The following is a 72,089-nucleotide window of genomic DNA, read 5'->3' as shown; positions in this document are numbered from 1 at the left end:
TGTCCGATGCATAATATATCTGGACGACTTGCTGATCTTCTGCGAGGACCCCTCCAGGCTCAGATATCAGACTCACTCTGCGATATCCTTGTTGGAGCATCTGGGGTTCGTGGTCAATCTGAAGAAATCAGCGTTGGGGCCTTCCCAGACGGTGGAGTTCTTGGGTTTCGAAGTCGATGCGAAGGAATGTGTTCTTCGACTGCCCTTGGCGAAGCTAGCGACCATTCGAAAGGAGATACGACGGATCTTGCGTCAAGACCAGATCCCCCTCCGGACGTTGGCTCGCGTGGTGGGTCTCCTCTCGGCCTCGATACAGGCGATTTACCCGGGCCCACTCCATTACAGGGCCATGCAACGGCTGAAGGCTCATTTTCTGCGCAGGAGACCCTCCTACGACCAGATGATATCCCTGTCCCCGGACGTGAAGACCGAGCTGCGCTGGTGGCTCCTGCATATGTCCGCCTGGAACGGCAAGGCAATATTCGGACCAACCCCGGACTTTGTGCTGGAGTCAGATGCGAGTCTGTGGGGTTGGGGTGCCACATGCGCGACGGGGTCCACGGGAGGGCCGTGGTCGGACAAGGAATCGGATTTCCACATCAATTGCTTGGAATTGATTGCGGGGTCGTTTGCGATTCGGAGCCTGGCGAACCACCTGTCGGACTGCTGCGTCCTCCTTCGGATGGACAATATCTCAGCGATGCAATACATCAACCGCTTGGGAGGCGCTCGATCTCGAGCATTGTCGGAGGTGACGAAGGAGATTTACAGCTTCTGCTTCCAGCGCAACATCACCCTACAGGCGGAGTATCTCCCGGGGGAGTCGAACCTGACGGCGGACTGGTTCTCCAGACATTGGCGGGATGCCAGCGACTGGAAACTCCTGCGATCCGTCTTCCTCGAACTCGAGATGCAGAGGGGCCCGTTCATTTTGGACCTATTCGCCTCCAGGACGAATCGCCAGACCCAGAGGTACTTCAGTTGGCTTCCGGATCCGGCGTGCACAGCGGTGGACGCATTTCTCCAGGAATGGCCTTCGCAGGGAGCGTATGCGTTTCCTCCGTTCGCTATGATTCCCAGGGTGTTGCTACAAGTGCGACGTCAACGTGTGTCCTTGGCAGAGTCAGGCCTGGTTTCCGGAGCTCCTGGATCTCTCCTGTCAGGACCCTCTCCTGTTGCCTTCCTCTCGACTGCTCCTCTCGGACCCCCGGGGCAATCCCCACCCGCTGGTGGGAGACGGCCACCTACTCTTAGTAGCTTGGACTCTTTCAGGGGTACCTGGAATGTCGAGGAGTTATCGCAATCGGCTAGAGACCTTCTCTGGGACTCCTGGGCTCCCGGGACGAGGAGGTGTTATCTCTCAGCATGGGGTTCCTGGTGTCGCTGGTGTTTGGAACAGGATACCGATCCCTTTACGGGTCCTGTATCTAGCGTATTGAATTTTCTGTCCCATCTCTTTGAACTGGGTCGGTCATACCGCTCGGTTAACGTGGCCAGGTCAGCTATCTCGGCGGCACATGTTCCGCTTCGAGGTTCTCCCATTGGCCAGGATCCGCTAGTCTGCAGACTCCTGCGTGGAATGAGACTGGCGCGCCCTCCGGCGCCCAAGTATTCTTCCCTCTGGGACGTACGCTCGGTTTTGACGTTCCTTCAAGATTGGCCTGATAACCAGGACCTCTCTTTTCGCCAACTTTCGGCGAAATTTGCCCTTTTGTTGGGTCTCGTTCAGGCGTGTTTCGGATGTCAGGGCCTTCGATGTCAACGCTTTCTCGTTTTCTCCGGAGGGGGTTTCCTTTAAGGTGGTTAGACGTACCAAGTCGGATTCGACGGTTGTATCATACCCTTACTTCAAGGACTCGCCTAAGCTTTGTGTAGCGAGGGCACTGGCTCGTTATGTTGCGGTTACCGCTCCTTTGCGATCCGCTCATTCTGGGCAGTTGTTGATTTCGTATGTCAGGCCCCATAAACCGGTCTCGTCCCCTACACTGGCTCGTTGGATCAGATGGCTTTTGACTCTGGCGGGCGTGAATGCGACCTTCGGAGCACATTCGGTTAGGGGCGCCGCTGCTTCCGGAGCGTTTTTGGCGGGTGCTGCCCTTCAGGACATTTTGCGTTCGGCGGACTGGTCACGAGAAGAGACATTTCGCCAATTCTACTTTAGACCGTCGAACCATGCTTCTTTTGCTTTGCTGTCGGAGCGTTAAAACAGCAAATATGAAGCCTCCTGTCATGCTATAAAATTGTAGATTATACTAGCTTTAGTGTAACTATAATCTTAATTTTATTAATGACAGGAGGCGAATATTTCCCACCCAGTTTTTGGTTTCTTCCCCCCCCCCCTTTATATGGATGGATTGCTATTATTGTATTTCTGTTGAATTGTTTGGTTCCTGGGCTAGGCCTGGTAGTCTGGGGATGTTTGGGGATAGGGGGGAGTCTCAGTTTTATTGTATTTATGATGGTTAGTGATGGCTTTCAGGTTTTTTATCCTATCAGTACTGGATCATGGGATTTATGTTTTTTTCAGTACATTTCGTTCACTAATCAGTGTTTTCGACTCTGTTTATTTCGTTTCAGTTTAATGGTTCGACTTCAGTTCGTTTCATCAACCGTTTGACAGGATAAAGATCAAGAGCTTCCGTTATCCGAAGTACTGCCGGATGGTGTTCTTTGTTACGCTATATTGTTCTTTTTATGGTTATTGTCTTTGTTGTATACGTTTACTTTTGTCGCAGCATGAAAGAGGAAATGGTGGATTAGGAGGAGCCTTATATAGATACTTGATGTTTTGTCTTTGGTGTTTATCTCTCTATGTTAATGTGCTGCTGTGGAGTTCAAGTAAAGAGAGACTTAAGCAAATATTCGCCTCCTGTCATTAATAAAATTAAGATTATAGTTACACTAAAGCTAGTATAATCTACAATTTCCAGTATATATAAAAATGTTTGACATATTTTCTGATTTTAATTGCCATGTGTACCTTTCGTATGCCCATGTGAAACGTTTTACCATTTAGGGCCCGAGTGGGGTCATTTAAACAGATCATACCTCGAGTGCAGAGTGCGTTTAATCCGACTCGTTAATGTTAGTTATTCACTAAGCTTAGTGAAAACATAGTTGGCTTAAAGATGTTTTCGATTCAAGTTCTTGTGCCCCACAGTTCAAATTAACATTCAAATGACAATTCATGACAGATCACACAAGTGAATAGCCCTGCCAACGTCATCTCAGAATTTTTTTGTTATCTAAGAAGAAATAGAAATGCATATCAACGAAAAATGCTGGCGGGCTAATAGTTCAGACAAGCAAGTCAGACGCTGGGTAAGGGGGTGACTTTGTGACATTGGCTTCTTACGCTCAAACATGTTCTTGACAGACACCTGACTGTGGGCAGATGAGCGGGAACTGCTCAAGGCGAGAGACGGAGTGGCGGATGGTTGAGAGGGGGCAAGGAGGACAGCAGTGGTTGACGTGGCTGAAGATGCTGGACCAGGAGGAGGATGGCGGCTTTGAGTTTGTGTGCTGCTTGTACTCATGTGTGTTGCGGTCACCGGCCCGCCGAGCCTCACGGTCGTGCCCGACCGGCACGACCGCTCCGACTACACGAGCTTACCTGCTCGTTGGCGAGCCGGGAACCGCGCACGTAGTTCTTCCGGGCATCGCGCCCAGATCCAAGATGGCGCCGACCGCGTGGTCGCGTCTATTGCTAGCCCCGCCCCCGAGAATTATACCAACGTGTGCGTGACGTCACGACGTCAACGCACACGCACGTTTTGGGGTCAGAGGTCGCCCTCTGACCAATCATAGCCTAGAGAGGGGTATTTAACCCCCTAGCTTTCCCCATTACTTTGCCATGTCGTGGTTTCAGTTTCCTGGTTTCCTGAAAGTGCTGATTCTGTGTTTCTGATTTCCTGGTATCCTGATCCTTGGCGTTTCCCTGGTTATTCTGATCTCTGGTTTCCCTGACTTGGCTTGTTTTATCAGTATTGAGTATTTTCTGGCTTCCTTGACCTCGGCTTTCCCTTTGACCATTCTCTGTCTCTAGCGTATTAGTCCGGCCATTCTAAGGTCCGGTTTACGCTCTATCCTATTATTTTCCTTTTCTTACTTATGTATATGTTTACATAGTTTCTGCGTGCTGGACCACATTACTAGTCGTGACATTACGACATGGCCATGGATCCTGCAGAACTATGCAAGCATATGATCGCATGTGAGAGTAGGGTGGAGGATATGGACCACAGGTTAGACCAATTTGCCCAGGCATTTCAGACCTTGCTCCAGAGGACTGCCTATTTAGAGGTTCCTCCGGTACCACCTGTGGTTCCGCCACCTGTAGTGGTTCCCGTACCACATAAACCACCGTCCATAACCTTGTCACCGCCCCCTCGCTATGGAGGTGATTCCAAGGAATTCAGAGGTTTTTTAAACCAAATTGAATACCACTTTGAGGCCTCCCCAGGTTCATTCCCAACAGATAGATCGAAAATTGGCTATCTGATGAACCAATTAACAGGAAAGGCCTTAACCTGGGCTAACCCCTTATGGGAAAGTGGTGACGCAGTAGCCCGTGATTACAATACTTTTCTTACGGCCTTTAAGGCTACGTTTGAACCTAAAGGCAGGGAGAAGAACGCTGCCAAAGCCCTTATGAGAATCAAGCAAGGCAGTTTTTCTGTAGCCGATTATGCAATAGAATTCAGGACATTGGCATCTGAGGTTGATTGGACCAATAGTGGTCTGGTGGCTGCTTTCTCTGAGAGTCTAGCTGAGAGTATACAAGATGAGACTGCAGCTAGAGACCTTCCGGTTAATCTTAACGAGTTTATTGCATACATGATAGACATTGATAACCGGCTCAGAGAGAGAGAGAAAAACAAACAACGTAACAGACGTTCTAATTTGTCCACAGCCCCTCGTTTCTCTAACCCAGTGGTGAGTAGCCAAACTCCTCTTCCGGAACCTGAACCCATGCAATTGGGTAGCGCTAAACTCACTGAGGCAGAGAGACAACACAGACGTAACGAGGGGTTATGTATGTATTGTGGCAAGAAGGGACATCTAAGATCGTCATGCCCGGTTCGGCCGGAAAACTTGCACACCTAAGGCACGTACGGGGACCGACCTTAGGTGTGATGTATATGTCCCCTAAATTGACTAAGAACCGTTTCCTTGTCAAAGTAACCTTATCTTTCAAGAACACTACTGTTCAGTGTGAGGCTATGATTGACTCTGGGGCAGCGGAGAATTTCCTAGACAAAGAATTCTCTGCAAAACATCTCATGCCCTTAAGACATAAAGAGAAACCTATAGCAGTCGAGGCCATTGATGGAAGGCCTCTTACCCAGCCTTTCATCACACACGAAACTCTGCCAATCACTATTTCAGTGGGTATTCTCCATTCTGAAGAAATGACCTTTCAAATTATATCTTCACCTACAGTGCCGATAATACTCGGTTTTCCTTGGCTCCTGAAACACAATCCACGTTTGGATTGGATTGAAGGAGAGATTGTGAGTTGGGGTGAGAGATGCAAAGGTGTTTGCTTTAAGCAAATCCCACAACCTATTTGCACCATCAATGTTCCTGTTACACCTCCCTTGACCACACAAATTCCACAGCAGTATATGGATTTGAAAGAGGTATTTAACAAGGTCCAGTCAGAAGGGTTACCTCCTCATAGACCTTATGACTGTACTATAAACTTATTACCAGGGACTATGCCTCCCAAGGGAGGAATCTATGCCTTGTCCCCCCAGGAAAATCTTTGTTTGGAGGAATATATTAAGGATGCTCTCAGAAAGGGTCATATCCGTAGGTCCTCCTCACCAGCCGGGGCTGGATTCTTCTTTGTCTCTAAAAAAGAAGGAGACCTACGCCCTTGTATTGATTATAGGGGTTTGAATAGGATTACCATTAAAAACGCCTACCCTATTCCCCTTATATCAGAGCTATTTGACAGATTGAAGGGAGCTCGAGTCTTTACCAAGCTCGATCTCCGAAGTGCATACAATCTAGTCAGGATTAAGGACGGTCACGAATGGAAGACCGCATTTAACACCAGAATGGGACATTACGAATACCTGGTTATGCCGTTTGGATTATGTAACGCTCCAGCGGTATTCCAGGATTTTATTAACGATGTCCTAAGAGAGTACCTTCACATGTTCGTTCTAGTGTATTTGGACGACATTCTCATCTATTCCCCAGATCTAGAGACACATCACGATCATGTGAGAATTGTACTGAAATCCCTGTTACAAAACGGCCTTTACTGTAAACTGGAAAAATGCCAGTTTGACCAAACGGAGATACAATTCCTTGGATACGTAATATCTCGTCTGGTTTCCAGATGGATCCTCGCAAACTGGAGGCAGTCTTACAGTGGTCATTACCCAAGGGCCTTAAAGCTACTCAACGCTTTATAGGTTTTGCAAATTACTACCGCAAATTTATAAGGGGATTTTCCTCCGTGATTTCCCCTATAACCAATTTAACAAAAAAAGGAGCAAATTGTATATCTTGGCCCAAAGAAGCAAGAGAGGCATTTGAACAATTAAAATTTTTATTTTCCTCAGCACCTGTCCTGACCCATCCTGATCCATCCAAACCATTTATCCTCGAGGTGGATGCATCAGAAACAGGAGTTGGAGCCATTCTGTCTCAAAGAGAAAGTCCTGATACGCCTTTACATCCCTGTGGATTTTACTCTCGCAAACTCACACCTGCAGAGAGGAATTACGACATAGGGAATAGGGAACTTTTGGCCATTGTACTTGCCCTTAAGGAATGGAGGCATCTCTTGGAAGGTTCCAAAGAGCCACTTTTGATCTTTACTGATCATAAGAATTTGGCTTATATTGGGGACGCTAAGAGACTGTCCTCTCGTCAGGCTAGGTGGTCATTGTTCCTCTCCCAATTCAATTTCGTAATTACGTACAGGCCTGGTACTAAAAACACCAAGGCAGATGCACTTTCTCGGCAGTTTGAGACAGATGAAGTACCAGAACAGGTGATATATCCTATTGTACCTCCTGAATGCCTCATTGCCACTACTGTTTCCGAAGTGTCTTCTCCACTCTTCTGTGCCATAATAGCAGATCAAACTCAGGCACCTGTGGGAAAACCTCCGGACAAACTGTATGTGTCACCTCAGTTTCGAAAGAAGGTACTAGATTTGTTCCATGACAACCTCACAGCGGGCCATCCTGGAGTCCATAAAACTCTCTCAGCCGTCTCCAGGAGATTTTGGTGGCCTGCTCTTAGAAACGATATCAAAGATTATGTTGGGGCATGTCAAATATGTGCCGTTTCTAAAGTTCCTCCTAGGTCACCTCCTGGACTGTTACAACCACTGCCCATACCTAGTGCTCCATGGACCCACTTGGCCATGGATTTCATTGTGGATCTACCCAGTTCTAACGGGTTTAATACAGTTCTTATGGTTATTGATAGATTCACGAAGATGGCACATTTCGTCCCACTTAAAAAATTACCATCTGCCCAAGATCTAGTTCAAATATTCTTGAGAGAGATCTTTCGGTTGCACGGTGTACCCAAAAACATAGTATCTGACAGAGGTACCCAGTTTGTTTCTAGGTTTTGGCGTTCCTTTTGCAAACAATTGGGCGTCGAACTCTCCTTTTCGTCAGCATATCACCATCAAACTAATGGAGCAGCAGAGAGGGCGTATCAGTCTTTAGAAGCTTATTTACGTTGCTTTATAAATGCCAATCAATCTAACTGGTATGAGCTCTTACCCATGGCTGAGTTCGCCAGAAACAATGCCACTCATGAATCTTCTAATCACAGTCCATTCTTTGTTAATCAGGGTTATCACCCCACTGTTGTACCTTCTGCATTCTCAGACACAGATATCCCCGCTTTGAACACCCGTTTAGAATCGATTCATGATACCTGGGATTCCGTCCATTCAGCTCTGCAAAAAACCTCATTCCGAGCAAAGGTCCAAGCTGACAAGAAACGGGGCGCTAATCCTGTCTATCTTCCAGGTGACAGGGTGTGGCTCTCCACAAGACATATCAAGCTTAAGGTCCCATCCATGAAATTTGCCCCTCGGTACATTGGTCCCTTTCGAGTTACCCAACGTATTAATCCAGTGACCTATTCTTTGGCACTACCGGCTCATATGAGAATAGCGAATACTTTCCATGTGTCTCTGCTCAAGCCCCTTACTTGTAATCGCTACACCAGGGTATCCACTCCTCCTCCGCCCTTGGTAGTGGGTGATCAAGAAGAATACGAAGTCCATTCTATCATGGACTCCAAATTATCCAGAGGTGTCTTGTCCTATCTCGTTGACTGGAAGGGTTATGGTCCCGAGGAACGTTGTTGGGTTCCTGCTGACCGGGTCCATGCGCCCCGTCTTATCCGGTCATTTCACAACCGCTTTCCTCTTAAGCCGGGTCCTTCCCGCCCGGTGCGCGGTCTTCGAGTGGGGGGTACTGTTGCGGTCACCGGCCCGCCGAGCCTCACGGTCGTGCCCGACCCGCACGACCGCTCCGACTACACGAGCTTACCTGCTCGTTGGCGAGCCGGGAACCGCGCACGTAGTTCTTCCGGGCATCGCGCCCAGATCCAAGATGGCGCCGACCGCGTGGTCGCGTCTATTGCTAGCCCCGCCCCCGAGAATTATACCAACGTGTGCGTGACGTCACGACGTCAACGCACACGCACGTTTTGGGGTCAGAGGTCGCCCTCTGACCAATCATAGCCTAGAGAGGGGTATTTAAACCCCTAGCTTTCCCCATTACTTTGCCATGTCGTGGTTTCAGTTTCCTGGTTTCCTGAAAGTGCTGATTCTGTGTTTCTGATTTCCTGGTATCCTGATCCTTGGCGTTTCCCTGGTTATTCTGATCTCTGGTTTCCCTGACTTGGCTTGTTTTATCGGTATTGAGTATTTTCTGGCTTCCTTGACCTCGGCTTTCCCTTTGACCATTCTCTGTCTCTAGCGTATTAGTCCGGCCATTCTAAGGTCCGGTTTACGCTCTATCCTATTATTTTCCTTTTCTTACTTATGTATATGTTTACATAGTTTCTGCGTGCTGGACCACATTACTAGTCGTGACAATGTGTTTATCCCATAGGCGTTTGTGATGTGCGATCATGTGCCTACGCAAAGCAGTTGTACCTCGGTGGGTGTTGGACTTCCCACGACTCAGTTTCTTTTGGCACAGGTTGCAAATGGCATCGCTGTTGTCACACTGCTGAGCTCTGCAATGACGGCATTCTGGTGGTGGACACAGCATGCGTTGATTGGCGTGCTGTCGGGCTGACCCCGGGTGCCGATGCATGCTGTCTGACTATGCCACTAGCTCCTTGCGACGACCTCCCCCTGCTTCCAACTCGTCTCCTCCTCCTCTCTGTCTCCCCATCTGAACTTTCCCCCTGTTCTTCTTCTCTTCCAGCGGGCACCCACGTGACATCCATGGACACATCGTCATCATCAACCGCTTCACTTGTATCTAACAACTCAGCAAAGGAAGCAGCAGCGGGTACAACATCATCATTATCACACCGTACGTCCATGTGTGTAATGCTGCCTGCCTGAGACATAGACCAGATATGAGTGGCACTGTGCAGTGGCAGAGGTTGGCAGAGTACACGCTGTAGGCCTGACACACCCGCTTGAAGACAACTAACTGCTATTCAATCTATAACAGTGAAAAAAGTTTTTTGGTTTTAAATGCACGCTATTGTGACACCAGATATGAGTGGCAAATTACACTTGCTCAGGTTGGCAGAGCACACGCTGAAGGAAGGCCTGACACACCCGCTTTAAGGACACTGACTGCTATTAGCTTACACTGGAAAACTTTTTTCTTTGTAAAAGCACGCTATAGAGACACCAGATATGAGTGGCAACTGTCAAAGTACACTGGCAGGGCACACGCTGAAGGAAGGCCTGACTAGTGATGTACCGAACTGTTCGCTGGCGAATAGTTCCTGGCGAACATAGCATGTCCGCGTCCGCCACCGCTAGGCGAACACATGCGGTGTTCGGTCCGCCCCCTATTCGTCATCATTGAGTAAACTTTGTCCCTGTACCTCACAGTCAGCGGACACATTAAAGCCTATCAGCAGCACACCATCCCTAGAAGACCCTCCCACCTACTGGACAGCATCCATTTTAGATTAATTCGGAAGCTGCAACCATTTTTTTTTTCCAATTTTTTTTTTTTTTTTTTTAGTGCATATAAATGTTACAAGCAGATACTCCCCCCAGACACTCTGTATTACTGCAGATACTCCCTCCAGACACCCTGTGTTACTGCAAATACTCCCTCCAGACACCCTGTGTTACTGCAGATACTCCCCCAGACACTCTGTGTTACTGCAGATACTCCCTCCAGACACTGACACAGAGCAGAATAGGGGCTGTTCCCCCTACATAGGGTCACTTGACAGATATGGATTGACACCTATCCTAAGGATCCCTGATAAACACTGACACGGAGCCCTCCATGGGTGAAGATGGATTAATTTTTTTTTGCGCTCGGGTTTTTTATTTTATTTTTAAGTTCGACGGGTATGATGGCTTTTTATTTGGCCCTTTTTGGGGCTGAAAAATGAAGATTTTAGAAAAAAGAAGACGTTGAATAGTAAGTTGAATTTTACTTTACAGGGTAGTAATTTTATTCCCCCCTCACTATTTTTTAGGGTGAGGAGGATAGGTAGGGGCTTTTTTATTTGGTTGTGTGACTAGGGGCTTGGGGACACACACTGCATACACACTATACACACACTGCACACACTACACACAATATAAACACACTATACACACAATATACACACACACACACTGTACACACTATACACATACTGTACACACTATGCACACACTGCATACACTATGCACACACTATACACACACACACTACACACACTGCATACACACTGCACACAATATACACACACTACACACACTGCATACACACTGCACACACTATACACACTGCACACTCTATACACACACTGCACACTATATACACACACTGCACACACTGCATACACTATACACACTCTACACACACTGCACACACTGCATACACTATACACACAATATACATACACACTGTACACACTGTACACACTATTCACACACTGCATACACTATGCACACACTATACACATACACTACACACACTGAATACACTATGCATACACTATACACACACACTACACACACTGCATACACACTGCACACACTATACACACTATACACACTGCACACACTATACACACACTGCACACACTATACACACACTGCACACACTATACACTCACTACACACACTATACACACAATATACACACACACTGTACACACTATACACATACTGTACACACTATGCACACACTGCATACACTATGCATACACTATACACACACACTGCATACACACTGCACACACTATACACACTATACACACTGCAAACACTACACACACACTGCACACACTGCACACACTATACACACACTATACACACACTGCATACACACTATACACACACTGCACACACTATACACACACTACACACACTATACACACAATATACACACACACTATACACACACTGTACACACTATGCACACACTGCATACACTACGCACACACTATACACACACACTACACACACTGCATACACTATGCATACACTATACACACACACTACACACACTGCACACACTATACACACTGCACACACTATGCACACACTGCACACACTATACACACAATATACACACACACTGTACACACTATGCACACACTGCATACACTATGCACACACTATACACACACTACACACACTGCATACACTATGCACACACTATACACACACACTACACACACTGCATACACACTGCACACACTATACACACTGCACACACTATACACACACTATGCACACACTATACACACACTGCATACACACTATACACACACTGCACACACTATACACACACTATACACACACACTGTGCACACTATACACACACTGTACACACTATGCACACACTGCATACACTATGCACACAATATACACACACACTACACACACTGCATACACACTGCACACACTATACACACACTGCATACACTATACACACACTGCACACACTACATGCACTACACACACTGCATACACACTATACACACACACACTATACACACACAGCATACACTATGCACACACTGCACACTCTATACACACACTGCACACACTATACACACACTGCACACACTATACACTCACTACACACACTATACACACACTATACACACAATATATACACACACTGTACACACTATACACACACTGTACATACTATGCACACACTGCATACACTATGCATACACCATACACACACACTGCATACACACTGCACACACTATACACACTATACACACTGCACACACTATACACACACTGCACACACTATACACTCACTACACACACTATACACACACTATACACACAATATACACACACACTGTACACACTATACACATACTGTACACACTATGCACACACTGCATACACTATGCATACACTATACACACACACTGCATACACACTGCACACACTATACACACTATACACACTGCAAACACTATACACACACTGCACACACTGCACACACTATACACACACTATACACACACTATACACACACTGCATACACACTATACACACACTGCACACACTATACACACACTACACACACTATACACACAATATACACACACTATACACACACTGTACACACTATGCACACACTGCATACACTACGCACACACTATACACACACACTACACACACTGCATACACTATGCATACACTATACACACACACTACACACACTGCATACACACTGCACACACTATACACACTGCACACACTATGCACACACTGCACACACTATACACACAATATACACACACACTGTACACACTATGCACACACTGCATACACTATGCACACACTATACACACACTACACACACTGCATACACTATGCACACACTATACACACACACTACACACACTGCATACACAATGCACACACTATACACACAGCACACACTATACACACACTATGCACACACTATACACACACTGCATACACACTATACACACACTGCACACACTATACACACACTATACACACACACTGTGCACACTATACACACACTGTACACACTATGCACACACTGCATACACTATGCACACAATATACACACACTACACACACTGCATACACACTGCACACACTATACACACACTGCATACACTATACACACACTGCACACACTACATGCACTACACACACTGCATACACACTATACACACACACACTATACACACACAGCATACACTATGCACACACTGCACACTCTATACACACACTGCACACACTATACACACACTGCACACACTATACACTCACTACACACACTATACACACACTATACACACAATATATACACACACTGTACACACTATACACACACTGTACATACTATGCACACACTGCATACACTATGCATACACCATACACACACACTGCATACACACTGCACACACTATACACACTGCAAACACTATACACACACTGCACACACTATACACACACTGCACACACTATACACACACTATACACACACTGCACACACTATACACACACTACACACACTATACACACAATATACACACACACTATACACACACTGTACACACTATGCACACACTGCATACACTATGCACACACTACACACACTGCATACACTATGCATACACTATACACACACACTACACACACTGCATACACACTGCACACACTATACACACTGCACACACTATACACACACTGCACACACTATACACACACTATACACACACTATACACACACTGCATACACACTATACACACACTATACATACAATATACACACACACACTGTACACACTATACACACACTGTACACACTATGCACACACTGCATACACTATGCACACACTATACACACACTACACACACTGCATACACTATGCACACAATATACACACACACTACACACACTGCATACACACTGCACACACTATACACACTATACACACTGCACACACTATACACACACTATACACACACTATACACACACTGCATACACACTATACACACACTGCACACACTATACACACACTACACACACTATACACACACACTGTGCACACTATACACACACTGTACACACTATGCACACACTGCATACACTATGCACACAATATACACACACACTACACACACTGCATACACACTGCATGTAGCGGAGTAGCGGTATTATCCACGGTATCTCCGCTGGTAGACAGGAACAGCAATCCAAGACAGGTACAAGACAGGTAGCGTAGTTACAATCCCTTCCCTCCAAGAACTAGACGACACAGAGCTTGGAGGTCAACTGAGGTTTTATTCACACACTTGCAGTATTTATGGGAATTCCCATGTAAGGGGTTTCCCAACAGACCATTCAGGGGTGAAGGAACAGGGGACTACGTGGTGGACTGGAACAGAGAGACATTTCCCCCATAATACACTGCTGCACGAGAGGGACCCTCCCACCAGGATATACCGATAAGTGCCTTATCCCCTCGTGCAGCAGAAACATACTTTTACACTAAAATATATATTTAGAATATTATTCGGCAGATTTGGGCGAACAGGCGTTCGGCAGATAGCTGGGGTCGGGGCGCACATTCCCTGAAAGTGCCGCTCCGATCCCAGCTTAAATAACCGAACGCCGCACATATTACATTTATTTTCAAAGTTCTCCCTAAACTACCGAATGAGCCCATATACCTCCATACCGAAAGACCGGGGCTCCCGAACGGCTTGGAAGTCCAGCGGTATTCGTGCCGCCGAGTGTCCGATTTTAGTTCCAGACACTCGACGACCGAACACCGCTGGGCTAACAAAGGATCCAAGATGGCCGACCGCCGCGTGGTCGGTAGCCGAACGACGGCCACCCGGAATCCTCTTAATTTACCGTTTGCAACAATGTTGCAACCTTTAATGAGAGCCACACGATCCTCTGAGGGTGGTCTCCATTCGGCAGTTTGTTTGTTTCACGAACAGGGATGGAAATCTCCGTTCGTGGAACAATTACCTGCATGCCGACGGGTTTTACACCGCCAACATGCGAACATATTAAGTATACATTACAGTACTCCTGCGTACCCTTGGTTCATAAAGGGATACGTACAGGCTTTAATAAAAATACAGGTTACTACAAGGCTGCTGCCGCCACAATGCTCCCCCAGAACCAAGCCAGCATACACAGTCTGATCCCAACGGATCGGCTTGGGGATGTCTGGAGGAGTACCCACAGATCACTTGTCCAGTTCAGTTTGTCGAGATAACCCGTCGGCATTTCCATCTATCAAAGCGGCTTGAGAAAAAATATGTTTAAAAAAAATACAAAAATATACAAAAATATAAAAATCTGCTTATAAAAAAGAAATACTGCCTTAAAATTCAAAATGCAAGTATGAATATTAGCGCACACACAAGCTATCTACCAAATGTGAAAACTATTATTTAGCTTTTCTGGCAACTAAAAGTAACATACTACAGAGTTTACTATATTCAGTGCAATATCTAAAGGAAGTACTGGCTAAAAAATTCAATGCAAAATCAATTTTTTCCCCTCCTCTTGACACGATCAATGACCTGAGAGTCTCCGTAAGCAGGGTTGACCTGTTAGTCCCGTTTTCCATTCAAGTTGCACATGATGTCCCGGCTAGGTTTCTAGGGACAAATGTTGGAGCCTCGGCGTTGCCCCAATATGGAGGGAGCGTGGAGTTTGTTGGAGGCTTCGATGTGAGTAGCGAGTCCGGGGGAAGACCCAGTTGCCCCAGGATTCCCTCTGCCTCCTGTATATTGCGTACGGTATGCTTGGCATACGCATGGCGACTTCTCGCTTCAGTAGTTAGGACACGCCCCCCTAGCCCGCCAGCTTTTACCATACAAGCAACAAAACAAAACAACACCGTTGTAAAGTGTTAAATATCGTATAAATTACTTAACTTCCAATCAATCTGTAGCCTCCCAAGATCGTTATCCACCCAAAAACGATCGTTATATATGTATAGAACCACAAGTAGAAATGGGATACGGCTGTACAGTCTATGGAGGGAACATACAAAGGAAAAAACAATAGTGTGATACAGTATATACAGTGAATAGTGCACTTAAATGGATGCAATCACGAGATAGTGGAGATAAAAGAGCATTCAAGATGCCACCCCAGAAGATATGGGGGGATACTGGTATCCTTTGCAAATGTCGAGCAGCCAATGGGACACAGGACTCCAGGTGAGTAGTAGAAGAAAATATTCGTAATTTTATTCTCTTTAAAAGGTGGAACAACACCATAAAGATAAAATATAAAAGTGCAGCAATAGGTCCAACGCGTTTCGTTCAACACAGGAACTTCATCAGGGACCGCACAGTAAAAGAAATCACCAGCAATATTGCAGATTGTAAAAAAATACACATCCTACTCACCCTAACAATAATCACTATAAATAGGGCTAATCCCAATGCCCCATTGGTCCAAAGTGTGGGGGTGTCCTCTGGGCAACTCTTCATTGGTCCAGGGATGGTGTCATCCAGCTGATTCTATTTTCGGCATTTCAATGCCTAAAAAACTAGCGCGTTTTTTCAAACGCCGGAACCGGAAGTGGACGTTCTCTTTCACTTCCGCGTTCCACTTGCGTTCCACGTGCGTTCCACGTGCATTCCAAAGGCAGTACGCACATGCTCAGTTATCATTACACAGCTAACTCAATCAAAGACATCCTCATACATTTAAAATAATCAATAAAGACTCAAAACATGAATGAAAATGCATTTAATCTCTAAAAAAAAGAGAAAGATGAATTAGTATATCATATATAGACACCATTAATTACTTTAATAAAAAATTATAATGTGACAAAATTTCGTGATTAGACACCATTATATGGTATCTGCATGTCTGTTAAAATAACAAACACCTTGTCTGCAGATCTATTTAAAGTGACAGACTCCTCCATAAATCCGTTAAGGGGACAAACCCCTTCTCTGCAGAACTATTAAAGTGATAGACTCCTCTATAAATCTATTAAAGTGACAAACATCTTGTCTACAAATCTATTTCCAATGATAGACTCCTCTGTGAAACTATTAAAGTGGCAGATACCTTTGCAAAACTATTAAGGTGACTAACACCTATATGAATAAAAAATAAAAAACATAACCAATTAACTTTAAAAATGTTCCCTCAATATTGTTAGTTATGAATTGTAGTAAATACCTGGTCAGTACACATAACTGCATAGTGTAAACTACATTTATTTTATATTTATTATTGTTACTGTTTTTCAAATTGATTATTTTATATATATTTTTGATATTTTTATTTAGTTTTTTATCTTATTTGTATAATTTTATATATATATATACATAAATTGAATTTTGTCATTTTCTTATGTCCTCAAAGAGAAGAAAAAAGAGGTATCCCCAATGTCCGATATAATTAAACTGATGGCACTCCTTATTCAGAAAGAACTTGTAAAAAAGAGAGTAATCGTAATGATTACTCCAAAAAACACACCAGATCAATCCCAATGTTTAAACCTTTTGGTTCCAAGGTCTTCAACTTGTGTATCCAAAAGGTTTCCCTTTGGGATAATTTCTTGACTCTGTCCCCCACCCCGCCAATAAGGCAGAACATGCTCAATCCCCATACATTGAAATTCTCTAAATGAAAAAAAAGGACAATTGGAGCAGTGGGCGGAAACAGAATGGGTGACAAGTCCCTTACGTATGTTGTTTAGATGTTCCAAGATTCTAACCTTTAAAATACGTTGTGTACGTCCCACATACTGTTTGCCACACGGACACCGCAGTAAATATACTACATGGTCCGTGTGGCAACTGATCGGTGATTTGATCCCAAAAGATTCTCCAGTAACAAAACTGCTGAATTCCTTGGTTCTTCCCATATGGGCGGTGGTGCAGGCTTTACAGCTACTGCATCCTCTAAAGCAACCTGAATCTGAGGATCCATTAGATCTATTGGTTTTAATAGCATAGCTGGGAGCTAGCATATTCTTTAGGTTCTTATTCCGCTTAAAAATCACCATCGGACGTTCAGACAGTGAGCTACCCAGAATAGGGTCCTGTTGTAAAATGGGCCAGAATTCACTTAAACTTCTTTTTATCTTAAGGTGGTCAGTGTTATATTGTGTGACAAAAGAGGACCTAAAGTTGCCATTCCCTCCCGTCCCAGGCGGTTTATCCTCCAAAAGTCTACTTCGTTCTAGAGAACCTATGGAACGGATCTCTTTCTCTAGGGTGTTTTTATTATAACCCCTTGCACATAATTTGTTCTTTATATGTGTAGACTGGATCTGAAAATCATGTGGACGAGAGCAATTATGCTTCAGTCTGGTAAACTGGCTACGTGCTATACCTTTAAGCCATGGTTTGTGATGGCAGCTCCGTTGGTGAACGTAACCATTGCCATCCGTGGGCTTAAAAAATGTTTTTTTAAGCCCACGGATGGCAATGGTTACGTTCACCAACGGAGCTGCCATCACAAACCGTGGCTTAAAGGTATAGCACGTAGCCAGTTTACCAGACTTAAGCGTAATTGCTCTCGTCCACATGATTTTCAGACCCAGTCTGAATTTTACTATATACTGGGACTATTATGCTCATTTCTATTTTTACTCTCCGTTTGTCTTATTACCATATGTGAGTAAATTATATATTTTTATCCATTTATTGTAATTTTTTCTGTCTAGCGCGACCTATCATTGTGGTTTTTTTTTGCTTCTTCTGCTGCTGCGTCTTGCTCCACATCAACGGCACACCCCCCAGCTCCCCAGGTACTATTCCACATCCCTATTCTGCTCTGTGTCAGTGTGTATCAGGGGCTCTGAGGACAGGTGTCAATCCATATTTGCCAAGTGACCCTATGTAGGGGGAACAGTCCCTATTCTGCTCTGTGTCAGTGTGTATCAGGGATCCTTAGGATAGGTGTCAATCCATATCTGCCAAGTGACCCTATGTAGGGCGAACAGTCCCTATTCTGCTCTGTGTCAATGTGTATCAGGGATCTTTAGGATAGGTGTCAATCCATATCTGCCAAGTGACCCTATGTAGGGGGAACAGTCCCTATTCTGCTCTGTGTCCGTGTGTATCAGGGATCCTTAGGATAGGTGTCAATCCATATCTGCCAAGTGACCATATGTAGGAGGAACAGTCTCTATTCGGCTCTGTGTCAGTGTGTATTATGGTCTCTGAGGACAGGTGTCAATCCATAACTGCCAAGTGACCCTATGAAGGGGGAACAGTCTTGTAACGGAGCTCTGTGCACTCCGACCGAGTACCCTCCGTTGATGGACGCTTCCTAGCTTGCGCCGAGGACCACAAGCACCGCACTGGACACCACAACCACCGCAGACTCCACAACCGCCGTAGCTTAACTGGAGCCGCGCCGTCTTCCTTCCACCCTGGATCGGTTTCTGTCCTCCAGGACCATGTGGGGAAGACCTCTCCTTCCAGCAGAGCGTATCCGGAACAAGCTCTTAAAAGAGCTAAGTGATTAAGCTCAGGGGAATATGCAGAGCATAGCAATCCCCAGTGTAATACAGCAATTCCCTCCAATAACGAGACGAGGCTACGTTTTGAAGGGTCAAGAAGAAGTCTGAGGTGCTGGCACACCCAGCCTGTTTTTTATTACAAGTGTACACATACAGGCCACACCCAGGGGGAGGCATGAAATAACCAATAGTATCATGGGTGCAACCCACACATCCCCTCCCCTTAGTGTGACACATAATCCCATTATACATACAGTTAAAATATACTTTTTACACAACTTTCATAACTCTAAAACCATACATCACATTCACTTAAAAATACATATCCACAATCAATCCATTCAAGGGAACAACCTATTAAAAAATTGAATGAATCCGACCAGGGGTTCAAAAGTTACTAAAAGTATCTTTTGTCCCTTACTAGCCGCATGGCAAACCGGTTTAGACAGGTTTTACATAGGCCTCTATCCTGGAGACAAAGAGGAAAGTAATCCAATTATCCAGGGCTAGAAGCAGACTCCATTAACCACATGGTTACAGAAAGACATAAAACACTTTAAAATACAGAAAGTTACTTTTTATCCATAACACACAGACATTTCACATATCCCCAGATAGCTGGGATCTGAGCGCACAAAACTACCGAATAGCGCGCAGATCCTATTCACACAGTACAATGGCCATGGAGCTAAAGTCTTTCCCATAGTCTTTCATTATATGAATAGGCTCCATGGTATAGCTATCTGGGGTATCACATTCCCATAAAGTCTGGTCCATAGTCCAAAGGCAAGAGGCGGGCAATCAGCCCCCTCCAAGGACACGTGGCGAGGTCGGTTTCGCCACCCCCAAATGTAAGTTTTACAGGGCAATATAGTCCAGGGCCATAGTCGCAGGGGAGGAGGCAGGCAAGCAGGCCTCTCCAGGACAAAGTGGCGAAGGGCACTTCGTCACAAGTCTCTATTCTGCTCTGTGTCAGTGTGTATCAGGGGCTTTGAGGACAGGTGTCAATCCATATCTGCCAAGTGACCCTATGTAGGGGGAACAGTCCCTATTCTGCTCTGTGTCAGTGTGTATCATGGTCTCTGAGGACAGGTCTCAATCCATGCCTGCCAAGTGACCCTATGTAGGAGTAACAGTCCCTATTCTGCTCTGTGTCAGTGTGTATCATGGTCTCTGAGGACAGGTGTCAATCCATATCTGCCAAGTGACCCTATGTAGGGGGAACAGTCTCTATTCTGCTCTGTGTCAGTGTGTTTCATGGGCTCTGAGGACAGGTGTCAATCCATATCTGCCAAGTGACCCTATATAGGGGGAACAGTCCCTATTCTGCTCTGTGTCAGTGTGTATCATGGTCTCTGAGGACAGGTGTCAATCCATATCTGCCAAGTGACCCTATGTAGGGGGAACAGTCCCTATTCTGCTCTGTGTCAGTGTGTATCATGGTCTCTGAGGACAGGTGTCAATCCATATCTTCCAAGTGACCCTATGTAGGGGGAACAGTCCCTATTCTGCTCTGTGTGAGGAGGAGGAACGGGAAATGAGTAGCTCGGCATCCAACCTTGTGCAAACGGGGTCTTTCATGCTGTCGTGCCTGTTGAGGGACCCTCGTATAAAAAGGCTGAAGGAGAACGACCTGTGCTGGGTGTCCACGCTACTAGACCCCCGGTATAAGCAGACAGTGGCGGAAATGTTACCGAATTACAAGTCGGAAAGGATGCAGCATTTGCAAAATAAATTAAAAAGTATGCTTTACACAGCGTATAAGGGTGATGTCACAGCACAACGGGAATCTAACAGGGGAAGAGGTGAAAGTCATCCTCCTCCTCCCACGATCACGCCATATCTGCCAAGTGACCCTATGTAGGGGGAACAGTCCCTATTCTGCTCTGTGTCAGTGTGTATCAGGGATCCTTAGGATAGGTGTCAATCCATATCTGCCAAGTGACCCGATGTAGGGGGAACAGTCCCTATTCTGCTCTGTGTCAGTGTGTATCAGGGTCTCTGAGGACAGGTGTCAATCCATATGTCAAGGTGTCAATATGTCATATGTCAGGTGTCAATCCATATCCATTGCGATTTAGGAATGTTAGGTGATTTCTGCCCTTTATGGATTAAAACCAGACTCTGCATCAACTGTGTAATTTTCCATGGGAGTTTTGCCATGGATCCCCCTCCGGCATGCCACAGTCAAGGTGTTAGTCTCCTTGAAACAACTTTTCCATCACTTTTGTGGCCAGAAAGAGTCCCTGTGGGTTTTAGAATTCGCCTGCCCATTTAAGTCAATGGCGGTTCACCCGGTTCGCCGGTTCGTGAACCGAAAATTTCGTGTTTGCGACATCACTATCGTGCACCACTGTTGCATGTATGTCCAGTCTGAACCTCCAAAGGCCTTGATGTCACATGGCGTAAGGCCACATGCGAGGTCTGGGTTGTGCGTGATCGGCATCAGCGGTCCTGGGGTAGTGGTCAATGCTAGTCTAGTCCTAATGGAGTATCAAATTTTTAATGTCGCTCCAATGAGCTGGTGCCTACGGGTTTGCGCATTAGTTAAAGGGCCCCCGAGCCATACCGCTGCCGGGAGCGATCCGTCCATCTGGCTCCGTTCCAAATGTATCCATTGTTTATTAGTGTTGGAGACGTGCCAGTCTACGGTTCGGTGGAGGTGTGCTGATCTGTAGTAGTCTAGTAATGATGGGAGACACACTCCACCCTGTGCCTTTGGTAGACGTAGATGCAATTTTTTCAGTCTGGGTGCCTTAGATATGAAGTGCACATATGAACCTGATAATGGCCGTGTCCATAGCTCTAAAGAAGGACCCCGGGATAGCGATCGGCATAGTCCGGCCCACCTTGTTAAGTCTGAGCCCAGCTTATGCAGCATAGGTGCGAAGTTGTGGGTGTATAGCTGGGACAGGTTCGCAGATAACCAGATGCCTAAGTACTGTGATTTAGCGTGAGACCACGTAAAGGTGTATTGGGTTTTGAGATGGGTAGACATCGTTTCCCCTGTTGATATGGGGAGTGCTTCTGATTTGTCCGTATTCAGTTTCAAGTTTGATACTTGACCATATTCCGTAAAGGCCCCGAGGATGTTCGGGAGGGAGACCATCGGTTGGCTAATAAAAAACAGCATATCATCTGCATCCGCGGCCACTTTGTGTTCTCGCCCATGCATAGCGAATCCCCTCATGCCCCCGTCCCATCTGACCGCCCCTAGGAAGGGTTCCAGGGAGAGGGCAAACAGAAGTGGGGACAGCGGGCACCCCTGCCTCGTCCCGTTGCGTATGTGTACCGGGCCAGATAGTGCACCGTTCACCCTAATTCTGGCCGACGGGATCGTGTATAGTGAGGAGATCCACGCTAATAGGGGGGGCCGAAGCCCATTGCCTGGAGTGTCGCTAGCATGTAGTGCCAGTCTACCCAGTCAAAGGCCTTCTCCACATCAGTTGAGAGGAGAAGGACCTTCTGTGTAGATTGTCTTGTGGCTTGGATGACATTCAGGGCACGAATGGTGTTGTCCCTTGCCTCTCGATCAGAAGGACCTTCTGTGTAGATTGTCTTGTGGCGTAGATGACATTCAGGGCACGAATGGTGTTGTCCCTTGCCTCTCGACCCGGGACAAACCCGACCTGGTCGTGGTGTATCAAGTCCGGCAGAGCCGAACCTATGTGCGTTGCTATGACTTTCGTGAAGAGCTTCAGGTCTGCGTTCAGCAGTGAGATTGGTCGATAACTGGCGCAGTTGGCTGGGTCCTTGCCTTCCTTCGGAATTACCGTTATCGTCCGAGTACCCTCCGTTGATGGATGCTCCTAGCGCTCTCAGAGGACTCCAAGCACTGCAGACAACACCACAACCACCGCACGCTCCACAACCGCCGTAGCTTAACTGGAGCCGCGCCGTCTTCCTTCCACCCTGGAATGAACCTCCAGCATTCAGGACCGTGTGGGAAAGACCTCTCCTCCAGGAGAGCGTATCCGGAACAAGCTCTTAAAAGAGCTAAGTGATTAAGCTCAGGGGAATATGCAGAGCATAGCAATCCCCAGTGTGATACAGCAATTCCCTCCAATAACGAGACAAGGCTACGTTTTGAAGGGTCAAGAAGAACTGAGGACTGGGACACCCAGCCTGCTTTTTATTACAAAAAGGTACACACAGGACACTCCCAGGGGGAGGATGAAATTAACCAATCACATGCATGGTCACACCCCCACGTCTCCTTCCCTCAGATAAATACATAACATAATTATACGGCACACATTTTTAGTCAAGTTCTGGATGTACCCTAAAAACAGGGGGTACACCTTTAAATCCAGCATCGCTGGATAGCCCTTGTTCAGGGGAGTAACATATCCGAAAATCAGTCAATTCGGACAAATGGTTCGGGAGATACAGAGTTCCAAAGTTTTGACCGACCGCACAGACCAACTAGCCGAAAATAGTTCCATGAGTTTTGGCCTTGCGGTCGGTCTCCGTTCGCATGGTGAAAAGACACGAAAATCTTGCCATCCATTCGAATCTCGGTGTTCGCTGAAATCCCCATAGACGATTAAGTATAACTACCGAACGGTGGGACGTTCGGTAGTTACAGTACGAATTTATGGAGGTCTGGAGGACTCAGCGGTGTTCGCCTGTTTGCGTATCCGTTTTTAGTTCCATGCGGTTACAGGCAAACACCGCTGTTCGTGCGCAAGATGGCCGCGAACACGTGTAAAGTCCCGAAATGGCGGCCACCTATATTTTACACACGGAATTCGTACTGAACCATACGAACGGTTTTACTACCGAATTCCAACAAGGCATTTAAACATCTTCTATGTGTCCATAGTCTCTGTACAGCCCATTTAAAGAGCCACAGACAGCATAATGAAAATTCATTAAGCCCAGATATAGTTTTTAACGTGTAATATGTCCTGGGGCCATAGTCGTAGGGCAGGAGGCTAGCCATAAGTTTCCTACAATGCCCAGTGGCAAATGGCAGTTTGTCACAGTCGCCAACAGGGCATCTCTGGGGAGCGCGCCTCCCTCTAATAGTGAGTTAAGTCCAGTCAGAAGCTTAGGCAGGAGTACGTCCCCAAATTCCTTAAAGTACCGCACTGGTAGGTCATCCGAGCCATTTGTATGTCCCTGTGGCGGCGTGCGTCTGGCGTGTCATCTGTAGGTAGGTTATATAAGTCGTTATAAAACCCTTGAAAGGTGCCCATAATTTCGTCTGGGATTTGAGTGGTCGTCTGGTCCCTGTTTTTAATTTTTGTAATCTGGCACATTCTACGTCTCTTGTGTAGAATCTGGGCAAGTAGACGGCCACATTTGCCTGAGTATTCATAAAAGAAACAATGAGATTTGCGAATTGTGTATTGTAGTTTGCGGTGTAGAATGTCCCTCAATGCCCGTCTAGCATCTAGGAGGGCTTTGCAGTCTGCATCGGTCTGGGTATTCTTATGTGAGGTTTCAAGGGCCGCGATCCGCGAGGTTAGCTCAGCTATGTGTTGGCGTTGCAGCTTCTGCCTGTGGGTGCATAATTTAATGAGGTGTCCCCGAATAACACATTTGTGTGTTTCCCATACCGTTATGGCTGGGATTTCTGGGGATTCGTTCTCCTCAAAGAATGTAGTTAGTGTCGTTCGAAGTTCCGCGACTACTGGTTCGTCATTGAGGATTGATTCATTCATCCGCCATTGGCGGTCCCTCGGTCGAAACAAGGGGGATCTGAGTCTTGCTAATACTGGGGAGTGGTCGGACCAGCTCATGGGCTGTATCTCTGCCAAGATCAGCATGGGCAGGATCTCCTGGGACACTAGTATGTAGTCCAGCCTGCTGTAGGATTTATGTATCGTGGAATAATAGGTGAAATCCCTGTCTCCGGGGTGCCGCACCCTCCAGCTGTCCATGAGACCGGAGCCTCTCAGGGCTTTCCGGATGGCCCGTAAGCCTTGATGTGTGAGGGAGCTAGTGCCTCTGGAGGTGTCACACCCCGGCTCCAGGGCTACATTCAGGTCTCCCGCTACCACCAGGAAACCATCACGGAATCTCTCGAGCCTTCTTAGTGTCTGTCTAATGAACCTGCATTGCCGAGTGTTTGGGGCATAGATGCTTGCGAAGGTGTATAAGCAGCCGGCTATAGTGCCTTTTACAAAAAGGTAGTGTCCCATACCATCAGCTAGAGTATCCATACATTCAAATGGTACAGTGCTTGCAAACAGGATCGCCACTCCTGCTTTCTTGGTCGTCTGATGGTTCGCGAAAAACCCCATTGGGTACCGTGTGTCTCGTAGTGGCGGGCCTTCTGCTCCCCTGAAATGAGTCTCGGCCCATAAGGCTCGCAACAGATGTGATCTCCGCTCGGGCACGTTCAGGCCCCGGGCATTACTCGACCAGACATGGCTTTACGGGAGGCATAAGGATCCGGAAAGTGAAGTGCGGTTATACGTGGCAGCGGTATGTGGATGTTAACGGTCGGCGTTGGGGTGGGCCCCGTCACCCTCGGTGAGTCCCCAGGTCCCAATTCTGTGTGGAGGGGGCATGTGGGTCAGGGGGGGTCATCAAGTCTCCCGTGTTTCGTCAGTGTGGTTTTGACCTTTGCGTCCCCGCTAACTACAGTCTCCCTGTCTGTCATACTCAGTGTGGGGAGTGGGCGTTTTCCTTTCGCAGTCCGTGGGGGGGGGGGGGGAAGGTCTCGGGTGACTGGTGTTAGACACCCTGCTCGGGCATCGAGATTCTGTACGTCCCAGTCCTCTATAGCCAGTGGTGCATCCTGGTTTTGTGCTGCCCTAGGCAGGACAAAACTCAGACACCCGACCCCCCGCCACCGAACCCCCTCCCCGCCGCCCCACCCCCTCCTTCCAAATACACACATTCACTGAAAAATACACATACACTAACTAACAGACACACACTCACTCACTAACAGACACACACTAACAGACAAACACACACTCACTCACAGACACACACACAGACACACACACTAACAGACACACACTCACACTAACATACACACACAGACACACACACACTAACAGACTCACACACACTAACAGACACACTTAACGACACACTAACAGACAGACACACACTAACATACAAACCACTAACAGACACACACACTGACAGACACACACTCACACTAACATATACACACTAACATACACACACTAACAGACACACACATTAACAGACACACACTAACAGACACACACTCACACTAACAGACATACAGACACACACACTAACATACACACACACTGACACACACTAACATACACACACTTTTTCTTTTAAAAAGTCAACCCCCCAGCCTCCTTACCTTTGGGAATGCTGGGGGGGTCTCCTTTTCCCTGAGGGTCCAGTGGCTGCTGGTCGGTCGGGCGGGCGGCGCTGGCGAGGGAGCACTTCCCCTGAGCTCTCTGCTCAGCTCCCTCGCGCGCCGCCTGCAGAGTGATACCGGGAGCCAGTCATCTTCCGACTCCCGGTATCACTCTGCAGGCGGCGCGCGAGGGAGCTGAGCAGAGAGCTCAGGGGAAGTGCACCCTCGCCAGCACCGCCCGCCCGACCAGCAGCCCGCCCGGATTGTCAGTTAGCCGCAAGGCTAACAAGGTATTTGCCTGGGCATTTGGGGGCGGCATTTTTTGCCGCCCCCTGGAAAATGCCACCCAAGGCAAATGCCTTGTTTGCCTCGTGGCTAATACGTCCGTGTCTATAGCACCTCCCTCTAGTGAACTACACATTAACTCGTGTCCATTTTGTGGCATCTAGATCCTCAGTGGACATCTATTCGGGGCTCGTCGCACCCTATGGTAGCAGTCGAACACCTCATTGGGGGGTCACATATTTCAGTACATCGTTCTAGGCAGACAAGATTCAAACAGTATAAGCCTCATTTCCTAACCTCGGTCCCCCCACCCACGTTACCACACTGCATCACAGGGAATGTCCGACCTTGAGGACACATTATACATAGTCCTGGTAGGGGCGTATGCCCATGAATGCTTCCCAGTTAGCAGTCACCCACTCATTAGCGTTGCTGTCCCAAGCCCCTGTGACTGGTCTGGCAACAGACACATCTCTCATTCATTATGGGCTCCCAGCGGGCCTAAGCTGATTGCTAATCTGGTCTCCTGCTGCATATCTGGGCACAGGGTGGCTCAGCTTGTGAATACCAGCCTATTACCCCCCCCCCCTTTCTGGCGGTATATCCCAATATCCCCCCTCCCAAATCCACATCTGCAAGACTTTGAGCTTTGGCCCCTCGTCTTCAGCTCGCTGTGATGGATGGTGTCGGCCTTCATTTTGGCAGCAGCCCTCCTATATTATTCACTGGAGCTACTAGGTGTCCAGCTAGTCCCAGATGGACTCTGTATGCTGTCCGTATCTCTTGAGCTCCCCTCGTTACTCCTCCGCCACAAGTGTCCTGGCAGACCACCCATTCTGTCATGCAAAATGTTATATTTCACTGTACATGCTAGTAATGTAATTATCTGTGCCTGCTGACGTCATCTGGGTCCCTGTACAGTAAGGAATGCTGGGAAATGACCTTGCATGGTCAGTTTCCCACACAGTCCACCCAATTAAAATCCCTGCTGTAACAGTTTAGAAACCCCTTGCAAGGGGAACCGTATAAATTTGCTGACTTTTCAATAAAGCCCTCAGTTGACTCCCAGACTATGTGTCGTCTAGTCTTTGGGAAAAGGGGATTATACTGCACTTCCTGCCTGTTGTATGCTGAATCCTGACTACTAGCGGAGAGATCGTGCATTACCTTTGCTACTCCGGTACAAAGTGCACGCTCCAAATTTACTTTTTAGCACCAAAAAAAATGTGAATTGGTCAAACTGCGATGTAACCACAGTATTTGACGGTTCTATTTGACTCTCAGATATGAAGTGCACGCCCCAAATTTACTTTTTAGCACCAAAAAAAAATGTGAATTGGTCAAACTGCGATGTAACCACACTATTTGACGGTTCTATTTGACTCTCAGATATGAAATGCTCGTCCCAAATGTACTTTTTAGCACAAAAAAAATGTGAATTGGTGCCTAAAGTCCTCCCCCCTGGCCCCCACCCCTGGGCGGCGGGTGGGGGCCCTAAATTGGAATAAGTGGGGGGACCTAATGTCCTCCCGCTTGGCCCCCACCCCTGAGCGGCGGGTGGGGGCCCTAAGAAAATGTTCCCCCCTACCCCCAGGTGACTAGGGGTCCCTAAATCCCTAGTCACCCCCTCCTCCCCCCCAAAAGAATTACCCCCCTACCTACTCCCCTCACCCTAAAAATAATGAGGGGGAGACCTTTAACTAAGTACCTGTAAAAAAAAAAAAACTTACCATTCGATGTTTTCTTCTAAAATCTTCTTTTTTCCGCCCAAAAAAAGGCCAAATAAAAAAACATAATAACCGACGCAATTAAAAAAAAAAAAATCCATCTTCAACCGGCGAGGGCTCCGCGCAGACTGAGCTCTGCAGGGCAGGGAGAGGCTTATAAAACCTTGCCCCGCCCTGCAATTAGGCTCAGAGCACTCTGATTGGTGGGTAAATGAAGGGACTGACAGGTAAGTCTCTACATTTACCTGTCACAGCACTCTGAGTGCTCTGTGTCATTTTACACAGCGTGGGAAAGTTCTTTGGAATTTTCCCACGCTGTGTAATTTGACTCATAACTCTCTGATTGGTGGATTAAGTAACCAATCAGAGAGTTATGAGTCAAATTACACAGCGTGGGAAAATTCCAAAGAACTTTCCCACGCTGTGTAAAATGACACAGAGCACTCTGATTGGTGGATTTCAAACCAACCAATCAGAGTGCTGTGACAGGTAAATGTAGAGACTTACCTGTCAGTCCCTTCATTTACCTGTCAGAGCACTCTGATTGGATGGCTTAAACCCACCAATGCCGTAAGCCTAATTGCAGGGTGGGGGAAGGCTTTATAAGCCTTCCCCCGCCCTGTAGAGCTCAGTCTGCGCGGAGCCCTCCATGGATGAAGATGGATATTTTTTTTTGCGCTCGTTTTTTTTTTTTTCAATTGCGTCGGTTATTATGGATTTTTATTTGGCCTTTTTTGGGGCTGAAAAAAGATTTTAGAAGAAAGAAAACATCGAATGGTAAGTTTAATTTTTTTTTACAGGTATTTAGTTAAAGGTCCCCTCCTCATTATTTTTAGGGTGAGGGGGGTAGGTAGGGGGATGATTTTTTGGGGGGGGAAGGGGTGACTAGGGGTTTGGGAACCCTTAGTCACCTGGGGGGGGACATTTTTTTTTAGGGCCCCCACCCGCTGCTCAGGGGTGTGGGCCGGGGGGGGGAGGACAATAGGTGCCCCCCTATTAGTATTTAGGGCCACACCCGCCGCTCAGGGGTGGCGGCCAGGGGGGAGGACATTAGGTCCTCCGCTTACTATAATTTAGGGCACCCACCCACCGCTCAGAGGTGGGGGTCAGGGGGGAGGACATTAGGTCCCCCCCTTATTAGTATTTAGGGCCCCCACCCACCGCTCAGGGGTGGGAGGACATTAGGTCCCCCCTTATTATAATTTAGGGCCCCCACCCACCGCTCAGGGCTGGGGGGGAGGACAATAGGTCCCCCCCATCATTTTACTTTAGGGCCCCCACCCACCGCTCAGGGGGCCACGGGGGGGCAATAAGTCCCCCCTTTAGTTTAAAAGCCCCCACTTGCGCGTCGCGGATGGGGCCTCGGGAGGGGGGAGCCTCTTTTTTCTTTTTTTTTAGTAAATTTGGCTGAAATACCAATTTAGGTCTTTTAGCCTTTTGGTAGATAACTCCCTAATACCGTGGGCATTAGGGAGTTATCTACTAAGCGGCTGCAATAGAAGTCCTGAAATTCCGAAGTCCCAAATTGCGAAAATCCCAAATTTCAGAATGCCGAACCGAACCCAAAATTTTCCCCATGCACATGCCTAGTTGTAACCAAACTGCATTGAACATTTGGAATAGCTGGTGTTTGGGAATATGTTTGGATACCATATCTGCTCCTGTAACACAAGTTCTATCGTTCCTGACTGAGTTGCTTGACCAAGACAAAGCATATGGTACCTTGAATTTGTATTAATCTGTTTCAGTAGGTCATAAGAGTGTTCCTTTAATCTGCAGTCTCCTGAAAGGTTCTAGATTAACCAGACCTCCAGTACCTCGTTACCAACATTTATGGTATTTTCAATTGGTTCTACACTAGTTTGAAAACTTGCATAACAATGATGAGCCTCCTTTGAGACATCTTTCCGCCAAATTGGTCATGCTTTTCTGCCTGATATCATGCAAACGATTGTCGCTTGTTTGGGTCTTATATCTCATAAGGCAGTGGTTCCCAAACCAGTCCTCTAGGCACCCCTACCAGTCCAGGATTTAGGGATTACCCATTTGTGTCGAAGGTTTTTTTTTTTTTTTCTAAACACCTTAGGACACAACTGGCTAATCCCTAAATCCTGGACTGGTACTGGTGCCTTAATCGATTGGTTTGGGAACCACTGCTATAAGGTGTTTTGACATTTGTCGCAGGAAAAAAACATCAAGATGTTTTTTTTTATCCTTTGCGCTTCCTTTAAATACCAATCAATGTCCTGTTTGTTGTATCCGGATGTATGTAGAACAAACAGCGCCTCTCGGGAGTTCTCCTTCTGGTCCTCTGTTTATATCCCTTAGGAAACCCTGTCTGCCTGTTTTCATGATTACTTTATCTCGTTGGGTTAAATGGATCATGTCTGTTGCCAGCATTGACATTTCAGTTTTCAGGCACATTCCACCAGAGGTGCTATGACTTCCAAAGGTTTTCTCTCTGGTTGTGACCTAGAAGATCCCCTTAAGTCTGCAGGCTTGTCTAAGGAATCTACTTTCTGAGGGATTTATTTTAAACTCATTCAACATTTTTCAACCTTAGTCATAGATCAGCTTTGAACTCGCATAATGGGAGCCTTCGTGTCTTGTAATACATTTCTATTATTTTACTATTCAGTAAAGTCCATGATTTTATTAGACAGAGAAGCCACATTTCTTCTCTCCCATAGGGTTGCTTGTCATTTAATTGAATAGCTTGTTATTTGTTATCAGTGTTTATTATAACTTATATTTTTACTATCATATTTTAGCAATAGTAATATGTCCGATCCGAGATGTTCTTCTTTCTTTTCAGCTTGAACTTCCGATGTATCTTTTTGTTTAATCGGATGTCGTCGTGGCCTCTGTCGGATCTACATACAGCCTACAAATTTATGTTTTCTTTACTCAAGTTCTCAACTGGTTATGGTTGTAGTGTATTGACTTTTGAATTGTCCTTTTTACTATGATTTATGACCTGCAAAGAATTACGAAGGTTCTGATGGTCTCTGGCTAGTTCCTAATTGGTTAAATTACAGTGCGCAGTTTAGGGCACCTTTGTTCATTTCGATTTTTTTCTCTTTGATTAGTATTAATATGTTTTTCTGCTACGGGACAGTAAAGAATGATCTAAGCATAATAGGATCCTCTGTGTTAAATAAAACCATGACATTACATTATGGAATAGTAAAATCCTTGAATTATATTATAAATGGAGTTACATTTTTTTTTACCAGGATCAATGAGCCAGACCTAGCTTGGAATAATTGCAGACTTAGTAATTATGTGCAATGCCTGTAAATGGCTGCAAAAAAACTATAAAGTGATGGACAACAATTGATCCAGAAAATGAATTTTTATCTAATTATAAATACACTGTAAAACCCCACTTTGAAATTGAAGTTCTTTTTAGCAATGCTATGGAAGTGGTACAGTACAGAGATTAGCTACAAAAAGTGATTTGCAGGAAAAAGAAGATTTTAGTTAAGGAAAGAATTCTCCCCTCCTTGCCTTTCTGTTTCTCAACCACACATAGATCATGCCTTTCCTACCCTTCAGACATTCTCCCCAGCTACTGACCAAGAGGTGGCTGCTCTTCTTTGCTTCTCTCGCCCCACCACTTGATCCTGTCCCATCTCACCTTATCAGATCTCTCTCCACTTGTCTCGTGCCTTCTTTAACACACATCTTCAACTGCTCGCTCTCTTCTGGCATCGTCCCTGCTGACCTTAAACATGCCACTGTAGTACCTATACTAAAAAACCCATCCCTCGACCCGTCCACCCCCTCTAACTAACGTCCCATATCCCTGCTCCCTGTTTCCTCAAAGCTTCTGGAAAGACTTTACCCGTGTGTCTCATTTCCTCAATTCCAACTCTCTCCTTGACCCCCTTCAATCTGGCTTCCGCCCTCTCCACTCTACAGACTGCCCTTATCAAAGTTACTAACGACCTAATCGCAGCTAAATCCAAAGGCCACTACTCCATACTAATTCTTCTTGACCTCTCAGCGGCCTTTGACACCATTGATCATGCTCTCCTTCTTCAAACTCTTCAATCGCTTGGTCTCTGTGACTCTGTCCTCTCGTGGTTTTCCTCTTATCTCTCCCAACGCTCATTCAGTGTCTCCTTTTCTAATGATACCTCCTCCCCTCGCCCTGTCTCCGTTGGAGTCCCCCAAGGCTCCGTCCTTGGTCCCCTTCTATTTTCTCTTTATACTGCCTCTCTTGGCAAACTTATTACCTCTTTTGGATTCCACTACCACCTGTACGCTTATGACACCCAGCTATATCTCGCCTCCCCGGACCTCTCCCCTGCCGTCCTGCAACGTGTCACTGCTTGCCTTTCTTCCATCTCTGACTGGATGTCCTCCCACTTTCTGAAACTCAATCTCTCAAAAACTGAGCTCCTTGTCTTTCCTTCTCCTAATACTGATCCTCCTCTTTCGCTCTCCCTTCAAGTTTGTGGTACCATCATCAGTCCATCCTTGCAAGCGCGCTGTCTTGGCGTCATACTTGACTCTGGTCTCACCTTTGAGCCTCACATCCAGCATGTTGCCAAATCCTGTATATTCCATCTTAAAAACATAGCCCGCATCCGCCCCTTTCTTGCACCAGATACTACCAAGGAGCTTGTCCATGCTCTAGTAATTTCCTGCATGGATTATTGTAACCCTCTCCTGATTGGTCTTCCCAATAGCCGTACTGCACCCCTTCAGTCCATAATGAACACTGCTGCTAGATTGATTTTCCTCTCTAGTCGTTTCTCTCACACCTCACCCCTCTGCCAGTCCTTACATTGGCTTCCTGTATGCTATAGGAGTCAATTCAAGGTACTAACTCACACCTATAAAGCACAGAACAACCCTAGCCCCTCTTATATCTCCTCACAGATCTATAGGTATGTCCCTTCTCGGTCTCTCCGCTCTGCCCGTGACCACCTCCTGTCCGTTGTCCGCACTCGTACGGCCAACTCGCGCTTGCAGGACTTCTCGCGGGCGGCTCCCTTCCTATGGAATAGCCTGCCTACCGCCATCAGACTCTCCCCTAGTCTTGCATCTTTTAAGAAGTGCCTTAAAACCCATCGCTTTAGGAAAGCTTATGGCCTCCAAGACTAACCCCTACCTCACATACCTGTCTCTTGCCCTCTCCTAAAGGGCAGCCCACCTTATTTGATTGCAAATTCCTGTCCTAATGTGTTTTCCACCCCACCTCCTATAGAATGTAAGCTCGATTGAGCAGGGTCCTCTTCAACCTATTGTTCCTGTAAGTTTATTTGTAATTGTCCTATTTATAGTTAAATCCCCTCTCATAATATTGTAAAGCGCTACGGAATCTGTTGGCGCTATATAAATGGCAATAATAATAATAATAATAATAATAAAAAAGAAATGCTAGACAATCAGTTCTTTATAATTGGAAAATAGCTTTTGGGATAGATTGAGTGCCAGTACAAAGAGGTCTCTGATAATCTGTTTATTAACAAGATTGTACAAAGGAAAGATCACATTTTTTGAGACCAGACAGAATGTAACCTACAGCTGTGTAAAAAGAGTTCTTTATAGATGTGGAATTCTATGCATAGGGAAGTTGTGCTTTCAAAATCAATAGATGCCTTTAAGGTGGATTATAGGCATTTTAACAAACAGTGATATTAATTATTATTAATATGCATACTATAAATGGTAACTTCTTTTGTTCTCATCCTAAATTACTTTGATAACTCCTTCACTACCAAACACTGTTTGCTTTAAAACATATTAGCATAGCATTTATTTGAATGACTGGACACATTGCATAACATAAAATTAGGATAAATTACCAATATTTAAAGATCGTTGTTTAGAGACGTATATAAATGAAAGAGTAAACATCACTTCCCAGAATTTTAACATGTTTACCAATACACATATTTGAAAATATAATTTTAGATATACACCTCTTTATCCTGTAACTAAGCAACTCCGTCTTAAAGGAACACTATAGGGTCAGGAACATAAACATGTATTCCTGACCCTATAGGGTTAAAACCACCATCTAGCCACCCTGGTCCCCTCATGCCTCCCTAAAAATATTAAAATCTTACTTGTATTTAAGTTTGGAGCTGCAGGCTTTGTCCCCGTTTCCTGTAGACCTGCCCACTGCCTGCTGACATCATCAGAAGTGGTAGCCTGATCCAATCACAATGTTTCTCCATAGGATTGGCTGAGACTGACAAAGAGGCAAAGCCAGCACGATTTAAACACAGCCCTGGCCAATCAGCATCTCTTCATAGAGATGAATTGAATCAATTAATCTCTATGAGGAAAGTTCAGTGTCTGCATGCAGAGGGAGGAGATACTGAATGTTTGGATGCATTTTAGGCAGCCATGACCCAGGAAGGATCTCTAACAGCCATCTGAGGAGTGGCCAGTGGAGTTATCCCTAGGCTGTAATGTAAACACTGCATTTTCTCTGAAAAGACAGTGTTTACAGCAAAAAGCCTGAAGGTAATGATTCTACTCACCAGAACAAATTCAATAAGCTGTAGTTGTTCTGGTGACTATAGTGTCCCTTTAAAAGAACACTAGAATTAGGAATACAAATCTGTATCATAATGCTACAACTCTGATGCCCCTTGTCATTTAGCCCCTCATGTGTAAAAAAAAATATACAAATATTCAAATGAACTGACTATTCACCTTTTCACCAGCACAGTCTCCCTCGGCGCTGCCGCAACCTCCTTCTCGAGTAACGTAATCGACAGGCAAATACATAGAGGAATTGGGAAACATAGGCACATTCATGGCACGCACATACAATTCCTCCACTGAGAAACATTGTATTCAACAATTCTCTGGCCAACCATAACGATTATGCATGACCTTGCGGTATGAGAGTCCTACCCAGGACTTCTAAATAGTGAAATAAAGGGTTTTGGGCGGTAGAACAGCATGGCCAGCACTGAATGCACTATAACAATGTCAATAAGATGAAGTTGTTAAAGGAACACATACGTGTATTCCTGACCCAATAGTGTTAAAAAAACACGCTAGCCTCCTTAAATAACGTTTAAACGCACTTTATTTCCAGCCTGTTTGGCTCTGTCTCTTTGACTGATATCATCAGAATCGATCTTCTCAGCCAATCACAATGGAAATTCTGATGACATCATTGAACCAATGCATCTCTATGGGAGAAGTTCAGAGTCTGGAGACACTGAATGTCAGTGACACTATGCAGCACTGACCCAGGAAGCACATCTAATGGCCATCTGAGGAGTGACCACTAGAGGTATTCCTAGGCTGAAAAGACAACGTTTACAGCAAAAAAGCCTGCAGGGGCAGACTATACTCACCATTAAGCTGTAGTGGTTCTATTGACTATAGTCTACCTACAGCGTTTCTTTCACTCCCTGTCAATACTGTTATAAGTGCTGTCCTTTACATCTGGCAGTCAGCATAGAGTAAAAAAGGAGAAATTAAGGTTTCGATTTCTCCTCTTCGTTAGCATTGTGTGCACTGACTGTGCCTTGTCTGTACTGGATTGTGATGGCATCTGCTAAATCATTAATATAAATTTGAAAACAAAATGGCACATCTAAAGAAAAAAGGTTAACATGATTTATGGGTGACTTTCGGTGTTTTAAATGTATAGTAAATTCTAGAAAAGTGACAGCTTCTCTTTAGAATGATGTAAATTTACAAAATTCAAATGTTTAATTTTAGTATAAATTCTTAGATCGCATGAATGAAGTTTCTAATTAAAACCTGTGGAATGATGAGGCTGGGTGATGCCTTTTAAAGTCAGCTTTCAGCCATGCATTGGGACAAAATGAAGCTTGCCTAGAGATATCTCCTTCAGTAAAACATTGAGAGTAAGAGGGGCTTCACAGGCTGCATTGCAAAATGAAAGTAAAAACATGTATACAGGATTCTAGTAGTGAAGGGGTTAATGCAAAGGAGGAGCTGCCTGGATCCCAGACCATCTCACCAGGATCCCAACTAAACCTAAATATCGACACCCACCATCTGAAGGAACTTGTTGAAATGTCTCTCCAGCTGTACCTCAGCTGAAAGGAAGTAAGTGAATGTGACAGGAAAGCAGTGGCCATTTGGTAGATGAGGACTGACTGTTTTGTCTGTTCTAGTATGTCTGCTGCAGGAGTCCACTTTAGTCAGAGTTTGTCAGTGGCCTCAAGTCTACAATTTACTATATTGTCGTCACTCCTGGTGTATTAAACATGGTATGAGATCACAAAGCCGGACAGCAATAGAAAGTGGAAGAAATGACAAAAAAAAATGCCCCTTCTCATTGCAGCTGACAAAAGAAAGAGAGAGAAATAAAGCGTCTCTCAATTTGTGTGTTCAAGTAATCTTTATAAGAGAGCACTATGAAGAAATACGGTCTCAATATTTCATCTGATTGTATCCTCAGTTGGATAAGGAAAATTAAAGTTGGCTGCCAGAATTTCAAAAATGCAAAGTGAAAAATGTTTTTTAAACCCCCTCCCAAGATTTTCTAAGTAAAATCCTGTCCACGAGGTGTGTTCAAGCAGCATTGATGCAATAAAGTGATACATGAGCAGCAAGGTGCTTGCTCAAATTGAATACCAGAAAGTAACACAGAATAACATTTATTATTAAAACACAATGTGATGATTTGAAATTAACAGAGAATGTGCCAACTAGGAGTAAAATCAGAGGTTTCTTCTGCACCATTGCAGACTAAAAATGGATTCTGGTTACTTGCAGTAGAAAGGCAGACAGATAATTGTTTAATGGTAAGATCCTTTCACAGTCCATTTGATTTGCGTTATAGCCGGTTATTTCACATCCATGCGCCTGACGCCAAGTCCGATGATTACATTCCAAAGACAGCACTATGTGGAGGAGCAAGCCTTGCATATATCCGGACATAACCAATGAAATGTGTATTGTGGATCCCAGTAACGGACCTCAATGGAAAGACTGACAGAGAGAACTAGCTTTGAAATTCTGCCCTATTAAGGTAGCCAGGTGTAGCTGAACAAGTTTATAGTGGTGGCTGTGGACTCAATGACCTAATACCATCTTCACCCAGTACCATATTATACCTGGAATGATAAAGATTTATTTTCATAGCGTAAAAGAGTTTAGCATTTTTTTATTTTATTTTTTTCTCCAAAAGTATCAAAACTAAACCAAACTAAAAGCTAACACTGTAATAACAGTATATAGATAAAATAGAACAGCTACAGTTCCTGGTCAGTGACGGCTTTTTTTCGACATCTGTTCTGCTGAACCTGGAGGCTTGTGGCCTCTTTGTCCTCGCCTCCAGTGTCTGCGGGTGCCTCTCCTTGCCTGTAATTCCAGTGGAACAACACATTCCGTGGTCACTATCGAAGACGTTTCACTCAGACTTTCACTGGGGGATGAGGGGCACTCCCTGGAGGACTGGAGGACTTGATGCAGACCAGTCATACACTGTTGATTGTGCTGTTGCTGCTGCTCTGCCATAAGTAAAAGGTTAGAAGACAGCTTCTCAAAGATCACATTCTGCTGCTTCATGGTCTCAGAGATGGTGCCAATGCTTTGACTGAACGATTTCTGAAACGTTTTAACATTTCTGTTCAAAATTTTAACGTTATTATTCAAGATATCCAGTTTTTTGGCCATTGTCCGTCGGAAATGGCTCTGCTCTGCATAGATCAAGGTTGTGTGGTCCCTTATGGTTTGTTTCCTCACATTAGAGATTTGGTCTTGGGTTGATCTCAGCATAGATGGCTCTGGTCTGTTTTCTCTCGTCATGTCCTCCTGATATACTGATCTTTCATCTTCAATGTCAGGATTATCATCTGTATAATCTTGGTCATTGGTGTCATCATGTGTGACAGTTTGGAATTCATCACCTTCTGCAATCTCATCATCATCAACTTCCTGGCTGTCATGAAGATCAACCATATAATGGTCAGAGGGTCCTCCTAGAAATTGAGAAAGAGTTATGAAAAAAGTTTAATGGAAATTCATCTAATTTCACAAACAGATTCAGTAGTCATCACTGCGTTAAGCATGTTAATCTCCTCCCAATTGGCAAGACAATCAGCTCAACACTGTTGAATAAATCAGTGGATCTCTACCTACATGCTTCAAACGTGTCACAGCACCACTGTTTTACACATATAATGAGCCTATTCTAATGTTACTCCACATGCCGGTCACTCCATTACTGACAGAAGTTCTTTATCTTTGTTATAGAGGTAGTTATGTGACATTATCGGATTATTTATGTATGTTATAGAGGTAGTTATGTGACGTTATAGGATTATTTATCTATGTTATAGAGGTAGTTATGTGACATTATCGGATTATTTATGTATGTTATAGAGGTAGTTATGTGACATTATCGGATTATTTATGTATGTTATAGAGGTAGTTATGTGATGTTATCTGATTATTTAGCTATGTTATAGAGGTAGTTATGTGACGTTATCTGATTATTTATCTATGTTATAGAGGTAGTTATGTGACGTTATCTGATTATTTATCTATGTTATAGAGGTAGTTATATGACGTTATCTGATTATTTATCCATGTTATAGAGGTAGTTATGTGATGTGATAGGATTATTTATCTATGTTATAGAGGTAGTTATGTGACGTTATCTGATTATTTATCTATGTTATAGAGGTAGTTATGTGACGTTATCAGATTATTTATCTATGTTATAGAGGTAGTTATATGACGTTATAGGATTATTTCAGGATAAGGACAGTGATTGCAGGTAGCCTCTGATTTTTTTTTTACATTTATTTAATCTTTGTACCCCTATATCATTTAGACATTCAAGTAAGAGAGATTCACCTAGCTTTACTTAACTTGAATCTTTCCAACTTATCTCTCTCGTTTCTATACAAGTCTGTGAGGACTAGCCCCATCCCTTTATACTGTACGATTCTATAGTGCCAGGAAAACGGCTTATTTCCTGACAATATAGAATCCCTTTCATAAAGCCTTCCGAGACACTGGATCCATTGTATCTACTTGCTAAGCTGCTATAAACTTGTATTTAGTATCCCCAGACTTCAAACCAGATCTAATTAATCAGTCACTATTTTTGTCTTCATGCAATCCCTTTATTAGGAAGTTTTATCTTTATTGTATATCTAAATATAAGGGATAAGCCCAAAGTAGTGCTGGTAGTACCTGAACAGCTTAATTCTATAATTTTAGTGGGGATTTCTTGTGATTTTCAGAGCGTTCCTGGATAAGGTATATCAGTACATCAACGTGCCACAACAACAGTTTTCACACCAGCTAATCACGTCATAAAAAGAGTTGGACCGGGTATATAAATTGTGTTTAGGCAGATTTTATTGGAAAACCAATGTGTCCACATACCCCCCGAACCCATTGCCATCCTTTTACCTGCAAAATACTGATCCAGCATTCTCCCAGAATCCGTTGCACCGGGGACTCCTGCCACAATGTCAGCGGAGATCATCTTTTCCATCACACGTTCGTAAGGCCAGAAGGAGATGTTTAGTGGAGCACCACCCCCTGTGGCCCTCCGATGTTTGGCAATTTTGCTCAGCTTGTCTTTAACTTTCCGCTTAATATCTGCGTATCTTTTCTTACAGTTTTGCACTGACCTGGGGTAGGCAGAAATGGCATTAACAGATGACACAATTTCTCTCCAAAGCGCATTCTTCACGGCAGTCGAGTTGCGTGCTGCAAATTTCCCAAATAGTCTGTCGTAATGGGGCATAATGCTGTTGATTAGAACATCGTTTTCCTCTTCAGAGAATCGGACATTGCGCTGGCGTTCTCGTTCGGCCTGCTGCTGAGACTGCGAAGACTCCTCCAGCTGAAGGTCATCTCCATCTATCTGATGCTGTATAACTGGAGAAGATGTCTAGGTCTGAGGATCACTGCAAGCCTACTCCATTTTCATCAAAGTTTGGCTTCAAAGAAAAAAAACAAACTCAAGCTGCCGCACAACTTGAGGCGCTGCACCAAACGCATGCCGCAGCATCTCGTGGCATGGAACAGCTTTATAATATGTACTATATACATAATACACTTTATATTGCATATTAAATCAAAGCTTTATAGCATATACATATAATCCACTTTATAAAAAACATACTAAATCCATATTATGCTTTCTAAGTACTAAACTTCTCATTCTGCATCAATTTTAAATGGTCACAGTTTACCATAGATACCCGATCACGGCAGCCTATTTCCAAATTAACTGGGGTGCACGTATTTGATCTAAACAGTGCCTATTCCATTTAGAATTGATGCAGGACCCAGCACCCACACACTACCTTTAATACAGCTTGGATCTAACGTCTCCAACTAGAAACAAGGTTCAAGGGGCAGTCTAAGCAACATCACCTCTACAACTCAATCTATTATTACAACTCAGCGTATCATTACCGCTTGTCGCAGTGTTCATTTTGGCGGCAAATTTCTGTTTAGTTTTAGTCAGTCTTTTGACTAAAAAGCCATTTTAGTCGTATTTTAGTCATCTGAATTGTTTTAATTTCAGTTTATTTTTAGTCGACTAAATATCAAAACTTTTAGTCGACTAAAATTGTTATTTGACAAAAAACACTGGCTTGTTGTAATAGTTAAAGGACCACTCTAGGCACTCAGACCACTTCAGCTTAATGAAGTGGTCTGGGTGCCAGGTCCCTCTAGGATTAACCCTTTTTTTATAAACATGTTTATAAATGGGTTAATCCAGTCTCCAAATCCTCTAGTGGCTGTCTCACTGACAGCCGCTAGAGGCGCTTGCGTGATTCTCACTGTGAAAATCACAGCGAGAGCACGCAAGCGTCCATAGGAAAGCATTCTAAATGCTTTCCTATGCGACCGGCTGAATGCGCGCGCAGCTCTTACCGCGCATGCGCATTCAGGAGGATCGGAGGCGGAGAGGAGGAGGAGAGCTCCCTGCCCGGCGCTGGAATACAGGTAAGTTTTAACCCTTTACTCTCCATCCAGCCTGGCGGGAGGGGGTCCCTGAGGGTGGGGGCACCCTCAGGGCACTATAGTGCCAGGAAAACGAGTATGTTTCCCTGGCACTATAGTGGTCCTTTAAGATGCACTGGAAGGCTATTTCATGTATCTACTACCCTTTCTATATCACTGTTACTGCTCCCACTGGAAGGCTATTCCAGGTATCTACTACCCTTTCTATATCACTGTTACTGCTCCCACTGGAAGGCTATTCCAGGTATCTACTACCCTTTCTATATCACTGTTACTGCTTCCACTGGAAGGATATTCCAGGTATCTACTACCATTCGTATAACACTGTTACTGCTCCCACTGGAAGGCTATTCCAGGTATCTACTACCCTTTCTATATCACTGTTACTGCTCCCACTGGAAGGCTATTCCAGGTATCTACTACCCTTTCTATATCACTGTTACTGCTCCCACTGGAAGGCTATTCCAGGTATCTACTACCCTTTCTATATCACTGTTACTGCTCCCACTGGAAGGCTATTCCAGGTATCTACTACCCTTGTTGTATCTCCATTAGCCATTGCTGCTTTTCCAGGTATCTACTACTTTCTATATCAATCAGGGTAGAGCAATTATCGTTTCCGCCGATTATTAGCGCCAAAATGGGTCATATTTCTGATATTCACTATTGGCTTTGAAATTTACCGCCATTACCAATAACTTACTCCACCGGTCATTCGGAAAGTCCAGCCACCAGCCATATTGCAACATTAGGTCACCCCTACCTGTATGCAGAGCTCAGCTGAAGGCATGGAGGTGTGACAATGACAATCAACTGTCATGTACTGGGCTGGCTGCTTGAGAGTGATAGGAGTATGACTGCTCCTATCATTAACAGCACTGCACGTGTTGTGGTCTGAGTGATCCTAGCATGTATTGGCTATCTGAGATTGAGAGAGTGTGATTGCTGTCAGAATGTTCAGTTAATGCACAGATTATTGACAAAGGCGACCGATAATATGCATAAGCTCTAGAAAAATGCTATCGGTCAATTCCCAATATCAATATCACATAGACATAAAACAAAGCACCTAAACACAGTTACAAATCACTGTCACCCAAAGGCAGACAAGTTGTGCCCACAGGCTGATATGCAGACTAGGTTACAACGTAAAAAGGCAAATCAACATTTTCATCCCCTGATGAACTGTGGCCCTAAGAGATGCTAATGTTGTGACTCCTGACCTAGAGAAAGACAAGCTGGCACAATCCCCCACTGACAGACCAGCTGGCACAATCCCCCACTGACAGACCAGCTGGCACAATCCCCCACTGACAGACCAGCTGGTACAATCCTCCACTGACAGACCAGCTGGCACAATTCTCCACTGACAGACCAGCTGGCACAATTCCCCACTGACAGACCAGCTGGCACAATCCCCCACTGACAGACAAGCAGGCACAATCCCCCAGTGACAGACAAGCAGGCACAATCCCCCACTGACAGACCAGCTGGCACAATCCCCCACTGACAGACCAGCAGGCACAATCCCCCACTGACAGACAAGCAGGCACAATCCCCCACTGACAGACAAGCAGGCACAATCCCCCACTGACAGACAAGCAGGCACAATCCCCCACTGACAGACAAGCAGGCACAATCCCCCACCGACAGACAAGCAGGCACAATCCCCCACTGACAGACAAGCAGGCACAATCCCCCACTGACAGACAAGCAGGCACAATCCCCCACTGACAGACAAGCAGGCACAATCCCCCACTGACAGACAAGCAGGCACAATCCCCCACTGACAGACAAGCAGGCACAATCCCCCACTGACAGACAAGCAGGCACAATCCCCCACTGACAGACAAGCAGGCACAATCCCCCACTGACAGACAAGCAGGCACAATCCCCCACTGACAGACAAGCTGGCACAATCCCCCACTGACAGACAAGCTGGTACAATCCCCCACTGACAGACAAGCTGGCACCATCCCCCACTGAAAGACAAGCTGGCACCATCCCCCACTGACAGACCAGCTGGCACCATCCCCCACTGACAGACCAGCTGGCACCATCCCCCACTGACAGACCAGCTGGCACCATCCCCCACTGACAGACCAGCTGGCACCATCCCCCACTGACAGACCAGCTGGCACAATCCCCCACTGACAGACCAGCTGGCACAATCCCCCACTGACAGACCAGCTGGCACAATCCCCCACTGACAGACCAGCTGGCACAATCCCCCACTGACAGACCAGCTGGCACAATCCCCCACTGACAGACCAGCTGGCACAATCCCCCACTGACAGACCAGCTGGCACAATCCCCCACTGACAGACCAGCTGGCACAATCCCCCACTGACAGACCAGCTGGCACAATCCCCCACTGACAGACCAGCTGGCACAATCCCCCACTGACAGACCAGCTGGCACAATCCCCCACTGACAGACCAGCTGGCACAATCCCCCACTGACAGACCAGCTGGCACAATCCCCCACTGACAGACCAGCTGGCACAATCCCCCACTGACAGACCAGCTGGTACAATCCCCCACTGACAGTCAAGCTGGTACAATCCCCCACTGACAGACAAGCAGGCACAATCCCCCACTGACAGACAAGCAGGCACAATCCCCCACTCACAGACAAGCAGGCACAATCCCCCACTGACAGACAAGCAGGCACAATCCCCCACTGACAGACAAGCAGGCACAATCCCCCACTGACAGACAAGCAGGCACAATCCCCCACTGACAGACAAGCAGGCACAATACCCCACTGACAGTCAAGCTGGTACAATCCCCCACTGACAGACCAGCTGGCACAATCCCCCACTGACAGACCAGCTGGCACAATCCCCCACTGACAGACCAGCTGGTACAATCACCCACTGACAGACAAGCTGGCACAATCCCCCACTGACAGACAAGCTGGCACAATCCCCCACTGACAGACAAGCTGGCACAATCCCCCACTGACAGACAAGCTGGTACAATCCCCCACTGACAGACAAGCTGGTACAATCCCCCACTGACAGACCAGCTGGCACAATCCCCCACTGACAGACCAGCTGGCACAATCCCCCACTGACAGACCAGCTGGCACAATCCCCCACTGACAGACCAGCTGGCACAATCCCCCACTGACAGACCAGCTGGCACAATCCCCCACTGACAGACCAGCTGGCACAATCCCCCACTGACAGACCAGCTGGCACAATCCCCCACTGACAGACCAGCTGGCACAATCCCCCACTGACAGACCAGCTGGCACAATCCCCCACTGACAGACAAGCTGGTACAATCCCCCACTGACAGTCAAGCTGGTACAATTCCCCACTGACAGACAAGCTGGTACAATCCCCCACTGACAGTCAAGCTGGTACAATCCCCCACTGACAGTCAAGCTGGTACAATCCCCCACTGACAGACCAGCAGGCACAATCCCCCACTGACAGACAAGCAGGCACAATTCCCCACTGACAGACAAGCAGGCACAATCCCCCACTGACAGTCAAGCTGGTACAATCCCCCACTGACATTCAAGCTGGTACAATCACCCACTGACAGACAAGCTGGTACAATCCCCCACTGACAGACAAGCTGGTACAATCCCCCACTGACAGACAAGCAGGCACAATCCCCCACTGACAGTCAAGCTGGTACAATCCCCCACTGACAGACAAGCAGGCACAATCCCCCACTGACAGTCAAGCTGGTACAATCACCCACTGACAGACAAGCTGGCACAATTCCCCACTGACAGACAAGCAGGCACAATTCCCCACTTACAGACAAGCTGGTACAATCCCCCACTGACAGTCAAGCTGGTACAATCCCGCACTGACAGTCAAGCTGGTACAATCCCCCACTGACAGTCAAGCTGGTACAATCCCCCACTGCCAGACAAGCTGGCACAATCACCCACTGACAGACAAGCTGGCACAATCACCCACTGACAGACAAGCTGGCACAATCACCCACTGACAGACAAGCTGGCACAATCCCCCACTGACAGACAAGCTGGCACAATCCCCAACTGACAGACAAGCTGGTAGAATCCCCCACTGACAGTCAAGCTGGTACAATCCCCCACTGACAGTCAAGCTGGTACAATCCCCCCACTGACAGACAAGCTGGTACAATCCCCCACTGACAGACAAGCTGGTACAATCCCCACAGAAAGACCAGGTGGCATGCCCGGCACCTTTGAACAAAGACAAGCAAGCTGGCCTCCTCATTCACAGACAAACAAGCTGGCATCTTCATGTCACCCAAGTATACATTCATCCAAAGACAAACTGGCACCTTCAATATAGACTGACAAATATACTCTACAACACACCTACTCGTACTCACTTGTGCCAGTGTTGTGGCCCATTTCTCTATCTCCATTTTGTTTCTGTTCCCACATACAGGGCTCCTCGTCTGGCTCAATCTTCACTATAATATCAGGGGAGGGACTGGAACGTCCAGATCGGAACAGCTCGTACCCTGCAAACAAACAGAATGTAATCAGACAGTCTGACTGCATACACTTCAACCCCACTGCAACTGTAGAGAGAAAATCAGAGACAGTCTGACTGCATACACAGCTCCATGAGAGACAGCCCCACTGCATACACGGCTCCACGAGAGCGGCAACTGCATACACGGCTCCACGAGAGCAGCAACTGCATACACGGCTCCACGAGAGCAGCAACTGCATACACGGCTCCACGAGAGCAGCAACTGCATACACGGCTCCACGAGAGCAGCAACTGCATACACGGCTCCACGAGAGCAGCAACTGCATACACGGCTCCACGAGAGCAGCAACTGCATACACGGCTCCACGAGAGCAGCAACTGCATACACGGCTCCACGAGAGCAGCAACTGCATACACGGCTCCACGAGAGCAGCAACTGCATACACGGCTCCACGAGAGCAGCAACTGCATACACGGCTCCACGAGAGCAGCAACTGCATACACGGCTCCACGAGAGCACCAACTGCATACACGGCTCCACGAGAGCACCAACTGCATACACGGCTCCACGAGAGCACCAACTGCATACACGGCTCCACGAGAGCACCAACTGCATACACGGCTCCACGAGAGCACCAACTGCATACACTGCTCCACGAGAGCACCAACTGCATACACTGCTCCACGAGAGCACCAACTGCATACACTGCTCCACGAGAGCACCAACTGCATACACTGCTCCACGAGAGCACCAACTGCATACACGGCTCCACGAGAGCACCAACTGCATACACGGCTCCACGAGAGCACCAACTGCATACACGGCTCCACGAGAGCAGCAACTGCATACACGGCTCCACGAGAGCAGCAACTGCATACACGGCTCCACGAGAGCAGCAACTGCATACACGGCTCCACGAGAGCAGCAACTGCATACACGGCTCCACGAGAGTACCATCTGCATACACGCATACACGGCTCCACGAGAGCACCAACTGCATACACAGCTCCACGAGAGTACCAACTGCATACACAGCTCCACGAGAGCACCAACTGCATACACAGCTCCACGAGAGCACCAACTGCATACACAGCTCCACGAGAGCACCAACTGCATACACAGCTCCACGAGAGCACCATCTGCATACACTGCTCCACGAGAGCACCAACTGCATACACTGCTCCACGAGAGCACCAACTGCATACACTGCTCCACGAGAGCACCAACTGCATACACTGCTCCACGAGAGCACCAACTGCATACACTGCTCCACGAGAGCACCAACTGCATACACTGCTCCACGAGAGCACCAACTGCATACACTGCTCCACGAGAGCACCAACCGCATACACTGCTCCACGAGAGCACCAACTGCATACACTGCTCCACGAGAGCACCAACTGCATACACTGCTCCACGAGAGCACCAACTGCATACACTGCTCCACGAGAGCACCAACTGCATACACTGCTCCACAAGAGCACCAACTGCATACACTGCTCCACGAGAGCACCAACTGCATACACAGCTCCACGAGAGCACCAACTGCATACACTGCTCCAAGAGAGTACCATCCACATACACGCATACACGGCTCCACGAGAGCACCAACTGCATACACAGCTCCACGAGAGCACCAACTGCATACACAGCTCCACGAGAGCACCAACTGCATACACAGCTCCACGAGAGCACCAACTGCATACACTGCTCCACGAGAGCACCAACTGCATACACTGCTCCACGAGAGCACCAACTGCATACACTGCTCCACGAGAGCACCAACTGCATACACTGCTCCACGAGAGCACCAACTGCATACACTGCTCCACAAGAGCACCAACTGCATACACTGCTCCACGAGAGCACCAACTGCATACACGGCTCCACGAGAGCACCAACTGCATACACGGCTCCACGAGAGCACCAACTGCATACACAGCTCCATGAGAGCACCAACTGCATACACTGCTCCACGAGAGCAACAACTGCATACACAGCTCCATGAGAGCACCAACTGGAGAGTGAACATGAGAGACAGTCTGACTGCATACACAGCGCCACGAGAGACAGTCTGACTGCATACACAGCTCCATGAGAGACAGCCCCACTGCATACACAGCTCCACGAGAGCAGCAACTGCATACACAGCTCCACGAGAGCACCAACTGCATACACAGCTCCACGAGAGCACCAACTGCATACACAGCTCCACGAGAGCACCAACTGCATACACTGCTCCACGAGAGCACCAACTGCATACACTGCTCCACGAGAGCACCAACTGCATACACGGCTCCACGAGAGCACCAACTGGAGAGTGAACATGAGAGACAGTCTGACTGCATACACAGCGCCACGAGAGACAGTCTGACTGCATACAAAAAGCGCCACGAGAGACAGTCTGACTGCATACACAGCTCCATGAGAGACAGCCCCACTGCATACACAGCTCCACGAGAGACAGTCTGACTGCATACACAGCGCCACGAGAGACAGTCTGACTGCATACACAGCTCCACGAGAGACAGTCTGACTGCATACACAGCGCCACGAGAGACAGTCTGACTGCATACACAGCTCCACGAGAGACAGTCTGACTGCATACACAGCTCCACGAGAGCACCAACTGCATACACAGCTCCACGAGAGCACCAACTGCATACACAGCTCCACGAGAGCACCAACTGCATACACAGCTCCACGAGAGCACCATCTGCATACACTGCTCCACGAGAGCACCAACTGCATACACTGCTCCACGAGAGCACCAACTGCATACACTGCTCCACGAGAGCACCAACTGCATACACTGCTCCACGAGAGCACCAACTGCATACACTGCTCCACGAGAGCACCAACTGCATACACTGCTCCACGAGAGCACCAACTGCATACACTGCTCCACGAGAGCACCAACTGCATACACTGCTCCACGAGAGCACCAACTGCATACACTGCTCCACGAGAGCACCAACTGCATACACTGCTCCACGAGAGCACCAACTGCATACACTGCTCCACGAGAGCACCAACTGCATACACTGCTCCACGAGAGCACCAACTGCATACACTGCTCCACGAGAGCACCAACTGCATACACTGCTCCACGAGAGCACCAACTGCATACACTGCTCCACGAGAGCACCAACTGCATACACTGCTCCACAAGAGCACCAACTGCATACACTGCTCCACGAGAGCACCAACTGCATACACAGCTCCACGAGAGCACCAACTGCATACACTGCTCCAAGAGAGTACCATCTACATACACGCATACACGGCTCCACGAGAGCACCAACTGCATACACTGCTCCACGAGAGCACCAACTGCATACACTGCTCCACGAGAGCAACAACTGCATACACAGCTCCATGAGAGCACCAACTGGAGAGTGAACATGAGAGACAGTCTGACTGCATACACAGCGCCACGAGAGACAGTCTGACTGCATACACAGCTCCATGAGAGACAGCCCCACTGCATACACAGCTCCACGAGAGCAGCAACTGCATACACTGCTCCACGAGAGCACCAACTGGAGAGAGAACATGAGAGACAGTCTGACTGCATACACAGCGCCACGAGAGACAGTCTGACTGCATACACAGCTCCATGAGAGACAGCCCCACTGCATACACAGCTCCACGAGAGCAGCAACTGCATACACAGCTCCACGAGAGCACCAACTGCATACACAGCTCCACGAGAGCACCAACTGCATACACAGCTCCACGAGAGCACCAACTGCATACACTGCTCCACGAGAGCACCAACTGCATACACTGCTCCACGAGAGCACCAACTGCATACACGGCTCCACGAGAGCACCAACTAGAGAGTGAACATGAGAGACAGTCTGACTGCATACAAAAAGCGCCACGAGAGACAGTCTGACTGCATACACAGCTCCATGAGAGACAGCCCCACTGCATACACAGCTCCACGAGAGACAGTCTGACTGCATACACAGCTCCACGAGAGACAGTCTGACTGCATACACAGCGCCACGAGAGACAGTCTGACTGCATACACAGCTCCACGAGAGACAGTCTGACTGCATACACAGCTCCATGAGAGACAGCCCCACTGCATACACAGCGCCACAAGAGACAGTCTGACTGCATACACTGCTCCACGAGAGACAGTCTGACTGCATACACTGCTCCACGAGAGACAGTCTGACTGCATACACTGCTCCACGAGAGACAGTCTGACTGCATACACTGCTCCACGAGAGACAGTCTGACTGCATACACTGCTCCACGAGAGACAGTCTGACTGCATACACTGCTCCACGAGAGACAGTCTGACTGCATACACTGCTCCACGAGAGACAGTCTGACTGCATACACTGCTCCACGAGAGACAGTCTGACTGCATACACTGCTCCACGAGAGACAGTCTGACTGCATACACTGCTCCACGAGAGACAGTCTGACTGCATACACTGCTCCACGAGAGACAGTCTGACTGCATACACAGCGCCACGAGAGACAGTCTGACTGCATACACAGCGCCACGAGAGACAGTCTGACTGCATACACAGCGCCACGAGAGACAGTCTGACTGCATACACAGCGCCACGAGAGACAGTCTGACTACATACACAGCGCCACGAGAGACAGTCTGACTGCATACACAGCGCCATGAGACAGTCTGACTGCATACACAGCTCCACGAGACACAGTCTGACTGCATACACAGCTCCATGAGAGACAGCCCCACTGCATACACAGTGCAACAAGAGACAGTCTGACTGCATACACAGCGCCACGAGAGACAGTCTGACTGCATACACAGCTCCACGAGACACAGTCTGACTGCATACACAGCTCCATGAGAGACAGCCCCACTGCATACACAGCGCCACGAGAGACAGTCTGACTGCATACACAGCGCCACGAGAGACAGTCTGACTGCAAACACAGCGCCACGAGAGACAGTCTGACTGCATACACTGCTCCACGAGAGACAGTCTGACTACATATACAGCGCCACGAGAGACAGTCTGACTGCATACACAGCTCCACGAGAGACAGTCTGACTGCATACACAGCGCCACGAGAGACAGTCTGACTGCAAACACAGCGCCACGAGAGACAGTCTGACTGCATACACTGCTCCACGAGAGACAGTCTGACTACATATACAGCGCCACGAGAGACAGTCTGACTGCATACACAGCTCCACGAGAGCACCAGCTGGAGAGAGAACATCAAAGACAGTCTGACTGCATACACAGCGCCACGAGAGACAGTCTGACTGGATACACAGCTCCACGAGAGCACCAACTGGAGAGAGAACATCAGAGACAGTCTGACTGCATACACTGCTCCACGAGAAAACCAACTGGAGAGAGAACATCAGAGACAGTATGATTGCATACTGGCCATAGAGACCCATTAGAGACAGTGTACATTGTCCTGGGAAAGCAATTCACCTAGAGAGAGAAGATAATCTGATACTGCCCTGATCTCTTGTCCTAACTAAAATAAATTAGCAGGCAGAGGAAGAGTAAACAAAGCTGAGAGAAGGAAACACAGAGCAGAGAGAACATACAGCTGACACACAAACAGCCAAGAATGAAAGAACATAGAACAGACAGTGAGAATCACAAACAGCCAAGAGTGAGAAAACATACAGCAGACAGTGAGAAACACAAACAGCCAAGAATGAGAGAACATAGAGCAGACAGTGAGAAACACAAACAGACAAGAATGAGAGAACATAGAGCAGACAGTGAGAAACACAAACAGCCAAGAGTGAGAGAACATAAGGCAGACAGTGAGAAACACAAACAGCCAAGGATGAGAGAACATAGAGCAGACAGTGGGAAACACAAACAGCCAAGAGTGAGAAAACATACAGCAGACAGTGAGAAACACAAACAGCCAAGAATGAGAGAACATAGAGCAGACAGTGAGAAACACAAACAGCCAAGAGTGAGAGAACATAGTGCAGACAGTGAGAAACACAAACAGCAAAGAGTGAGAGAACATAAGGCAGACAGTGAGAAACACAAACAGCCAAGGATGAGAGAACATAGAGCAGACAGTGGGAAACACAAACAGCCAAGAGTGAGAGAACATAAGGCAGACAGTGAGAAACACAAACAGCCAAGGATGAGAGAACATAGAGCAGACAGTGGGAAACACAAACAGCCAAGAGTGAGAAAACATACAGCAGACAGTGAGAAACACAAACAGCCAAGAATTAGAGCACATATAGCAGACAGTGAGAAACACAAACAGCCAAGAATGAGAAAACATAGAGCAGACAGTGGGAAACACAAACAGCCAAGAATGAGAGAACATAGAGCAGACAGTGGGAAACACAAACAGCCAAGAATGAGAGAACATAGAGCAGACAGTGAGAAACACAAACAGCCAAGAATGAGAGAACATAGAGCAGACAGTGGGAAATTCCCACAGACAGGAGAGAGAACACAAAGCCGGAAACACACACAAACTGGAGAGACAACACACGGAAAACGTACTGAAGAGCGGGAAACCCATGGTACACAGAACGTACAACAGACAGAACGCACAGCAGACAGGGGGATACGCACAGCAGACAGGGGGAAACGCACAGCAGACAGGGGGAAACGCACAGCAGACAGAACGTACAACAGGCAGTGAGAAATGCACAGCAGACAGAACGTACATCAGACAGGAGGAAACGCACAGCAGACAGAATGTACAGCAGACAGGGGGAAACGCACAGCAGACAGAAAGTACAGCAGACAGGGGGAAACGCACAGCAGACAGGGGGAAACGCACAGCTGACAGGGGGAAACGCACAGCTGACAGGGGGAAACGCACAGCAGACAGGGGGAAACGCACAGCAGACAGGGGGAAACGCACAGCAGACAGGGGGAAACGCACAGCAGACAGGGGGAAACGCACAGCAGACAGGGGGAAACGCACAGCAGACAGGGGGAAACGCACAGCAGACAGGGGGAAACGCACAGCAGACAGGGGGAAACGCACAGCAGACAGGAGGAAACGCACAGCAGACAGGAGGAAACGCACAGCAGACAGGGGGAAACGCACAGCAGACAGGGGGAAACACAAGGCAAGTCGAACTGGTTTAGAATGGTTTGACTTCTAAGTTGGAGTTCACCACTTGGAGTCGACCCACCTTCAATGCCAGGAGTGCCGGTGGTGCAAGGCTTAGCTCACTGGATAAGAGTGATCCACTGTAGTGGTTATGGTACTTGCAATGTTCCTTTAAGTTAATCACAGAAGACACACCCTATGTTGTCAGTGTTCCCCAAGGGCTCATTAACGTGAACGCAAGATATGACAGTTTATTTAATACAGCACAGTCTGAAAGACAAATTAAATTACCACTAAGGTCATATTTAATGCGTTTTCTCCTCACTTACCTGAGTTTCTGGTTTCAGAACCTTCCCGTTTCATCTTTGCACCACAAGCTCCCGGCTCTCTCATTGATTCTTGTTTCGCCATGCTATCAGGAACGGCCGAGTAATTACCTGTTTACCATATAATATGGAGTGAGTGTGAGATCAGTGTGTCTTGCACCCACCCCATGACCTTCTCTGTCACCACAACCATGACGAAAGCTACATTATTAAACAAATGTGTTACCAAAAGAAATCAAACTAGATGTTACTAAGACTGGAGAGACCGGGGTTTGGTGGGTCCCAACATCAGCCACAGAGACCTTCATCTGTCTGTTTGCAGACTGAATCCACAGGCCATGTAATAAGAGGGGATTTAATGAGGATTGGTCTGAAACTCAACACTCTACTTTCATTTCTTACAGATTACCGGCATTATAACCTCACTGTCCGATTATTGGAGATGCCCAGCCATTCTAGTATCTTACATTCGGAGTACTGGATTAAAGCCACACTCACTCTAATCACGTGACTTCGAAATTCCATGAATCGTATTAAATCTTATGGGTTCATGGAATTTACAAGTCACTGCTAGTGAAATAAAGACACCGTGTTCTCACCCAGAGAATCGAGGAACAGGAAATTCTCCTCCATGATGCTCAGTTCGTCCTGAAAGCACAACGACCAGATCCTGAAAGAAAAAGGGATTAACATTACAGTCGCAGTTTCTCACACTCTCAGGAAAATGCTGGCTTCACCAGGACTCTCCCCAAACTCTTCTGAAAAAGAAGAAGATCCTGATACTCTCCGGCCGTCATCTCTCCCCCAATGTGAACACTCTCTCTGCTCTCATCACAAGCTCTCTCTATCTCCCCCTCCTTCACACACTCTTCTTCCTGAAAGGGTTAATCGACTTCTCTTTAACTCCCTCAGTTCTCGAACCTCTCAGTCACCAAATCAATTGATGGGAGCTTCTTGTTAGCAAAAGACTCGAAAGTGCTTAACAAAAAGTCTCAATGAGTGTATTTTCAGGGCTTTGTCACGCAAGCAGCGAGATTTATCGCTTCCTTGTAGTTAATAGTACATACTTGGCTGACATTAAAAGATAAGCATTTGAATAAAGACAGGCAGAAACATCCTGAGGTCGAGCGAGGTCGCACATCCTATAGAAGGAAGACCTTGGTACAAAATACATCTGCCAAAGTCAGCATAATTATTTCAAACATTATTTAAAAACATATAATTCAAAAAGAGTTTAACTATTTCATATCCTTACAGTCAGCACTAATGATTATAAACCTTATCTAAGCATAAAATACATATGAACAAGAAAACTTAAATACTTCATATCCTTTCACTTCCTCTGTCATACATGTGCTATTCTCCCCATTACACGCGCTCTATTCTTCCTGTCATACATGTGCTATTCTCCCCCATTACACGCGCTCTATTCTTCCTGTCATACATGTGCTATTCTCCACCATTGCACGCGCTCTATTCTTCCTGTCATACATGTGCTATTCTCCCCCATTACACGCGCTCTATTCTTCCTGTCATACATGTGCTATTCTCCCCATGGCACGCGCTCTATTCTTCCTGTCATACATGTGCTATTCTCCCCCATTACACGCGCTCTATTCTTCCTGTCATACATGTGCTATTCTCCCCCATTACACGCGCTATATTCTTCCTGTCATACATGTGCTATTCTCCTCCCATTACACGCGCTCTATTCTTCCTGTCATACATGTGCTATTCTCCCCATAACACGCGCTCTATTCTTCCTGTCATACATGTGCTATTCTCCCCATGGCACGCCATCTATTCTTCCTGTCATACATGTGCTATTCTCCCCCATTACACGCGCTCTATTCTTCCTGTCATACATGTGCTATTCTCCAAATGGCACGCGCTCTATTCTTCCTGTCATACATGTGCTATTCTCCCCATGGCACGCGCTCTATTCTTCCTGTCATACACGCGCTATTCTCCCCCATTACACGCGCTCTATTCTTCCTGTCATACATGTGCTATTCTCCCCCATTACACGCGCTCTATTCTTCCTGTCATACATGTGCTATTCTCCCCCATTACACGCGCTCTATTCTTCCTGTCATACATGTGCTATTCTCCCCATGGCACGCGCTCTATTCTTCCTGTCATACATGTGCTATTCTCCCCATGGCACGCCATCTATTCTTCCTGTCATACATGTGCTATTCTCCCCCATTACACGCGCTCTATTCTTCCTGTCATACATGTGCTATTCTCCAAATGGCACGCGCTCTATTCTTCCTGTCATACATGTGCTATTCTCCCCATGGCACGCGCTCTATTCTTCCTGTCATACATGTGCTATTCTCCCCCATTACACGCGCTCTATTCTTCCTGTCATACATGTGCTATTCTCCAAATGGCACGCGCTCTATTCTTCCTGTCATACATGTGCTATTCTCCCCATGGCACGCGCTCTATTCTTCCTGTCATACATGTGCTATTCTCCCCCATTACACGCGCTCTATTCTTCCTGTCATACATGTGCTATTCTCCCCCATTACACGCGCTCTATTCTTCCTGTCATACATGTGCTATTCTCCCCATGGCACGCGCTCTATTCTTCCTGTCATACATGTGCTATTCTCCCCATGGCACGCGCTCTATTCTTCCTGTCATACATGTGCTATTCTCCCCATGGCACGCGCTCTATTCTTCCTGTCATGCATGTGCTATTCTCCCCATGGCACGCGCTCTATTCTTCCTGTCATACATGTGCTATTCTCCCCATGGCACGCGCTCTATTCTTCCTGTCATACATGTGCTATTCTCCCCATGGCACGCGCTCTATTCTTCCTGTCATACATGTGCTATTCTCCCCCATTACACGCGCTCTATTCTTCCTGTCATACATGTGCTATTCTCCCCATGGCACGCGCTCTATTCTTCCTGTCATACATGTGCTATTCTCTCCCATTACACGCGCTCTATTCTTCCTGTCATACATGTGCTATTCTCCCCCATTACACGCGCTCTATTCTTCCTGTCATACATGTGCTATTCTCCCCATGGCACGCGCTCTATTCTTCCTGTCATACATGTGCTATTCTCGCCATGGCACGCGCTCTATTCTTCCTGTCATACATGTGCTATTCTCCCCATGGCACGCGCTCTATTCTTCCTGTCATACATGTGCTATTCTCCCCCATTACACGCGCTCTATTCTTCCTGTCATACATGTGCTATTCTCCCCCATTGCACGCGCTCTATTCTTCCTGTCATACATGTGCTATTCTCCTCCCATAGCACGCGCTCTATTCTTCCTGTCATACATGTGCTATTCTCCCCCATTACACGCGCTCTATTCTTCCTGTCATACATGTGCTATTTTCCCCCATTGCACGCGCTCTATTCTTCCTGTCATACATGTGCTATTCTCCTCCCATAACACGCGCTCTATTCTTCCTGTCATACATGTGCTATTCTCCCCCATTACACGCGCTCTATTCTTCCTTTCATACATGTGCTATTCTCCCCATTACACGCGCTCTATTCTTCCTGTCATACATGTGCTATTCTCCCCCATAACACGCGCTCTATTCTTCCTGTCATACATGTGCTATTCTCCCCATTACACGCGCTCTATTCTTCCTGTCATACATGTGCTATTCTCCCCATAACACACGCTCTATTCTTCCTGTCATACATGTGCTATTCTCCCCATAACACGCGCTCTATTCTTCCTGTTATACATGTGCTATTCTCCCCCATTACACGCGCTCTATTCTTCCTGTCATACATGTGCTATTCTCCCCATTACACGCGCTCTATTCTTCCTGTCATACATGTGCTATTCTCCCCATTACACGCGCTCTATTCTTCCTGTCATACATGTGCTATTCTCCCCCATTACACGCGCTCTATTCTTCCTGTCATACATGTGCTATTCTCCCCATTACACGCGCTCTATTCTTCCTGTCATACATGTGCTATTCTCCCCCATTACACGCGCTCTATTCTTCCTGTCATACATGTGCTATTCTCCCCCATTACACGCGCTCTATTCTTCCTGTCATACATGTGCTATTCTCCTCCCATTACACGCGCTCTATTCTTCCTGTCATACATGTGCTATTCTCCTCCCATTACACGCGCTCTATTCTTCCTGTCATACATGTGCTATTCTCCCCCATTACACGCGCTATTCTCCCCCATTACACGCGCTCTATTCTTCCTGTCATACATGTGCTATTCTCCTCCCATTACACGCGCTCTATTCCCCCCCCAGTCACTCTCTATCCCCCCCCAGTCACTCTCTACCCCCCCAGTCACTCTCTACCCCCCCAGTCACTCTCTATCCCCCCCCCGTCACTCTCTATCCCCCCCGTCACTCTCTATCCCCCCCCGTCACTCTCTATCCCCCCCCGTCACTCTCTATCCCCCCCGTCACTCTCTATCCCCCCCCCGTCACTCTCTATCCCCCCCCGTCACTCTCTATCCCCCCCCCGTCACTCTCTATCCCCCCCCCGTCACTCTCTATCCCCCCCCCGTCACTCTCTATCCCCCCCCAGTCACTCTCTATCCCCCCCAGTCACTCTCTATCCCCCCCCAGTCACTCTCTATCCCCCCCCGTCACTCTCTATCCCCCCCCCCAGTCACTCTCTACCCCCCCCAGTCACTCTCTATCCCCCCCCAGTCACTCTCTATCCCCCCCCAGTCACTCTCTACCCCCCCCCCAGTCACTCTCTATCCCCCCCCCCCAGTCACTCTCTATCCCCCCCCCCAGTCACTCTCTATCCCCCCCCAGTCACTCTCTATCCCCCCCCCAGTCACTCTCTATCCCCCCCCAGTCACTCTCTATCCCCCCCAGTCACTCTCTATCCCCCCCCCCGTCACTCTCTATCCCCCCCCCAGTCACTCTCTATCCCCCCCCCCAGTCACTTTCTACCCCCCCCCCAGTCACTCTCTATCCCCCCCCAGTCACTCTCTATCCCCCCCCAGTCACTCTCTATCCCCCCCCCAGTCACTCTCTATCCCCCCCCCCAGTCACTCTCTATCCCCCCCCAGTCACTCTCTATCCCCCCCAGTCACTCTCTATCCCCCCCCCAGTCACTCTATCCCCCCCCCCCAGTCACTCTCTACCCCCCCCAGTCACTCTCTATCCCCCCCCCAGTCACTCTCTATCCCCCCCCCCCAGTCACTCTCTATCCCCCCCCCCCGTCACTCTCTATCCCCCCCCCGTCACTCTCTATCCCCCCCCCCCAGTCACTCTCTATCCCCCCCCCCCAGTCACTCTCTATCCCCCCCCCCCCAGTCACTCTCTATCCCCCCCCCCCCCAGTCACTCTCTATCCCCCCCCCCCCCCAGTCACTCTCTATCCCCCCCCCCCCCCAGTCACTCTCTATCCCCCCCCCCCCCCAGTCACTCTCTATCCCCCCCCCCCAGTCACTCTCTATCCCCCCCCCCCCCAGTCACTCTCTATCCCCCCCCCCCCCCAGTCACTCTCTATCCCCCCCCCCCCCCAGTCACTCTCTATCCCCCCCCCCCCAGTCACTCTCTATCCCCCCCCCCCAGTCACTCTCTATCCCCCCCCCCCCCAGTCACTCTCTATCCCCCCCCCCAGTCACTCTCTATCCCCCCCTCCCCGCCGTTTCCCCCCCTCGGTCACCTTCATTCCCCGCCCCCCGGGGCCCCCATGAACCCCTTGTTCTCCCGGTGAACCCCGGGACCGAGAATCAGTGTCTCCGCTCGGATCCCGGCGCAATGAATGCTGGGAGTCCGAGTTCAGCGTCAGAATCACATCGCGGAGAAGGAGAGCGAAGAAACTACACCTCCCGGCATGCACAGCGAGCAGGCGGTATCCGGGAACTACAAATCCCGGCGGCACCAGCTTTCCGGTAACAGGCGGACACAGCGACTTCCGGCAAGAGAAAGACTACATCTCCCGGCATGCACTCTGCTTCCGGCCTCCTCCAACTTTCTATACTCTCCCTGTATCCACTACTCCTGTGCTATGGCTGGAGTTATACACTGAGACCCTCTCCCTGTATCCACTACTCCTGTGCTATGGCTAGAGTTATACACTGAGACCCCTCTCCCTGTATCCACTACTCCTGTGCTATGGCTGGAGTTATACACTGACACCCCACTCCTTGTATCCACTACTCCTGTGCTATGGCTGGAGTTATACACTGAGACCCCTCTCCCTGTATCCACTACTCCTGTGCTATGGCTGGAGTTATACACTGAGACCCCTCTCCCTGTATCCACTACTCCTGTGCTATGGCTGGAGTTATACACTGAGACCCTCTCCCTGTATCCACTACTCCTGTGCTATGGCTGGAGTTATACACTGAGACCCTCTCCCTGTATCCACTACTCCTGTGCTATGGCTGGAGTTATACACTGAGACCCTCTCCCTGTATCCACTACTCCTGTGCTATGGCTGGAGTTATACACTGAGACCCTCTCCCTGTATCCACTACTCCTGTGCTATGGCTGGAGTTATACACTGAGACCCCTCTCCCTGTATCCACTACTCCTGTGCTATGGCTGGAGTTATACACTGACACCCCACTCCTTGTATCCACTACTCCTGTGCTATGGCTGGAGTTATACACTGAGACCCCTCTCCCTGTATCCACTACTCCTGTGCTATGGCTCGAGTTATACACTGAGACCCCTCTCCCTGTATCCACTACTCCTGTGCTATGGCTGGAGTTATACACTGACACCCCACTCCTTGTATCCACTACTCCTGTGCTATGGCTGGAGTTATACACTGACACCCATCACCCTGTATCCACTACTCCTGTGCTATGGCTGGAGTTATACACTGAGACCCCTCTCCCTGTATCCACTACTCCTGTGCTATGGCTGGAGTTATACACTGAGACCCTCTCCCTGTATCCACTACTCCTGTGCTATGGCTGGAGTTATACACCGAGACCCTCTCCCTGTATCCACTACTCCTGTGCTATGGCTGGAGTTATACACTGAGACCCCACTCCTTGTATCCACTACTCCTGTGCTATGGCTGGAGTTATACACTGAGACCCTCTCCCTGTATCCACTACTCCTGTGCTATGGCTGGAGTTATACACCGAGACCCTCTCCCTGTATCCACTACTCCTGTGCTATGGCTGGAGTTATACACTGAGACCCTCTCCCTGTATCCACTACTCCTGTGCTATGGCTGGAGTTATACACTGAGACCCTCTCCCTGTATCCACTACTCCTGTGCTATGGCTGGAGTTATACACTGAGACCCCTCTCCCTGTATCCACTACTCCTGTGCTATGGCTGGAGTTATACACTGACACCCCACTCCTTGTATCCACTACTCCTGTGCTATGGCTGGAGTTATACACTGAGACCCCTCTCCCTGTATCCACTACTCCTGTGCTATGGCTGGAGTTATACACTGAGACCCCTCTCCCTGTATCCACTACTCCTGTGCTATGGCTGGAGTTATACACTGAGACCCCTCTCCCTGTATCCACTACTCCTGTGCTATGGCTGGAGTTATACACTGACACCCCACTCCTTGTATCCACTACTCCTGTGCTATGGCTGGAGTTATACACTGAGACCCCTCTCCCTGTATCCACTACTCCTGTGCTATGGCTCGAGTTATACACTGAGACCCCTCTCCCTGTATCCACTACTCCTGTGCTATGGCTGGAGTTATACACTGACACCCCACTCCTTGTATCCACTACTCCTGTGCTATGGCTGGAGTTATACACTGACACCCATCACCCTGTATCCACTACTCCTGTGCTATGGCTGGAGTTATACACTGAGACCCCTCTCCCTGTATCCACTACTCCTGTGCTATGGCTGGAGTTAAACACTGAGACCCTCTCCCTGTATCCACTACTCCTGTGCTATGGCTGGAGTTATACACCGAGACCCTCTCCCTGTATCCACTACTCCTGTGCTATGGCTGGAGTTATACACCGAGACCCTCTCCCTGTATCCACTACTCCTGTGCTATGGCTGGAGTTATACACTGAGACCCCTCTCCCTGTATCCACTACTCCTGTGCTATGGCTGGAGTTATACACTGAGACCCCTCTCCCTGTATCCACTACTCCTGTGCTATGGCTGGAGTTATACACTGAGACCCCTCTCCTTGTATCCACTAATCCTGTGCTATGGCTGGAGTTATACACGGAGACCCTCTCCCTGTATCCACTACTCCTGTGCTATGGCTGGAGTTATACACCGAGACCCTCTCCCTGTATCCACTACTCCTGTGCTATGGCTGGAGTTATACACTGAGACCCCTCTCCCTGTATCCACTACTCCTGTGCTATGGCTGGAGTTATACACAGACACCCCTCTCCCTGTATCCACTACTCCTGTGCTATGGCTGGAGTTATACACAGACACCCCTCTCCCTGTATCCACTACTCCTGTGCTATGGCTGGAGTTATACACTGAGACCCTCTCCCTGTATCCATGGCTGGAGTTATACACTGAGACCCCTCTCCCTGTATCCACTACTCCTGTGCTATGCGGGGGTTATACACTGAGACCCTCTCCCTGTATCCACTACTCTTGTGTTATGGCTGGAGTTATACACTGAGACCCCTCTCCCTGTATCCACTACTCCTGTGCTATGGCTGGAGTTATACACTGAGACCCGTCTCCCTGTATCCACTACTCCTGTGCTATGGTGGGGGGGTTATACACTGAGACTAGTGATGTCGCGAACATGACATTTTCGGTTCGCGAACAGGAACTTCCGCAAACGTTCGCGAACCGGGCGAACCGCCATTGACTTCAATGGGCAGGCGAATTTTAAAACCCACAGGGACTCTTTCTGGCCACAAAAGTGATGGAAAAGTTGTTTCAAGGGGACTAACACCTTGACTGTGGCATGCCGGAGGGGGATCCATGGCAAAACTCCCATGGAAAATTACACAGTTGATGCAGAGTCTGGTTTTAATCCATAAAGGGCAGAAATCAGCTAACATTCCTAAATCGCAATGGATATGGATTGACACCTGACATATGGATTGACACCTGTCCTCAGAGACCATGATACACACTGACACAGAGCAGAATAGGGACTGTTCCCCCCTACATAGGGTCACTTGGCAGGTATGGATTGACACCTATCCTAAGGATCCCTGATACACACTGACACAGAGCAGAATAGAGACTGTTCCCCCTACATAGGGTCACTTGGCAGGTATGGATTGACACCTGTCCTAAGGATTCCTGATACACACTGACACAGAGCAGAATAGGGACTCTTCCCCCTACATAGGGTCACTTGGCAGATATGGATTGACACCTATCCTCAGAGCCCATGATACACACTGACAGAGCAGAAGAGAGACTGTTCCCCCTACATAGGGTCACTTGGCAGATATGGCGTGGTCGTGGGAGGAGGAGGATGACTTTCACCTCTTCCCCTGTTAGATTCCCGTTGTGCTGTGACATCACCCTTACACGCTGTGTAAAGCATACTTTTTAATTTATTTAGCAAATGCTGCATCCTTTCCGACTTGTAATTCGGTAACATTTCCGCCTCTGTCTGCTTATACCGGGGGTCTAGTAGCGTGGACACCCAGCACAGGTCGTTCTCCTTCAGCCTTTTTATACGAGGGTCCCTCAACAGGCACGACAGCATGAAAGACCCCATTTGCACAAGGTTGGATGCAGAGCTACTCATTTCCCGTTCCTCCTCCTCACACAGAGCAGAATAGGGACTGTTCCCCCTACTTAGGGTCACTTGGCAGATATGGCTTGACACCTGTCCTCAGAGACCATGATACACACTGACACAGAGCAGAATAGAGACTGTTCCCCCTACATAGGGTCACTTGGCAGATATGGATTGACACCTGTCCTCAGAGACCATGATACACATTGACACAGAGCAGAATAGGGACTGTTCCCCCTACATAGGGTCACTTGGCAGGTATGGATTGACACCTGTCCTCAGAGACCATGATACACACTGACACAGAGCATAATAGGGACTGTTCCCCCTACATAGGGTAACTTGGCAGATATGGATTGACACCTGTCCTCAAAGCCCCTGATACACACTGACACAGAGCAGAATAGAGACTGTTCCCCCTACATAGGGTCACTTGGCAGGTATGGATTGACACCTGTCCTCAGAGCCCCTGATACACACTGACACAGAGCAGAATAGGGACTGTTCCCCCTACATAGGGTCACTTGGTAGATATGGATTGACACCTATCCTAAGGATCCCTGATACACACTGACACAGAGCAGAATAGAGACTGTTCCCCCTACATAGGGTCACTTGGCAGATATGGATTGACACCTGTCCTCAGAGACCATGATACACACTGACACAGAGCAGAATAGGGACTGTTCCCCCTACATAGGGTCACTTGGTAGATATGGATTGACACCTATCCTAAGGATCCCTGAAACACACTGACACAGAGCAGAATAGGGACTGTTCCCCCTACATAGGGTCACTTGGCAGACATGGCGTGGTCGTGGGAGGAGGAGGATGACTTTCACCTCTTCCCCTGTTAGTTTTCCGTTGTGCTGTGACATCACCCTTATACGCTGTGTAAAGCATACTTTTTAAGTTATTTTGCAAATGCTGCATCCTTTCCAACTTGTAATTCGGTAACATTTCCGCCTCTGTCTGCTTATACCGGGGGTCTAGTAGCGTGGACACCCAGCACAGGTCGTTCTCCTTCAGCCTTTTTATACGAGGGTCCCTCAACAGGGACGACAGCATGAAAGACCCCATTTGCACAAGGTTGGATGCCGAGCTACTCATTTCCCGTTCCTCCTCCTCACACAGAGCAGAATAGGGACTGTTCCCACTACATAGGGTCACTTGGCAGATATGGATTGACACCTGTCCTCAAAGCCCCTGTTACACACTGACACAGAGCAGTATAGAGACTGTTCCCCCTACACAGGGTCACTTGGCAGGTATGGATTGACACCTGTCCTCAGAGACCATGATACACACTGACACAGAGCAGAATAGAGACTGTTCCCCCTACATAGGGTCACTTGGCAGATATGGATTGACACCTGTCCTAAGGATCACTGATACACACTGACACAGAGCAGAATAGGGACTGTTCCCCCTACATAGGGTCACTTGGCAGATATGGATTGACACCTGTCCTCAGAGACCATGATACACACTGACACAGAGCAGAATAGACTGTTCCCCCTACATAGGGTCACTTGGCAGATATGGATTGACACCTATCCTAAGGATCCCTGATACACACTGACACAGAGCAGAACAGGGATGTGGAATAGTACCTGGGGAGCTGGGGGGGGGTGCCGTTGATGTGGAGCAAGACGCAGCAGCAGAAGAGGACTCAGCCGAGGAGGTTATGGAAGAGGATGGAGTAGGAGGAGTAGAGGAGGTGGCAGCAGGCCTGCCTGCAAGTCATGGCAGTGTCACCAACTCCTCTGCAGAGCCACACATTCCATGCTTGGCAGCCGTCAGCAGGTTTACCCAATGCGCAGTGTAAGTGATATACCTGCCCTGACCATGCTTTGTAGACCAGGTATCAGTGGTCAGATGGACCCTTGCCCCAACACTGTGTGCCAGACATGCCATTACTTCCTTTTGCACAATCGAGTACAGGTTGGGGATTGCCTTTTGTGAAAATAAATTTCGTCCGGGTACCTTCCACTGCGGTGTCCCAATAGCTACAAATTTTTTGAACGCCTCAGACTCCAGCAGCTTGTATGGTAAAAGCGGTCAGGCTAGGGGGGCGTGTCCTAACTACTGAAGCGAGAAGTTGCCATGCGTACGCCAAGCATACCGTACGCAACATGCAGGAGGCAGAGGGAATCCTGGGGCAACTGGGTCTCCCCCCGGACTCGCTACTCACGTCGAAGCCTCCAACAAACTCCACACTCCCTCCATATTGGGGCAACGCCGAGGCTCCAACATTTGTCCCTAGAAACCTAGCCGGGACATCATCCGCAACTTGAATGGAAAACGGGACTAACAGGTCAACCCTGCTGTAACGGCTACCCAGGTAGAGAGAGGGTATCTGCCGTTGGGGACGTCCTTTTCCTTGCAAGCTGCTGTGGAGAAGTCAAGCTGGTAAAATCCCATCCACGACATCCAGAGAGAGAATCAGGTTCAGCTGAAACAGAGCAGAGTAATATTCCCAAATAATCCCCTTTCAAGAACGAGACGAGGCTACGTTTTGAAGGGTCAAGAAGAACTGAGGATTGGAACACCCAGCCTGCTTTTTATTAGAGTTACATACAGTAAGAACACACCCAGGGGGAGGCATTAAATCACCAATCATGTACAGGTTACAACCCACACATCCCCTCCCCTCAGATAAACAGTTAACATAATTAATGGGTACAGTAATTTACACAAGTTCTGGATGTACCCCCAAAACAGCCCTTGTCCAGGGGACTAACATACCTAAAAATCAGTCAATTCGGACAAATGGTTCGGGAGATATAAGGTTCCAAAGTTTTGACCGACCGCACAGACCAACTAGCCGAAAATAGTTCCATGAGTTTTGGCCTTGCGGTCGGTCTCCGTTCGTACGGTGAAAAGACATGAAATCCGTGCCATCCAGTTGAATCTCGGTGGTCGCATGAATCCCCATAATTGGTTGTCTTTCTACCGAACAGCAGGACGTTCGGTAGTTGTGGCACGAATCCCCGGTGTTATGGAGGTCTCAGCGGTGTTCGCCTGGTAGCGTAGCCGATTTTAGTTCCAGACGATGACTGGCAAACACCGCTGTTCGTGCGCAAGATGGCCGCGAACACGTGTAAAGTCCCGAAATGGCGGCCACCTATACTTTACACAGTGGATTCATGCAAACCATACGAACGGAGGAAATGGAACGAACAGAGGATTTAAACTGTAATTCCCTTGCTTATTTCACCAGACATCAGGAACTGTTACACTGCTCCCCTTTTGTGGAACACTCCGGCAGACTCGGATTGATCCTTTTCGGGTCAACTTGGGGCTGTCCGGTCTGCTGCTACGGTAAAAGTTCCGTTTGCCTGGATAGTCCGTCTGCGTTTCCATTGAACCGGCCAGGGCGATACTGAATGCAAAAATTATATGGCTTTAGCGCTAGACTCCATCTCAGTAAGCGTCCATTGTCTCCAGCTACTCGGTTCAGCCATACCAGGGGATTATGGTCGGTAATCAAAGTAAATTCCTGCCCATATAAGTATGGTGTAAGTTTCTTTAGGGCCCAGACTAGGGCTAAACATTCTTTTTCCACTGCCGCGTAACTCACTTCTCTGGGCAGCAGTTTTCTGCTGAGGTACTGTGGTGGAATCTCGGTAAAAATAAATTTAGTAGGCCGAGATTACCACGTGGCATGTGTACGTGCATATACTGGTGTATCGGTCGGTTGGTTGCACGTGGCAAAGATACAATCAGTAGTGTACGGAGCATGTGCGAGAATACAGGATGTAGTATTCCCCTCCTCCATTGTGCTGGGCAAGCCATGTGGTCAAACAGGAAGTTAGTTCTTGTTCGATTGATTGGGTAAGAGTATGTGTGGGTGGAGCTAATTATGGGTGGCGTTACATGCCTTTATAAGGAGCCTACACTATAGTCCGGGGCTCAGATCTTGTTGTATTTTGGTGACACTAGTACCTCTGAGTCCCGTTCGGTGAATCGAATAAAGAATCTCTTCCTTCCTGAAGAAACCTGTGTCCATCTCTCTGTGCTTGGCTTCCGTCAGTTTCTCCGGTATCATTTGGTGCATTGGCCGGGAAGCTCATCGTTCAACGGTAGCTGAGAAGCAGAGGCGTGAGACGGTCTATCTTTGCCCACGTTCTCTACGGCTGCCCTTCGTTTCGGCGCCACTGGTCTGTTGTCCAGGAGATCATCGGCCTCTACGTAGTAAGTGCTGGGGTGTCCCTGTCGATGAGTGTGAACTCAGGTTCAGGAACGAGGAGGTAAGACGACCGCTGTTTTAGACGGCGGACCCACTCGGGGTATTGGATACCGATTGTGCGGTAGGCCCATAAGGGGTTATTTGGAATCTGCCCCCTCCAGTGGAGGGAAGGAGCGAAGGCGCACCGCTCAATTAAACGCCCTGTAGTCAGCCAGTTTAATTTTGGTTTGGAGTCAGGCGGGGTTCTGGTGTAAATAGCCCTAGCCGGACACCGGTGTCTTGTCTAGACTAGCGTTCTAGGGTGTATATTTCGTTCGCTAGGTCGGAGGGACCGGGAGACTAAGCGGCGCCTGTGTAAATTCGGTTCGCTAGGTCTCAACCTATCTTGGCTAAGTGGGAAGGCGTGTAAATTTGGAACCCACTAGACTATTGATAGAGTAGATAGACTAAGAGGGTGCTGTTGTAAATTTCGCCCTCTAGTTCGCTATATGTGGTGCTTGGGCAGTGTGGCTAACCAAAACGTATGTAGATAGTTTTAGGTAGTCCATCAAGGTACTGGCCAATAGATTAGTTGGGAATTGTAAATGTGCTAAAGATTGTTGTAGTAGCGTGTATATCTTGCTAGATAGCGTGAGCTCTGCCGTCTAGCGAGAGTGTAAATAGTGTGTAACTGTACTATAGCGCACGGTACCATAATCATGTATAATTACTGACACTGTAAATAAGTACTAATAATTGTCGTCTATGTTGTATGTTTAACACCATAACCACTACTAATTGAACTGTGACTTTAAATTGTACTCTAACCAATGCTAACCGTACTATAACTACTGTTTGTAAAGACGATGTTACTGGGGTATGTTATAGACGGGTAATTCAGATATAGGGAATTATAGCGTGGGTGACTGTATAGTTTCGCCAAAGGGCACAGTATTAGTTATTTAGTGACTGGTGTAACAGCTGTGTGTACGGGAATTCCCTGAGTGTTTTGTTGTGTGTGTTTTGCTTAGTAACTGTACCACGTGGTGCTGTTGCCGAGGGAACGGGTGTGACCGTTGGAAGAGTGTTTGTTTAGTTTCTGTTGGAGACGACGCTTCATTGTTAAGTATGGGCGCGTCAGATTCAACGATTTTGGATCCCTTAGGATGTATGTTAAAAAACTTTTAAAAGGGATATACTGTATGTGATTTTGGGGTAAAGATGTCTCCAGCACGCCTGACTACTTTATGTAGTAGGGAATGGCCTACTTTGGTTGCCGCATGGCCACCACGTGGCAGTTTGGATCCTAATCTGGTGCAGCGTGTACACGTGGCTGTATCAGGTAGGCCTGAACTTTACGGCCAGTTTCCATATATTGACTGTTGGAGGCAGGACTCGCTTGTCCACTAAGGCCGTAATCACACCCATTTTGGACACGCCCCCTGAGTCTGAGATCCCCATGCTGCCCCCTTACTCCTCCTCCACCAGAAGAGGAAGAGGAGGTGCTGTTGGAAACGCTCCTCCCCTTGCCCCGTTGTCCCCACCTACTCCCTCCTCTAGCTCAGAGCCCAGCCCTCTTGTTTCAAACCTTCCCCTTCCTGTACCTACCTCCGTTAACTCCACATACCCAGATTTGGCGCCATATCTAGTTTCCGGTCAGGCTCCTCCTAGCCCGGCCCGGAATATTTTACTTACCAACCTTCCCCTTAGTAAAGCGTCCCCATCCCCTTGTCTTACTACCCCTCGACCGGAACCTCTAACTGACGTATCTCAACGAAGCCCCATACTAACCCGACAACTGACCGGTACCCTCCAACCCCGACATTATCAAATGCCTCTTCGATTGACTCCTGGCCCGACACACATTAACGATGACGGCCAGATACAATATGCTGATCCAGTCTTCGTCTATGTCCCTTTTACAACCACTGATCTATTTAATTGGAAAACCCATAACTCCTCTTACAACCAGAAAGCCTCAAGCCATGACGGATTTGTTTACCTCAATAGTCCAGACACACAATCCCACTTGGGCTGATTGCCAGCAATTATTGATGACATTATTTAATAATGAGGAAAGGACAAGGATAAATCAAGCGGCAATTAAAGCGCTGGAAGAAGAGGCCCGTACACAAAATCAGGCCAACCCAGCAGCATGGGCCGCAGCCCATTATCCAAACAACGATCCAAATTGGAATGTCAATGGCGCAGACATGGTCCATTTAAAAGCTTACAGGGACGCTATTATTGCTGGCATGAAAGCTGGAGGAAAGAAGGCAATTAACATGTCTAAGACGGCTGAGGTATTACAGAAATGTGATGAATCACCCAGTGTCTTTTATGACCGATTATTGGAGGCATACCGTTTGTATACCCCCTTTAATCCGGAGGCTCCTGAGAATTCCCGGATGGTTAACTCTACCTTTGTCAGCCAAGCCTACGGAGATATAAAGCGCGAGCTACAAAAGTTAGAAGGGTTCGTAGGGATGTCCATAACCCAACTAATGGAGGTAGCAAATAAGGTATACATGAATAGGAAAACAGAGACAAAGAAGGAGGAAGAGCGTAAGATGCGTAGAAAAGCAGATATGCTAGCGGTAGCTATCGCAGGCGTAGATAGAAGGGAAAAGGAAGTGTATAGGGGAACGGATAAAGGCGAGAGTAAATGGAATAGGGAACCCTTGAGTAGGAATCAATGCGCGTACTGTAGGGCATTGGAGAAGTGAGTGTCCACAAATGGAACAGTATGAGAGAGACAGACCTAGGGCAGGATATGGTAATTATAGAGGCAGAGCGAGAGGTAGAGGAGGTCCTGGAGGGAATAGTGGTAATAATAGAGGTAGTGTTAGTGGAGACAGGTACTACCCAGCAGCGCAGAGACCCCGCGATAGAGAAGATGGGGACTTTGTGGGGTTGGCTGACACAGTCATGGAGGACTATTGATACCGACCGGGCTCCATCCCCCTTGGCCGAGCGGAGCCTATGGTCGATGTAGCAATAGGGGGAAAAAGGAGTGCTTTCATGATCGATACTATTGCTGAACATTCGGTGGTGACTGACCTAGTCGCTCCTCCATCTGGAAGAACTATCACCGTAATAGGAGCAACTGGAAGGAGTGCTGCTAAACCGGTTCTTAAAAGTCGACTCTGTACATTGGGAGGCCACGTAGTGAAACATCAATTCCTTTATATGCCTGAATGTCCAGTCCAACTGCTAGGACTTGATTTGTTGTCAAAATTACAAGCACAGATAACATTTCTACCTAATGGAACAACATCTTTGAAGTTCAATGGACCTTCAGGTATAATGACAATAGCAGTGCCAAAGGAAGAAGAGTGGCGACTTTATACAGTGTTGACTAGCCAAAACCTTAAGAGTGATGAATCCTTGTTCAATATACCAGGAGTGTGGGCAGAGAACAACCCACCAGGACTTGCTCGCAATATTCCACCAATTCGAATTGAACTGAAACTTGGGGTTTATCCAGTAAGCTTAAGACAATATCATATCCCACAAAAGGCCAAGAAGAACATACAGTCATATTTGGATAAGTTCATAAGGTATGGTATCCTAAAATTCTGTACTTCCCCCTGGAACACCCCATTGTTGCCTGTTCAAAAGCCCGGTACAGATGAGTATCGCCCTGTGCAGGACTTGAGAGCAGTCAATGATGTGGTCGTAAGTATACACCCAGTTGTGCCCAATCCGTATAACCTGCTTGCTTTAATTCCGGGCGGGGCTACCTATTTTACTGTCCTAGATCTCAAATATGCCTTCTTTTGCCTTCGAATTGCTGCGGAAAGCCAGTGTATCTTTGCATTCCAATGGGAAAATGCTGTAACGGGCTCGAAACGCCAGATGACTTGGACAAGACTGCCCCAAGGGTTTAAAAATTCACCTACCCTATTTGGATCAGCTTTAAGTCAAGACTTACTGGATTTCAAGTCCATCCCAGGAGAATGTGTACATTTACAATACGTAGATGATTTGTTGATAGCAGCAGTTACAAGGGAAATATGTCAGCAAGCAACACATGATTTACTGCACATTCTTTGGAAGGCAGGATACAAGGTGTCCAGGAAGAAAGCCCAGTTGTGTCAACTAACTGTCAAGTATCTGGGATTCCATATCTCTGAAGGTCAAAGAATAATGGGGCCAGAGAGAAAAGAAGCTGTGTGCCAAATACCAATACCCAAGAATAGAAGACAAGTGCGGGAATTCTTGGGGGCAGCAGGCTTCTGTAGGATATGGATTCCCAGTTATGCGATATTGGCGAAACCTCTTTATGCAGCTATAAAAGGTACAGAGCACGATCCCTTCCTGTGGACCCCTGAACAGCAAAAGGCATTTGAAGATGTAAAGAAGGCTTTGATGAGTGCCCCAGCATTAGGGCTACCTGATCATACACGCCCATTCTACTTATATGTACACGAGCAAAGAAGAATGGCTGTGGGAGTATTGACACAGTACTTGGGAT

The 72,089-nt window shown here is 47.5% G+C and overlaps 1 protein-coding gene across 3 annotated transcripts; it reads right to left on the bottom strand.

The window, feature by feature from the left end:
• Positions 1 to 37,583: 37,583 nt before the first annotated feature.
• LOC134586345 (uncharacterized) lies at positions 37,584 to 59,571 on the bottom strand. Of its 3 annotated transcripts, none has more exons than XM_063441816.1 (6): positions 59,431 to 59,571; positions 54,389 to 54,459; positions 53,793 to 53,900; positions 46,288 to 46,422; positions 40,370 to 40,843; positions 37,584 to 38,925 (listed from the first exon to the last, which is right to left on the bottom strand). In XM_063441816.1, exons 2-6 carry the CDS (start codon positions 54,420 to 54,422, stop codon positions 38,210 to 38,212), a joined length of 1,467 nt encoding a protein of 488 aa, XP_063297886.1. In that variant the 5' UTR covers positions 54,423 to 54,459; positions 59,431 to 59,571; the 3' UTR covers positions 37,584 to 38,209. The 3 variants fall into 3 exon arrangements, with proteins under 3 accessions (XP_063297886.1, XP_063297885.1, XP_063297884.1); XM_063441815.1 differs by lacking the exon at positions 59,431 to 59,571 and adding an exon at positions 54,857 to 54,886; XM_063441814.1 differs by lacking the exon at positions 59,431 to 59,571 and having other exon boundaries at positions 54,389 to 54,798.
• Positions 59,572 to 72,089: the final 12,518 nt, after the last annotated feature.

The sequence above is a fragment of the Pelobates fuscus genome, chromosome 2 (genome assembly GCF_036172605.1).
Source record: "Pelobates fuscus isolate aPelFus1 chromosome 2, aPelFus1.pri, whole genome shotgun sequence".
Classification (NCBI taxonomy): domain Eukaryota; kingdom Metazoa; phylum Chordata; class Amphibia; order Anura; family Pelobatidae; genus Pelobates; species Pelobates fuscus.
The sequence above is the reverse complement of the archived record's forward strand: the minus strand, read 5'-3'. Positions and strand labels throughout refer to the sequence as shown.

Bases quoted from the DNA above. Each gene is read 5' to 3' on its own strand.
- LOC134586345 (XM_063441814.1), bottom strand. From the start codon at position 54,482: ATGTTAATCCCTTTTTCTTTCAGGATCTGGTCGTTGTGCTTTCAGGAC. The intron at 53,901-54,388 runs GTGAGAACACGG...TATGGTAAACAG, and splicing joins CCTGTTCCTCGATTCTCTGG to GTAATTACTCGGCCGTTCCT. The intron at 38,926-40,369 runs GTAAAAGGATGG...CTCAATTTCTAG, and splicing joins GCTGGATCAGTATTTTGCAG to GAGGACCCTCTGACCATTAT.